This window comes from Schistocerca cancellata, chromosome 4 (assembly GCF_023864275.1).
Source record: "Schistocerca cancellata isolate TAMUIC-IGC-003103 chromosome 4, iqSchCanc2.1, whole genome shotgun sequence".
Taxonomy (NCBI): domain Eukaryota; kingdom Metazoa; phylum Arthropoda; class Insecta; order Orthoptera; family Acrididae; genus Schistocerca; species Schistocerca cancellata.
In genome coordinates, this window is record NC_064629.1 from 167033511 (window position 1) to 167105599 (window position 72089).

The 72089-nt window shown below is 45.5% G+C and overlaps 1 protein-coding gene across 1 annotated transcript; it reads left to right on the top strand.

Annotated features, from left to right (window-relative positions):
- The first annotated feature begins 20655 nt into the window (after nt 1-20655).
- LOC126183327 (uncharacterized) lies at nt 20656-25494 on the top strand. The gene is made up of 2 exons (XM_049925189.1): nt 20656-20792; nt 23149-25494. Exon 2 carries the CDS (start codon nt 23154-23156, stop codon nt 24702-24704), a length of 1551 nt encoding a protein of 516 aa, XP_049781146.1. The 5' UTR covers nt 20656-20792; nt 23149-23153; the 3' UTR covers nt 24705-25494.
- The last annotated feature ends 46595 nt before the right edge of the window (nt 25495-72089 follow it).

A 72089-nucleotide genomic window follows, 5' to 3' on the forward strand; every position in this document is an offset into this window, starting at 1 on the left:
ACAAACACCCACTCCCCGAGCGGAAAAAATCCGAAGGCAGCTACGCTAACCACTAGACCACAAGTTGCGGGCTAGTGAGCACAAATACACTTACGTTCAGAAAAAACATAACACCTTGAACGACTAGAGGTAGGATTTTCATAGTCACAGGACATGTATATTACACTACTGGCCATTAAAATTGCTACACCACGAAGATGACGTGCTACAGACGCGAAATTTAACCGACAGGAGGAAGATGCTGTGATATGCAAATGATTAGCTTTTCAGAGCATTCACTCAAGGATGGCGCCGATAACGACACCTACAACGTGCTGACATGAGGAAAGTTTCCAACCGATTTCTCATACACAAGCAGCAGTTGACTGGCGTTACCTGGTGAAACGTTGTTATGATGCCTCATGTGAGGAGGTCAAATGCGAACCATCACGTTTCCGACTTGGATAAAGGTGGGATTGTAGCCTATCGCGATTGCGGTTTATCGTATCGCGACATTGCTGCTCGAGTTGGTCGATATCCAATGACTGTTAGCAGAATATATAATCGGTGGGTTCAGGAGGGTAGTACGGAACGCCGTGCCGGATCCCAACGGCCTCGTATCACTAGCAGTCGAGATGACAGGCATCTTATCCACATGGCTGTAACGGATCGTGCAGCCACGTCTCGAACCCTGAGTCAACAGATGGGGACGTTTGCAAGACAACAACTATCTGCACGAACAGTTCGACGACGTTTGCAGTAGCATGGAGTACCAGCTCGGAGACCACAGCTGCGGTTACCCATGACGCTGCATCACAGACAGGAGCGCTTGCGATGGTATACTCAACGACGAACCTGGGTGCACGAATGGCAAAACGTCAGTTTTTCGGATGAATCCAGGTTCTGTTTACAGCATCATGATGGTCACATCCGTGTTTGGCGACATAGCGGTGAACGCACATTGGAAGCGTGTATTCGTCATCACCATACTGGCGTATCAGCCGGCGTGATGGTATGGGGTGCCATTGGTTACACGTCACGGTCACCTCTTGTTCTCATTGACAGCACTTTGAACAGTGGACGTTACATTTCAGATGTGTGACGACCCGTGGCCCTACCCTTCATTCGATCCCTGCGAAACCCTACTTTTCAGCAGGATAATGCACGACCGCATGTTGCAGGTCCTGCACGGGCCTTTCTGGATACAGAAAATGTTCGACTGCTGCCCTGACCAGCACATTCTCCAGATCTCTCACCAACTGAAAACGTCTGGTCAATGGTGGCCGAGCAACTGGCTCGTTACAATACGCCAGTCACTACTCTTGGTGAACTGTGGTATCGTGTTGATGCTGCATGGGCAGCTGTACCTGTACACGCCATTCAAGCTCTGTTTGACTCAATGCCGAGGCGTATCAAGGCCGTTATTACGGCCAGAGGTGGTTGTTCTGGGTACTGATTTCTCAGGATCTATGCACCCAAATTGCGTGAAAATGTAATCAGATGTCAGTACTAGTATAATATATTTGTCCAATGAATACCCGTTTATCATCTGCATTTTAATGGCCACTAGTGTAGTATGTTCTGCAGAAATGATTAGCATCTGAACCATGTTGGCCTTCGGGTTCAAGCTCAGCATCCGTATCTCGGGGCAACACCATCTACCGGTAAAATGTGCCTGTGGCTCTCGTTGTCGCAATAAACCGAAGGTGATGGATTAGTGTGACTTGAGCAGACGTGCAGGATGCCTCGCAGACGTATGAGCTAACTCTACCGTCAAATCTGTGAGTGTGAAAGAGGGCGCATTATTGGCATGAGAGAATGTGATGCATCCATCCGGGAATTTACTGCTCGTGTGGGAGAAAGTGTTTCGGCAGTGCAACGGGTGTGTGCCGAATGGTTCACGGAAGGCCGTAGAACACGACGAGATGGGTCAGGTAGCACCAACCACCCCCCCCCCCCCCCCCCCAAGAATATTAACACTTCATCCGAATGGCATTGCAGGACAGATCTGCGTCCACCTCGGCTCTGGCGCCAACACTGGAACACATCGTGCACTATCAGCGGTGACAGTCGTCCGCAACTCGTGGTCGTGCGGTAGCGTTCTCGGTTCCCAAGCCAGGGTTCCCGGGTTCGATTCCCGGCGGGGTCAGGGATTTTCTCTGCCTCGTGATGACTGGGTGTTGTGTGATGTCCTTAGGTTAGTCAGGTTTAAGTAGTTCTAAATTCTAGGGGACTGATGACCATAGATGTTAAGTCCCATAGTGCTCAGAGCCAGAGCGGTGACAGTCATTCGCCGTTTATTACGGCGTGGGTAACGTGCGCTTCGTCCACTTCTCCACTTACCTTTGACGAACGTGCAGAAACATGCTACGCAGCTATGGTGTATGGGACGACGTCACTGGGGACACGAATGGCATGAGATAGTGTTCTCGGACTAATGTAGGCTCCGTTTGTTTGAAAATGATGGCCGCGTTTTGGTTCGCCGCAGAGAGGGGGAGCGGTATTACAGTGACTGCGTTCGCGCAAGACATACAGCGCCAACTAGAGGCCTTCTGGTGTGTCGTGCTGTTAGGTAGAACCACGAATAACAGTTGGTGTGTGTCCAGGGCACAGTGACCAGTGTGACCTACGTGAATGACATCCTGTGACCCGTAACCATACCCTTTCTACACAACACCCCAAACACCATTTTCCTGCCAGAAATAGGACTCGCGGTGTTGCACCAACACGTGCCTTTTTAGTGTCGCTGGATGTCAGCCTTTCCCCCTGGCCCGCCAGATCACCAGACTATTCGCCAGTGTGTGGGTTATGGTGAAACGATGGGTGCAGTGCTATGACACAATCCACCTCACAGATGAACTTTGGAACCAGATGAATGAAGCATCGATGGCTATACCACATGATGCCATTCGTGCCTTATATGCGTCGACGACATGGAACAAGTTATCAGGGCCTATGGCGGACCCTGTGCCTACTAGGCAACAGGACACATGCTGAACCGAGATGACTAAAGTGCGAATCATTTCTGCAGAACATACTACTGTACAAGTCCTGTGAATATGAACGGACTACCTCTAGTCTTCAAGGTGTCCTGTGTTTTTTTCTGAACACGAGTGTATATTTTAATACTTGAACACCATTTATTCTACCATCAGTTTAATTCTCAAGCACTATAACTTCAAGCTAATTTTTAATGACACATCGTTGGATTTCCCTCTCCTGTAATGTTTCCGTCTCCGTGATGGTGTCTCACCCGGTCTTTCTTTCAGGGAAGCCTAGACCGCAGTCATTTTATTTAGCGACACCTACATATTGGTTTAGCATCGTTTTTCGGCTTATTGTTGGCGGCAGCATCATGCGGAATGGATTTCACGGGACACTGGAAGTGTTGCGAAGCCGTCTCGATTCTTGACAACCGACACACAAATCACGGAGCAAGTTCGCAGCTGAATCGAAAGTGCGATTATTCGTTTGAAATCGTGAGATGTGCTACCTACGACTGAGTTAAGATGACTTGGATCTCACGCTAGCACCTTAATGTCCGTAAAGCGTCGCTTAAACCATTCTCGAGTGATGGGGGTGCTCTTTCAGACCGTTGGAACAGTCGCTTTGGTGTGCAGTAAGAGAGCAAACGGGTGTATATCATCGGGCGGTTGGCCCAGTATCCATCGCTGGCGAGAGACAATGTCGCTCGCATCAGTATCCCCATTTCACCTCTTTTAAAGATCACCTCACTAGAACACTTGAACTAGCTGCCTTGTTGACAAGCAAGCTTCATCACCTCGTGTGAATTCCAACGTAGTCGTACCCTAACATCGGCGTGTAGCAAGGAGTACCGTGGCTTATCGGTCCAGACGACCATTCTCCATGCATCGAGCATATAAACAATCTGAACAAAAGTATCCGGACACCTCTTAATGGACATTAAGATGGGGTGTTTTCACCTTTCGCCTTTATGACAGCTTGAACTATGCTGTGGGCACCTTCAATGAGGTGTCTGAATGTCTGTGGAGGGATGGCAGCCCATTATTCCTCAAGAGCCGAAAGAAAATAAGGTCTGGAGCGAAGTAGACTTCCAAAATCATCTCAAAGGTGTTCCTTCGGGTTCTGGTGGGGACTCGGGACAGGGCAGTACATTTCAGGAATACTGTTGTCCAAAAAATGGTTCAAATAGCTCTGAGCACTATGGGACTTAACTGCTGTGGTCATCAGTCCCCTAGAACTTAGAACTACTTAAACCTAACTAACCTAAGGACATCACACACATCCATGCCCGAGGCAGGATTCGAACCTGCGACCGTAGCGGTCGCGCAGTTCCAGACTGTAGCGCCTAGAACCGCTCGGCCACCGCGGCCGGCACTGTTGTCCACAAACCATTGTCTCAGAGATACTAATTGTATGACAGGGTCATTCTCATCCTTCCTCATTTGGTGGTTTCTTAAGCGCAATGAGGAGACCTCGCCCTAACCACGAAAACCGATTTGCCATTCGACTCCGGATGCGTAGATTTATCCTCGCAACTAAAACGAATCTGGTGAGGGAAGAAATGTAAATTATTTATCTATAAATTCCGCTTTGTGTGTTCCAGAGACAAAAATGATAAAAATGGGGTGTAATTTTCCCTTGTCGTGAGAGGAAGACTGTCAACAGTCACATACACGATCTCTAGAGCGAGCAGACTGTAGCTGAATCTTATTCACATTCTCTGAAGTAAAGCTGCATCTCTAAGCACGGAGCTATGTTGCATACATCCCTTAACGTAACACAAATGCAATCAGGCCTAGGGAACGACGCTATGTTACTTCGTTCTCTATATGAGGGGCCATTGAATGGGAGGCATTCATATTGTTTCTGTCTGGGACGTTCCCTAGGGCTTTAGCATGCGAAATCACAAAGGGTGTCTTTATTCGCACACCATTTGAATCTTTCCATTGCGAATTATTAGTGTCAGAGGTGTCACTCTTCGTTGCAGATGACGCAATGAGAGTGTGTTCAAATGGTTCAAATGGCTCTGAGCACTATGGGACTCAACTGCTGAGGTCATTAGTCCCCTAGAACTTAGAACTAGTTAAACCTAACTAACCTAAGGACACCACAAACATCCATGCCCGAGGCAGGATTCGAACCTGCGACCGTAGCGGTCTTGCGGTTCCAGACTGCAGCGCCTTTAACCGCACGGCCACTTCGGCCGGCCAATGAGAGTGTGTATTGCGCAGTATTGTTTCACTGTTGTTAATATCTATAAGAGAAATGGATGGGAGTGCAGCCCGCCACCGGCATATAGCAGCTGAGCTTGTCATCCGGTGGGGCTATAGCCATCAACAACGTTAGATGACTATACTACATGATACACTGTGCACACGTTTGCAATTTTACCCATGACATTAGTGTACTGCATGATGATTAGCAACTTCAGGACACCACTTCTCTCCTACCCCTCTTCTGCTGCTAAATTACTGGTGATGAAAATATCTTCCACCTCCAGGCTCCATATTGGTTACCTCCTCGCTGAGCACCGCTGCACTACAGTGCTTTATTGATCTCGGCTACAGCGAAAATCATTCATAGCTATTTACGTCGTCTTTCGAAACTGTAGTTACTATTACTTTTCAGTGTGGCTGCTTACAGTAGGCTTATCAAACCTCGTTCCCGGTCTCCCTCAAGGAGTAATCTTAGACAGCACCAGAAATCGACCCAGTTCCTAGCGCATAGAGAAAACTATTGTTCGTATACATTCCTTGCTTTGAATGATGTAGTAACATTTTTCCTCCTCGACTTATATAACGTTGTAAATATAAAACACCACAAATAACGTAGGTTGCAATCCATCTTTTGTGACTGTAATAAAAGTTTTATTTAGATGATAGGCGTTTCGCTTTGTTTGATCTGATATTTTTCTCCCTGTTTCATTCCTGTCGTTCTTCCATACATAGGTGCTCCATTTTTACAACATTGGACTTCACAGACACTGGGTGTGTTTTCTTTTTCATATTGTGTAGATGCACTTACACCTCGTATATTTTCTTTTGAAGCAAGACGAAATCGCAATATTTAAAAAAAAAAAAAAAAAGCACACGAGGTGTAAGTGCATCTACACAACATGAAAACAGAAATACATCCAGTGTCAGAGAAGTGCAATGTTCTAAAACGCATGCGCTTATGAGTGGAAGAGCTTTAGAAATGATTTAGGACGCAAAAACATCTGACCTTTGAAGATGCTTTGAAATAAAGAAAAACGCGTATGGTCTAAATAAGACTTTTATATGATTCACAAAAGACGGTACATAACCTATATTACTTGTATAATTGTGACTGCAGTAAAAAACGAAGCCTCAAAACAAAAAGACAACATGTAAAATACTGCCTTTAAATTGCAGTCACCACTTAGGGCATACATCGTTAACTATATAAGTCACTGGGTCTGCAAAAGAACTGAGGTTCTGCAGTCATCTGCTGTTGGATCATCGTGCATTTGAGTTAAACACTGTTTTATCCAGCAACCAACTTACAGTTGCTACAAATGTAATGCGGGAGGGGGGGAGGGGGGGGGGGAAGAAAACGCAAGGGGAACTGGCACGCTGCTAAAAAATAGTTGTACAAAGATGGGCGTCACTTTGAGAAGAAGTAGTGGTGAAGTTGACACCGCTCAAGTATATAACCAAAGTGTACAGGCGTAGGTTATTACTATTAGAATCTGACGAGACAGTTTGTTTCTCAATATCAGTATAATTGTGGGATTCAGAAGTACTATAGAAGTGAATGATAATAGTAATTTAACAATTAATGGGTGTGAGTTTTTTAATCGCTTTAGCTTCTCTTTGCTCATTGGCATCCGTACATTTGGCCTGATACGTTAGTATTCCCGCAGCCCATAGTAATTCCGCAACTTTTCATTAAAAGATATCTACTTTTTATACATAGAAGTGTGTGGTGAAGAAAACATCGAAAGTAAATTTTTTCTCGTCCAGTTTCATGTTTCTGGTCGACCCTCAGCAAGCTCTACATTCTTGCACATGTGGTCCGTCAGTACAAATAAATGACGCGAAACAAGCAACCTTTCTTTTAGCTGCATAGACGGACCACATCGCCTAGAATAATTTCTTAACTTGAATTTAGTTCAAGGTAACGGAAGCTACACTACTGGCCATTAAAATTGCTACACCAAGAAGAAATGTAGATGATAAACGGGTATTTATTGGACAAATATATTATACTAGAACTGATATGTGATTACATTTTCACGCCATTTGGGTGCATAGATCTTGAGAAATCAGTACCCAGAACAACCACCTCTGGCCGTAATAACGGGCTTGATCGCCTCGGCATTCAGTCAAACAGAGCTTGGATGGCATGGACAGGTACAGCTGCCATTGCAGCTTCAACACGATACCACAGTTCATCAAGGGTAGTGACTGGCGTATTGTGACGAGCCAGTTGCTCGGCCACCATTGACCAGACGTTTCCAATTGCTGAGAGATCTGGAGAATGTGCTGGACAGGGCAGCAGTCGAACATTTCCTGTATCCAGAAAGGCCCGTAAAGGACCTGAAACATGCGGTCGTGCATTATCCTGCTGAAATGTAGGGTTTCGCAGGGACCGAATGAAGGGTAGAGCCACGGGTCGTAACACATCTGAAATGTAACGTCCACTGTTCAAAGTGCTGTCAATGAGAACAAGAGGTGACCGTGACGTGTAACCAATGGCACCCCATACCATCACGCCGGCTGATACGCCAGTATGGTGATGACGAATACATGCTTCCAATGTGCGTTCGCCACGATGTCGCCAAACACGGATGCGACCATCATGATGCTGTAAACAGAACCTGGATTCATCCGAAAAACTGACGTTTTGCCATTCGTGCACCCAGGTTCGTCGTTGAGTACACCATCGCAGGCGCTCCTGTCTGTGATGCAGCGTCATGGGTAACCGCAGCCATGGTCTCCGAGCTGATAGTCCATGCTGCTGCAAACGTCAAAAATGGTTCAAATGGCTCTGAGCACTATGGGACTCAACTGCTGTGGTCATAAGTCCCCTAGAACTTAGAACTACTTAAACCTAACTAACCTAAGGACATCACACACATCCATGCCCGAGGTAGGATTCGAACCTGCGACCGTAGCGGTCGTGCGGTTCCAGACTGTAGCGCCTTTAACCGCTCGGCCACTCCGGCCGGCGCTGCAAACGTCGTCGAACTGTTCGTGCAGATGGTTGTTGTCTTGAAAACGTCCCCATCTGTTGACTCAGGGATCGAGACGTAGCTGCACGATCCGTTAGAGCCATGCGGATAAGATGCCTGTCATCTCGACTGCTAGTGATATGAGGCCGTTGGGATCCAGCACGGCGTTCCATATTACCGTCCTGAACCCACCGATTCCATATTCTGCTAACAGTCATTGGATCTCGACCAACGCGAGCAGCAATGTCGCGATACGATAAACCGCAATCACGATAGGCTACAATCCGACCTTTATAAACTCGGAAACGTGATGGCACGCATTTCTCCTACTTACACGAGGCATCACAACAACGTTTCACTAGGCAACGCCGGTCAACTGCTGTTTGTGTATGAGAAATCGGTTGGTAATTTTCCTCATGTCAGCACGTTGTAGGTGTCGCCACCGGCGCCAACCTTGTGTGAGTGCTCTGAAAAGCTAATCATTTGCATATCACGGCATCTTCTTCCTGTCGGTTAAATTTCGCATCTGTAGCACGTCATCTTCGTGGTGTAGCAATTTTAATGGCCAGTAGTGTTCAAATGGTTCAAATGGCTCTGAGCACTATTCGACTTAACTTCTGAGGTCATTAGTCGCCTAGAACTTAGAACTAATTAAACCTAACTAACCTAAGGACATCACACACATCCACGCCCAAGGCAGGATTCGAACCTGCGACCGCAGCGGTCGCTCGGCTCCAGACTGCAGCGCCTAGAACCGCACGGCCATTCCGGCCGATGCCAGTAGTGTATATTAAACCGTAACACGATACTGAACATAAACCGAAGGCATTGGAATATTAGACTATATGTACGTAATACACGAGGTATCTGTACCTTTAACATTCTTTTAGTACATACATGACTCGCAGGCAAGCAATTCATGTTTGGTTGACCAGATCTGGTGAAGCTTCTGCGCTATAAAACTGAGACCATAGCACAGACAAGTAAGTGTAAGTAAAATTTTGTTTAAGTAAAACGTGTGGTGTGAACTGTTTCCAAACTATAAGTATCATACGTAAAAAGACAACTGTATTACTTCGAAAAAAAATCAACTGAAGGCGCCTTTAATATAAAAGGTGAAACATCCTTATGTATTAAGGACTGTTGCTCGAGAACCCAAATATACAGACAAACTTTAGGGAACTTTTTTTTTCACTACCACGAGCGATTTTTACTATTATCCGGATCAGATGGCTACAGTAGGACATTTTAATTGCCAGTCGCTGCCTGGTTCAGATGGCTCTGAGCACTATGGGACTTAACATCTAAGGTCATCAGTCCCCTAGAACTTAGAACTACTTAAACCTAACTAACCTAAGAACATCACACACATCCATGTCCGCGGCAAGATTCGAACCTGCGACCGTAGCAGTCGCGTGGTTCCGGACTGAAGCCCCTAGAACCGCTCGGCCACAGCGGCCGGCTCGCTGCCTAGTATCAGCGAATAAATACAGTATTGCAGTGCCTCTGTTGTTGAGAAGTACTATGCAATGTATGCGTATCAGAAGGAACATTGCATAGTACTTCTTACCAACACAGGCACTGCAGTATTGTATTGTGTAACTTACTTTTTGATGTCCCTACTTATTTTTTACAACCCATAAAAATATAAATACACCAAGTTCAACAGAGTCGTTACGTGGTGCTCTATGTAATAGGAAAGTCCGGTAGCCGCCCAGCTGAGGCGAAAGAAGTCTTCGTCGCAGGATGCTGTTACTAGCGTGTTTCAAAGTCGATATTTTACGCCTGATATTCTAGCACGAATGAACTGCAAACACATCATGGGTTGTCTGAGGTGGGCAGTCTTCTGAGAACCAAGAACGGAGGAGAAGAAAGTGAAATGGCGCTGGCGACATCCGTTAGAAATAAGGGTCGGCGGCCTTCCGAGGCGAAGGTCAGCAGGGCGCGCCTCAAGGCCACCTCTCACAGCCCGGCCAGCTGCGGCGGCTGCCTCACCACCGCTAAACGTACACATCCACGCAGTTGCAAGGGACGCACGGATTTAGAAGCTGTGTCCGTGTTCTCCGTGAAACGGGTTCCGATCCCCGACTGAAAATCCAAACCGAGATTTTTTGCGGTTTCTAAAAAACATTGTAGCTGAAGACAGAAACGATTTATTTCAATCGATTTCGACCGTTTCCTCTCCACGTCCCGCCCCTATGAGCTAACAAGGGGACCGCGCCTACTCCCCATCATCGGTTTAGTCCAAATTTGTACTATATTCAGGGCTTGGCCAGAAATAAAAAAGTGACACAAGTGGGAACTCGAGATGGCCAAGTACTTAAAAAAAAAGTTTTGGCGCGAGTCGGAAGAGGAGACATGAGTCAGTTAGTCATTTATGTGAGCATAGCGTACGGGTAACGACTGGCGCAGTGAGAAAAGTGCAGATCGTTAAGCCGAGGGTCCTGGGGTCGAGTCCCAATATGGAATTCTTTTAAATTTCCAATGTTTTACTTAACTTGCAATAAGAACAACCGAAATAATGATCAATATATTGCGCTCACTAATATTTTCATAAAATGCATGAAAAGGAAACGCAAAGGAAAATTTAGGATTGCAAATAAATTTCCGCGAAAGGATTGTACTTAGAGTGGCCAGAAGGACTCTGCAAACAACTTTCCAAGAGGGAATTGTAATTAAAGTGTTCTGACTCCGCATTCTGTTAGTTTCACTTCGACCTTCGAATAGCTCACGGCAGCTAATGAAACCTTGAGATGTCTATTTTTATCGTCAGGGAAAGTATTTTATCAAGAAGATTCAAAACTAACCTTATCTCATCGAGAGAGAGAAACAAATCACATCCCAAGAAGACTGCACCAAAATACATCCCATTGTGCATCACCAGACATCCTCACTAATATTTGGCAAAATGATGCAATGCGTATGGTTTACCGCCAAACTGTGCGGTGAGAGAGGACCTTTTATAAATGTAAACCAAGTTTGGTTTTTTTATAGAAACTTTGAAACATCCACGTAATAGTAAAGCAGCGGAGTTTACAACGTGTGCAATATGCCGAGAAAATTACTGCTTCTCCTGTTTTTAAGATACTTCGTGGTATTGTGGTTAGCGTTGCTGACTCTCTTGGGGTCCTATGTTCGATTCCCGGTCGGGTCAGCGATTTTCTGCGCTCGGAATTGGTTGTGTCTGTTGTCGTCATCATCGTCAACACGGAAGTCGCCGCAGGGGCGTCAACCAAAGACTTACACCAGACGGACGAATCCTCCAGAAGGGGCATCCCGTCCACAAATGCCACACGCACATTTCTTTCTCTCCGCAGCACGTGTTAATCTTCAACTGTACAATAACAACAGTACCTACTTTTACATAAGAAGTTCTCGCGCATGCCTTAGATCCCTTCCCAGAAATTTATTTGCAATCCCAAATGTTCCTTTGCATTCCGTTTTCAAGCCTTTTATGAAAATATTAAAGGCCGGCCGGAGTGACCGGGCGGTTCTAGGCGCTACAGTCTGGAACCGCACGACCGCTACGGTCGCAGGTTCGAATCCTGCCTCCGGCATGGATGTGTGTTATGTCCTTAGGTTAGTTAGGTTTAAGTAGTTCTAAGTTCTAGGGGACTGATGACCTCAGAAGTTAAGTCCCATATTGCTCAGTGCCATTTGAACCATTTTGAAAATATTAATAAATACGAGATATTTGGATTCATTTTCCGTTAAAGTAACTTAAAAATTTAAAGTAAAGAAAATTTCTGCATACGGACGCGACCCTCCAACTTCCGGAATACTGTTCTGTACTCTTTCCGCTGCGCCAACCGCTGCCTGGATACGAAACTAACATAAAGACTACATGTCTCGCCTGACCCGCACCAAAAGGCTATTTTTTTTTTTTTTTTTGAACCGCTGGGCCATCTGGAACTCCCGTTTCCGTCATTTTCATTTCTGGCCAAGCCTTGCATATAACACAAATTTGGACGATATCGGTGATAAATAGTAGGTGCGGTCCCCTTGTAAGTGTGAAAAATAAAGATTTCAAGCTTTGCAGTGAGATATATTTGTTTTCGGATCAGAAATCTACATACGAGTAGATATATTCTAATTTTGCTCAGTGCACTTCGTCAACTGTTTTTCAAAATAGTAGAACCTCTCGCTGAAGTGCGATTCTGGAATTTCTGAAAAATTCCTATGGAAGTCATAGGGCAGCAAAGTAACCATGCTGACATTCGCCATCATCGAGTTAGGAAAATCTCGGAAAGCTTAAATCACACAAGGCGGACTATGGTCTCGGCCGCTCTCCTCCCGACAGGAAGTCCAATGTGCTATACGCTACCCCACCTCGCTCTTTGAATGATAAGACACGTACAGATTAGTCACCAGCAAAATTATTAACATTTCGCCGGCCATCTCATCTGTCAGAGCCGGAAACCACCGATGGGGTATTTCCTTTAGGGAACAACAGTGTTAGTGCGCAGTGTACACTGTATTTCGAAATCAGCTTTAAAGAGGGACCTGACATGTTAACATGAGCTCGATAAAAGACAGTGCGCTTTCGTGCTCGAGTAGAAGTCCACGTGCAAAAATTTTAATGGGAAACGACATGTGCATCGATAGAATATGGCTGACAAAGACAGTGCAGATGACGATATCCGTTTTATTATCGGAAGATAGCACGTAATTATCCGAAGTTAAAGTCAAAATCTCGAGAACATAGCCGGCCGGAGTGGCCGAGAGGTTCTAGGCGCTTCAGTCTGGAACCGCGCGACCGCTACTGTCGCAGGTTCGAATCCTGCCTCGGGCGTGGATGTGTGTGTCGTTCTTAGGTTAGTTAGGTTTAAGTAGTTCTAAGTTCTAGGGGACTGATGACCTCAGATGTTGAGTCCCATAGTGCTCAGAGCCATTTGAACCATTTTTTTCGAGGACATAAGATTTGTTTTGCCCTTTCTACTTTTCAACAGCGAGGGGCTCTTTGTAGACAGTCAGTCACGTAACATGGCTACTTTCTGTATTTGCACACCATAGACAAGTCTTAACAATTGTGCCACCTTGCTCGTTTTATTTGCCGTATCGACCCTATTTGTTTTTCATGTCGTTATGCCGGAGGTAATGTTAGTTCAGTGTCATCTTCTGCACTCTTGATATATGGTTCAATGTCAACTCTACCGCACAACTGTATCTGTCAGCAGAAATTTATGTCTTTAATACCAAACGTCGTCCTGTTATCCCTTCACTTCGCTCTAGCACCTGTTTGAAATACTTTTTAGTGTTACTGCATTACTTTATTCTGCAGTATCTGTATAAAGCAAGACATATAAAATGTTTAAAAGCTCTGTCAATGCAGCTCTTGTTGACGATGGAATCTACAGCTTTATATCTTCCTGTCGCCTTGAAACACACGAAACACTGTTGCACAGCTGTACAAAAAGGTATACGTTAAAAACATTGCAATTATTATTTTTGTGTCCATCGAGTATATTTTTGGAAAACACCACGTAAATATTAAGTCGTTTCCATTTTAAGCTCTTGCATAAATGCTAAAAACCGCACCGTCAAATGACAACTTTTCTCAAGTTCAATTACCTTTAAAAAATTATTTGACTCCAGTGTTAATATCAATTCTCCTATTGTACGTTTCCAATGTTGCTGAAATCAGTGCTGTATTTTCGAGTTTCATACTACTTTTTTGAGCCAGACGGGAATCTCCTGTATGCACATTACTCGCTCTAGGCCAAGTTTTAAGCGTATTGACACTTTGATTACCATGGAGGGAGCACTGTATCAGTGGTTTTATGGAAGACGGAAGAAATCTACTCTGGTTTCGTTTTGAATTCTCTGGAAATATGTAGGGGTTCAATAGAAAGGGTAACCCAAAAGAAGAGGAACTAATTTTGAACCTGCTGTTATACGAATTCCAGTTGTTGGAGCTCGCCTTATCGTTTGAAAGTGACATCCTTCTCTGCTTCAAATTGACGACAAAGGAGTTATTTTGATACTTAGCTCGACAGTCGGCGAAATCTAGACAGCATTTCATTTTCTGGGGGCGGACTTGGATCGTAGACTTAAATTTTTTTGTGTTGTCATTCAGTCTAGAGGGGAGCATATTATGCAATGGAAGTTTTGTGTTGTATTTAGGAGCTAATTGTTATGGGGGGAGTTATAAGTCGACGAAACAGATATTGCGTCCAAAAAAGAGGTGACTCCGCTGACATCTGACCCTCAGCAAAAATTAAGTAATGCGCTTAAAAGATGCCTAAAAGGTCTGCGACTAATAATTGGAACTACTCACAACCCCAGGTACCTAGAATTATCTGTATGGAGTGAGTTAATGGAACTTTCAATAAAAAGTGTGAGGAATATAGACACCAGCTTCAGATTCAGGTGATGAATCCTAAGGAAATGTTTTTCATCCACAAAGCCACACCAATTCGTGTACCCAAATAAACTCTACTAGGAAGGCTAGTAGCAAACGCCTTTAAGAAAGATGTGGAGCTGTAGAATGGGAATTTTTAAGAAAAATAAAAATCTATAACATTTAAAATACTGAAATTTTTTCCAATGTATTGTTCAACATCACAGTTGTATCATGTTTTACTCTGGGTATATAAGATAAAAACACATCCCTGCTTGAGTGTGTGAGGACTAAAAACGGAATTTTACATTTGTTTTGATCATCAGTAATTAGAATGTCGCTGAAAATATGGTGGAACAGCCTCTTATGAACATCAGTTTGCTCGTTGATACGTGTACCTAGTTGATCACTGTGTGTACAGGACGAATTAAACAAACACCTAAAACACTTAGAATGTCGAATGGGACAGCAAACTGGTCGTTTTTCAGGGGGAAACCTCTGCATGGTTGCCGCGCTGTGCGAAGGTGCTTAGTATGTTGAGCAGAATGGACGGTGTTGTAGTATGTGTTTTAGTATATATTGTTGTCGTCGTTGTTGTTGCTGTTGTTGTTGTTGTTGTTGTGTTGGTGATGGTCTTCTGTCTGAACAGTGGTTTGATGCAGCTTTCCACGCTGTTCTCTCTGTGGAGATCTCTTCGCGTCTACATAGTTATTCCGAACTAGATCCATTTCAGCCTGCTTCCTGAAGTCCAACTTCGGTCTCTCTCTACAGTTTTTACTCTCCACACTTCAATCCATTACCGGCCTTAACATTTCATGATGCTTAATATGTAATATGTTACCTATTACACTTCCCTCATTCAAGTTGTGCTATAAAGATCCTTTCTCCCCAAATCGATTCAGTATCTATTTTTAATTACTAAGTCTACTACTCTTGTATTGTATGTTAACCGGGGGCCCAGAAACGACGGAGAGGCTCCGTCCCCGCCGCAGCCGCAGTGGTCCACAACCCCACGACGACTACCGCAGTCCACTTCACCCCTCCGCCGCCCCACACCGAACCCATGGTTATTGTGCGGTTCGGCCCCCGGTGGACCCCCCAGGGAACGTCTCACACCAGACGAGTGTAACCCCTATGTTTGCGTGGTAGAGTAATGGTAGTGTACGCGTACGTGGAGAACTTGTTTGCGCAGCAATCGCCGACGTAGAGTAACTGAGGCGGAATAAGGGGAACCAGCCCGCATTCGCCGAGGCAGATGGAAAACCGCATAAAAACCATCCACAGACTAGCCGGTTCACCGGACCTCGACACAAATTCGTGCCGGGGACCGGCGCTCTTTCCCGCCCGGAAAGCCGTGCATCACACCGCACGGCCAACCGGGCGGGCCTACTACTGTTACCTTCAGATTTCTTCTGCAGAAACACATTTCAAAAGCTTCTGTTCTCTATTTGTCTGAGCTGTTCATCGTCCATGTTTCACATATACAGGAACAAACGCTCCAGACATATAATTCCAGAAAAGACTTTCTGAAACTCAGATTTTTATTCGATGTTGACATATTTTTCTTTCTCAGAACAGCTTTTCTTGCAACTGATAGTCTGCATTTTACACCCTACACTGCAATGATCTTGGTTATTATATTGTGAGCGAAATTTTAAAAAAATTAAAACAGTCATCAATTCGATTATTGTTTTGAACACCTCAGCGCTTTTCTAGGCCTGGTCCTGTCGGAGGGGGGACATTCAACAGTTAATTTTTCAGGACAGGACCCATGTCCGGAAAAGCACAGAAATGCTCTTTTCTTAGTCCGCTAGTCCGTGCGTTCATTGTACGCTGACACAAAACAAACCCAAAGTAGATATGCCGCCACCATTCTCAAACGTCGAGCACCCCGTATGACGTTAACAATAAGAGGTCTTAATACGTACACTGCTGTCCGTAAAAACTGCAACACCAGGAAGAATTTTAAATAACAAAATTTTTATCATAGTGTGGCCAATGTATAGCAGCAATAATATGCGTACATGATTACATCGTAGGTATATAAGGGTGCGTAATTTAGTGCACAGAGTTGCCTCCTCTGGAAGCAACACTGGCTTTAACCGCAGTGCATATCGAGGATAACTGTGCTTGGATGACAGAAACCGATGTGTCATTCCACGATGCTTCCGCTCTGTGTCAAAGTTCATCGACTGTAGTAAGTTCATCGATCATAGTGGATGGAGAGTAGAGTCCTGCCTGTGTTTCAGCAATCCATGACCAGTTGTTTTCAATGGGTGAGAGATCAGGACGAAGTGGCCTTGGCAACAGTCGAACCTCTGAATCAGGTAGGTCTGGACAGCACTGGCAACATGCGGCCTTGCGTTATTTTGTTGAAATATGATGTCACGGTTTACCTCGAAGGTAGTGTACAGCCACTGGACCTAATACGTCGTAAATGTAACGCCTGCTGTCCAAATTACCAGAGGTGATCGTGTTAGGTATCCAGTAGCACACATTCTATCACGCCAGATGACAGACTCGAATGATGGTGACAAGTACCGGCAGCATTCGTTCTCCTCGAAGCCTCCACACGAGGATACATCCAGCGCGATGCTATAGGCAAGACCGCGACTCGTCTGAAGAGACGACTTTGAAATACCCGTGAGCCCAGTGTTGCCGTTCGGCGCATCAGTCTCAATTGTCTCTGTTTCAGTGTCAAGGGAAGCAGGGTTGAGGATTTTTTCTGACCGGGCACTGGGTGTTTGTGTTGTCTTCATCATTTCATCATCATCGTCATTCGTGACAGTGGCTAGACAGGACTGTGAAAAAAATTAGACTGTATGAAAATTGTGACTTTGTACGGGCGCTGATGACTGCAGTTGAGGGCCCACACACCAAACATCATCTCCATCAAGGGAAGCCGTAATAATAACCACCGTGCTAACAGTCTGTGTTGATCCAGACGTCGCCACCCTGTCCGTGTGCCGGCCGGTGCGGCCGAGCGGTTCTAGGCGCTTCAGTCTAAAACCGCGCGACCGCTACGATCGCAGGTTCGAATCCTGCCTCGGGCATGGATGTGTGTGATGTCCTTAGGTTAGTTGGGTTTAAGTAGTTCTAAGTTATAGGGGACTGATGTCCTCAGATGTTAAGTCCCATAGTGCTCAGAGCCAATTACCCTGTCCGTGTGGACACCTGTCTTGTTCCAAAGAAGCCCATTCCCTGACTCAAGGTAGGTGACATAGCTGCACAATCCCGCATGTCCGAGCGAGCAATATCACTGTCCCCACAGGCGCTAGTCGCTCGGAGCCGATGAAGACCCTGCACGACGTTATCACCCTCCTAACACATCGCTTCCATATTCGCATGAGAATCATGGGATCCCGCCTATGCGAGCAGCAATATCACGGAAAATAAATCGCAGTCTCGATAGGTCACAATCGTCCCACTGACGAATTTCTACACATGTTGGTAGATGTTTCGCCTTCTGACACGAGGCACGACACTATCTTCCGATAAGAAACCAACAATCACGCACGTCTCGAATGGCAAGGAATACAATTAGTAAACATGACCCATCCAAAATATATAGGGATCACTCTGGATCGTACTCTGGCGTACAAGCAGCGTTTTGAGGATACACGAATGAAGGAGTAAGTTAGTTTAAGTAGTGTGTAAGTCTAGGCACCGAAGAAAAAAATTGTTCAAATGGCTCTGAGCACTATGAGACTTAACATCTGAGGTCATCAGTCCCCTAGAACTTAGAACTACTTAAACCTAATCAACCTAAGGACATCACACACATCCATACCCGAGGCAGGATTCGAACCTGCGACCGTAGCAGTCGCGCGGTTCCGGACTGAAACGCCTAGTATTCCATATTTCAGAGATGGAAGTATGAATCAAAACAAGAAAAAAATGTGCTGTAAATATGGGCTCTAAAGTACATAACTATGAGCACTTGTTCAGTAGAAGAGGTGTTTCACAGTAGCGAAGGTGAGCAAGTGCTCTTAGCTGTTAAGGTAAGCATTTTAGAGCTCTCAAAATATGTTTTTTTAACAAAAAAAGTGGCTCTGGGCACTATGGGACTTAACATCTGAGGCCATCAGTCCCCTACAACTTAGAACTACTTAAACCTAACTAACCTAAGGACATCACACACATCCATGCCCGAGGCAGGATTCGAACCGGCGACCGTAGCGGTCGCGTGGTTTTTTTTTTTTTTAACACCCTTTATACAGAATAGAGATGGCGTTACTCCTATCTGCATTGTGCGGTTGTGCTGAAATGCTAATAACTTGCATATCCAAGCATGTACATTTCACGTCGATCTGGCGTGGCGTTTCTTGCTTGCCGCCTGCATAGTGGTGTTATTTTAATCACCAGCAATGGATTACATCATGATTGCCTTTGTGAGAGCGTTACAAATCTCACAGAAAGTTTGAAGTGGGATACACTTGCAGATAGACGACTCGCTAAACGGAAGGGGCTGCTCACTAGATTCCGAAGTCCGATCTTCGCCGAGGATGTAGAGCATATATTATTACCACCAACTTTCAAACTGCCCAATGATCACCATTCAAAGATAAGGGAAATTAGAGCTCGTACTGAGGCGTTCAGACAGTCGTTTTTCCCGAGCGCAATCCGAGAGTGGAACAGAATGGAGGGAATATGACTTTGGCGCGACTTGTGCCCTCCGCCACACACCGCTTGGTGGCTAGCGGAGTATATACCGGGTGTTAAAAAAGTCAGTATAAATTTGAAAACTGAATAAATCACGGAATAATGTAGATAGAGAGGTACAAATTGACACACATGCTTGGGATGACATGTGGTTTTATTAGAACCAAAAAAACAAAAATACAAAAGTTCAAAAATGTCCGACAGATGGCGCTTCATCTGACGAGAATAGCAATAATTAGCATAACAAAGTAAGACAAAGCAAAGATGATGTTCTTTACAGGAAATGCTCAATATGTCCACCATCATTACTCAACAATAGCTGTAGTCGAGGAATAATGTTGTGAACAGCACTGTAAAGCATGTCCGGAGTGATGGTGAGGCATTGGCGTGGGATGTTGTCTTTCAGCATCCCTAGAGATGTCGGTCGATCACGATACACTTGCGACTTCAGGTAACCCCAAAGCCAATAATCGCACGGACTGAGGTCTGGGGACCTGGGAGGCCAAGCACGACGAAAGTGGCGGCTGAGCACACGATGCCGGCCGGAGTGGCCGTGCGGTTCTAGGCGCTACAGTCTGGAGCCGAGCGACCGCTACGCTCGCAGGTTCGAATCCTGCCTCGGGCATGGATGTGTGTGATGTCCTTAGGTTAGTTAGGTTTAATTAGTTCTAAGTTCTAGGCGACTGATGACCTCAGAAGTTAAGTCGCATAGTTCTCAGAGCAATTTTTTTTTTTTTTGAGCACACGATCATCACCAAACGACGCGCGCAAGATATCTTCCACGCGTCTAGCAATATGGGGTGGAGCGCCATCCTGCATAAACATCGTACGTTCCAGCAGGTGTTTATCAGCCAGGCTGGGGATGATGCGATTCTGTAACATATCGGCGTACCTCTCACCCATCGCGGTAGCAGTTACTGACGTTTTGCTGTCCAGCGCTGTCTGACATTTTGTCAACTTTGTTTGTTTTTGGTTCTAATAAAACCCCATGTTATTCCAAGCATGTGTGTCTTAATTAACCTCTCTATCTACATTATTCCGTGGTTTATTAAGTTTTCAAATTGATACTGACTTTTTGATCACCCGGTATGTAGATCTAGATGTAGATTGGAAAAATGTCATTACTGTTACTACACGTTCATTTGACCGTACATCGATGTATATGCTCGCACCCCCTGCGTGAACTGGGTGGGAAAAAAACGGACAGGTCACATCTGCACAGGTGACCAGTTCGCGAGGTACTCGGTTCGCATCCCGGACGGTCAGACAGCAGGTGGAGGGCGGGCGCGAGGCGCGTGTCGTGATCTGGAGACGCTCCATTGATGGACTTTCTTCCGCTTTCCATTTCGCGGGCGGCGTTACGCTACCTGCGCGGCATACGCGCGACGCCGCGGCGGCGGGCCTTTCACCGCTCAGCTGTCCCGTAGGCGTGGTCTCGGCAGCGGCGCCTTGGCCAACCAGTCCGGGCAGCAGCGGGTGCCGTTGTCGCTGGCGACCCAGTTCTAATGGATGCAACGCGCCGCGAGAGGGGGGCAGTGGCGCGGGAGGGGTCACGGGTGCGTATAAAAGTTGAGCGCACCGCACCACCGTCACATTCACTCGTGGGCTTCCAGCAGTAGCTCGCACCAAGTGGTGAGTTCTGTGCCGTCCAGCTTCTCGTACAGCTCGGCTGGAAGGCGAACCCGGCCCGCTCGCTCGCTTCGGCCATTCCGCCGCCGAGGACTCCGAATTTCAGTGTTGCGATGCTGCGGCCCGGTTCGTCTTGCAGTTTTGCCAGTGCTTTCGATCGCTTAACCGGAACTGCGTTACCGCGAGGGACGATCGTTACGTCACTCGCGACGTGCCTCCGCTGACCCCTTCTGAGCACGATCTTTTTTTGTGTATGACGGTGACGGTACTGGACATCGTCGTTTCGCCGTCGACGGACGGATACTGTTCATCCTACTTTAAATGCGGTTATTGCATTAAGTGTTAATTCCTGTCGCTGGCCACTTGTTCGCACAGGTGTCGGTTCGAAAGTGACCCAGAAAATGTAGGACATCTTATGGGCAAGCCTTCTCGGGGTGCGGTAACTTCCAGTTCGCCGAACTCAGCTGTTGGTCAATTTTTTATTGCGTTCTAGTGAACTAGCACTGCAGTATGTGTAAATTAGTCTGGAGAATTTCGTAACACGAAACGGGATACGATGGACCAATTAACGTGCACCCGATTTTGCTCCACCACGTGTTTAGCGATTGTGAGAAACCTAGTCATATTCTGAGGATCTCCCACCGTTTATTTCGTCCGCAAAACGCATTTCCGGTCAATACGGAATGAGGTTTCGTAGTAGCGGTTTCCGTCTCCTCGGGACAAAAATAAGAGAGAGGGAATCGGGACTTCGAAAAATGTACCCTACACAGTGACCAGATGACAAGTTTCACTCGTCTATTACATCTCTAAGGATATTTATTCGATTTTCTTTGATATCACGTCCAACGAATGCAAAAAACCTGGAGAGAACTTTTTATGTTAGTAGTTCATTTCCACTATCGCAATGACAATCGGGGTAAAGTACAACAGTTTTTGCTCTCGAAATAAAAGAAAAATTTATACTATATGAAATTATAAGCCAACAACATAATACCGAAAAGTACGTGCTTGGCTCAGTCGTTCATATGGGTTCAGAAATACACTTACAGAGTCTAGAACCCCTCTGATGCCAAGTGCGAATATAAAGCTTTTTAAGCTATACGGTGGCTAAAAATGCGTGGCTGCTACGAAAGAAAATAGGTAAGGAACGACCGTCATTTTTCGTAAGAAACCGCCCCGTTATCGCACGGGATAAGCTACAGAGGACTAGAAAACGCAGATCAAAGACGGGCAAAATGCAACTCTGCTATACTGCGCTATTTGAAGGAGACTGCACAAAATTTATCAGAGTAGAAGAGCTAAAGTTCCTTAAGACAGTCTGCATTACTCGGTGAAAAATGAAATGATCGTATGGCGTTCAGGTCGGGAGTCCCCACACGGGGAAATTCGGCCGCCAAGTTGCAAACATTTTAGTTGACGTCACGTTGGGAGACTTGCGTGTCGATGATGATGAAATGATGGTGAAGACGACCAGCTCCCGAGCTTAGAAAATATCCGACCTGGCCAAGAGTCGAACCCAGGCCCCTTACATGACAGTCAGACGCTCTCGCCTCTCGAGGAGAAGGAGATTAGTGTTTAACGTCCCGTCGACAACGAGGTCATTAGAGACGGAGCACAAGCTCGGATTAGGGAAGGACGGGGAAGGAAATCGGCCGTGCCCTTTCGAAGGAACCATCCCGGCATTTGTCTGAAGTGATCTAGGGAAATCACGGAAAACCTAAATCAGAATGGCCGGACGCGGGATTGAACCGTCGTCCTCCCGAATGCGAGTCCAGTGTGCTAACCACTGCGCCACCTCGCTCGGTCTTTCTCTCTCTCTCTCCCCTCTCGGCGAAGGAGGCGAACTGCAGTTGCTGATAGGTACACGGGTGAGAAAGTACAGGATCTTTATTCCAGTACTGTGTACATCATATCTCAAAGGTATGCATAGAGATTACACTGCTTCTTCCTATGGCCTAGAATAGCAGCGTAGTTGTTAGGATACTGAAATGGAGGACTACGGTTTAAATTCGCGTTTGGGTACTGCGATATCGATTTTATTTCCTTTCCCACATTTGTTTTAGGCGAATAGTTTCTTCGCACACGTTTTTTGCTCTGTACCTTTTTGCAGCTGCAGGTTTGTGTAGAATGTGTAATAAAGTGAGCCGCGCGGGATTAGCCGAGCGATCTGGGGCGCTGCAGTCACGGACTGTGCGCCTGGTCCCGGCGGAGGTTCGAGTCCTCCTTCGGGCACGGGTGTATGTGTTTGTCTTTAGGATAATTTAAGTTAAATAGTGTGTAAGGTTAGGGACTGATGACCTTAGCAGTTAAGTCCCATAAGATTTGAACATCTGAGTGAAGTGAGCGTTCGGCTTTGCAGGAGCCATGAGGTACCTGATCATCGTCGCCGCGGCGCTGCACGTGGTTCTGGGAGGCGTGAGCCAGGTGGCAGTGCGCCTGCCCTTCCTCAACCCTGCCGGAGTCACCTACCTGAACGGCCCCGCGCCCGCCGGCCTGGCCGCCGGTCCCGTGGGCTACGCCGCAGCCGGCCCCGCCGCCGTGGGCTACGCCGCCGCCGCCCCCGCCGCCGTGGGCTACGCCGCCGCCGCCCCCGCCGCCGTCGGTTACGCCGCCGCCGCCCCCGCCGCCGTCGGTTACGCCGCCGCCCCCGTGGCCGTGCCCACGGTGCACCACGTGCCCGGCGTGGCCGACGTGCCCGTCACCCGCATCGAGGCGCAGCCCGGCGTCGTGCAGCAGCAGATCGACGTCGCCCACCCGGCCGTGGCCACCCGCAAGTTCGAGGTGCGCCGGCCGGCCATCCAGAAGCAGTTCTACGACATCGAGGAGCGCGTCGTGATCAGGCCCGCGGGCTCCGCTCTGGTGGAGCTGGACGAGCCTACCAGCCGGCTGCAGCGCGGACCCACCGTCGTCAGCCCCGTGGGACCGGGAGCCGCCGTCGCCGCCGGCCCAGCCGTCGCCGCCCCCGCCGCCGTCGCCGCCGGCCCCGCCTACGCTCCGGTCGTGGCCGCCACCCCCGCCCCCGTGTTCGTGTCCTCGACGCCCGCCCCCGTTCTGGGCGCCTACCCCGGCCCGGGCGGCCCCGCCCCCGGAGCTCCCGCGCAGTTCGAGAGCGACGACTCGATCTCGGTAGAGAACCCCGAGTTCTCGGCTAGGGCCGCGGCAGCCGCCCAGCAGCAGTACGAGTCGCAGCAGCGCGCGGCCGCCGCCCAGCAGCAGTACGAGGCTCAGCAGCGCGCAGCTGCTCAGCAGCAGCAGTACGAGGCCCAGCAGCGCGCGGCGGCTCAGCAGCAGCAGTACGAGGCCCAGCAGCGCGCGGCCGCGCAGCAGCAGCAGCAGCAGCAGCAGCAGCAGTACGAGGCCCAGCAGCGCGCCGCCGCAGCCGCCCAGCACCAGGCCGCCGGCCCCCTGCCGTCGCCGCAGCCCGAGATCCGCACCAACGGCGCCCCCCTGGAGCAGATCGCGCGCGCTCAGCCGCTGGCCGGCCCCGACGTGGTGCCGTCCCTGCGCTCCATCCACCCCGAGGAGAACCAGGCTAACCAGCAGCGCCTCATCCAGCTGCTGACGGCGCGCGGCGGCGTTACCGAGGTGGGCTTCGGCCGCGCCGGACCCGCCGGCGCTCCCGTGGGCGACGCGGGCAACGTGCGCGCGCGCGTGCTGTCCGCCACGCCCGCGCCGGCCTTCGCCGCCCCCGCAGGTGAGCGCGTCTCCACCCGGCGCGTCGTCGTGTCCCGTCCCATCGAGACCCTGCAGGAAGTCGACGTGATCGAGCCCGTCACCAAGCTGCACCGCGTCGCCGTCAACACGCCCACGGTGTTCAAGACGCTGCGCCAGGACATCGCCAGGGTGCCCACCACGGTGCCCGTGCTGGGCAAGACCATCGCCCACGCCGCCGTGCCCGTCGGTCTCTACCACTGAGCGTGCCTCCCACTGCCGCCGCAACCTCACACACCACACGGCGGTCTTTCACTTCCCTCTTCCGAATACTCCCAGACGGCCACAGCACACACTCGTGTGCGGAGACGCATTTCCTTTTCTGTAGTAACACCGAGATCTAATGAAAATCACTACACGAGAAACATTCCCTGACAACTGAATCTCTTTCGCTAAATCTGCCAGTCTCGCGCGTAGCAATCTATACGAGTCAGTATAAAGATCTTCCTCGAAGACCGTAAGTCGACACTACAATTCTACTAAGGAAAAATCCGCAGCCTCCAATATCTGAAGTCTGCCGAGATTTTCTCCTCCTTTTTTCTCTTCGACTGTAATGTCCCAGGCGTCAGAGCATCTGTCGTTCCCCTCTCCTACACACACACACACACACACACACACACACACACACTATCGCCAAACCTTGCCATGTCGATTCGTCGCGCTTTTCTTGCCCACTGTGGATCCGCTAAATGCAGCAACTGTTCTGGGAGTACTGTATGTACTATTTCACTGTGCCTACAAAAATATTCTAGCTCTTCCTTTATACAGACCTACTTATTGTAAATTCTTCACACTACGCCCGTCTCGAACCTTTTTCGCGTTAAGTTCCCCCAGCATCACCGTAAGTAGGAAAAAAAAATATTCTTACCAGTTTTAATATCTGTGTGAATGCGTGTCAAACTTTTTTTACTGCACAACACATGAGAACGATACTGAAGTGATATTAGTGTTTATTTATATACATTACAATGAAAATAAAGCAAATTTGTGACTATCTGTGTTAGAATTTTATTCACCCTGCCACATTCCTTATCCGGCATCCCATATTTTTTGTCTAAGTCAAATGTATATGCATAATGCTAAAATAATAAATCACTTGCAGATTTCTCCTTTACTACATTACTGACAGAACAAACTATGGCTACCTAAATAACCCGTTATTCGTTGCCAGATTATTCTCTTTCACCATTCCTGCTTTACGACAGCTCAGTTTACTGCAGACTTTTGACATAAAACGTGCAAGAGCATTCTCAGAACCTGCTGGTAATGCGCATACGATCGCCGAAAGTAAGGTGAGTAGCACAAATTTTTGGTGGAAATTAGTAAGTCAGTTGTTTTCTCTGCTGAAGGTGTTTGCTCTGATCACCTAGTTCGCCTATTTCTTTAAACCAGATACCAGTAACGGTAAAACATTTTTTGCAGAGTAAAATGACAATCAACGCCAGTGAACCTAAAATCCTTTACTATTTTGTTCCAAGCTGCAAAACTTACTGCTATCGAAGACTACTTAGTGAGCACACTAGCTTCCAATGTTTTTCATTTATTTATTCGTATGGCTCAGGTGCAGTTTAAAAATATAGGTGTATGACGTTAGTATATGTATATAACAAGAACGCAGAAAGACAAAACTACATATAAAACTAACTAAATGTCAATATCTAAGTTCCTAATCAATATAAGAGCTATATCATCAGCTTTCATGAGGTCGCTCCAGCTCCCCTGATAGGAACCCAAGGGGCATTCATCTTTAATGTGCTTGATTGTCTAGTACGGAGGCCCACTGTCACAAATCGGAGACTCTGTAGCACCCTAATTGTAAAGAGAGTCTGCACATCGTCCATGCCCAGTCCGAGCTCTTCAATTTGACCCATAGTTTTCTGTAGAGTTCTGTGTCAGCAGCATCACAATTATACTTTCGGAACCACTCACGCTCTTCAGGATTTTCAATAAGTTGACAGTTCTGATCCCACAGGTCCCTCATACCGGTATTACTGGCCACTAGAGTTGCTTAACGTAACGGTGGGTTTCTTGAACGGAGTCTACTTCGTCTGAAGCTCCTCATGTCATTCCACACAATTTTTGAATACTATTGTTACGAGTTTTTATCTTGAGAGAAGCATTATCAAAAGATTTTCTGTGTAAAAGAAAGCGGTCAAAGGTGACACCAAGGTACTTAGGGAACTAGTTATGGCAAAGAGTGTTTCCGTTAAGCTTCACTCTGAGCTCCGCGTTAGCTTGTTTGTTGTTCTAAAATAGGATCTCGTAACGGCTAGATCTTCTGTAAGAATTGTCTACGCGTCTCCAAGATCCTTGATTCTATAAGCAAGAGCTATATCGTCCGCGTAGCAGAATTTTGTTGATCGGGTATTGAGGAGATCAGAGATACATGGGCTAAGACGGTGCCCTGTGGTAGACCATTACTCAATTTCCTCTCTTTGCTCACATTTTCTAGCAATAAAACACCGAAATATCTATTTTTTATCATGGTGTTGATGAGAGTTACAGTTTTTCGGCATCGTATTGTTTTTAGTAATTTGTATATTGTCCCTTTTCTCTAGACTGTGTCACATGCGACGGTTGGGTCTATGAACGCGACATATGTCTTCACGTTTTCTTGGAAACCAGCCTCCATGAAAGTTGTTAGGGCCAGTATCTGGTCACAGCAACTTTCCTGTGGCCTGAAAGTCACTTGCTCAGCTGGGATATGTTCCAGAACGAAGTAGCTAATTCTATTATAAATGAGCCCCTGCAAGAGTTTATGAGTACAGCTCAAAAGGGAAACTGGTCTGAAACTTTCAGGGTGGTCAGTTGGTTTACATGGTTTCAAAATTACAACCATTTTTCCTCTCTTTCGCCCGTTGGACAGTGATCCACTATCTAGGATGCTGGAGAAGAGGTAGACCGTCTATTATTTTCCACCATTACCCATGTTACCGTTACCCATGCTTCCAATGGTAATCAGACAGGTGTGGTGCAGTCTCATTTGCGGTGCAGCTCTAAAAGGCTGGATTCGAATTCTATGGTCCAAAACTATCTCTAGGTTCAAGTTCCATTCTTGAATTATTTGAAAGCTGGTTAAGTCCAGTTGTCGCATGCTGTCCTACACTAAAAGACAAACAAATGCTTTAGCCGGTTTTTCTGCCCTTTTGAAGAATGAATTATATTGAACACGGAATTCAATAAGAATGATCTTGCAGTAATATCAACTAATCATTACAGATGAAAGGATCTGGATGCGAACAACTCCTCGTGGAAAATATTCGAGGTCAAGCTGTTTGCCTTCGCTAGATAAGCTGTTGTCCGTTCCCGCGCTGTCGTAATACTGCTCGAAGCTATGTTGTCTGAGTGAACTGGGAGCCGGGGAAACAGGTTCGATCCCAGCACTGCTCACTCCAAGAGAAAGGCACACTACCGGGGCCCCAGGTCGTGCATATTGGCTCAGGAGCACGCGCTAGGCGTGGCTTAGTGACCTGACTGGTTTTGTCTGCATCAAGGCCCTTCGTCTTGTTTTTTTACGTAAACTTGCAAACTAACTCATTAAAGTTACGGTAGACCTCCTGTTTTCTGTTGCACACGTTATCAGTAATTGTTCGTACTTTCACAGTGGGGGCTAAGTCTAGCAATACACTTCTAGAAATCGACAACGATACTGAGTAACTGTTTTGGAGTGGCCTACCTCCAGATAAGTCTTTGGATCAGTATTGACGACTGTTGTAGCTATGTGTGAGGCTTATATTTTAGAACTTGGCGTTTCAAACGATTCACATAATATACACTAATGAACCAAAATATTATGACCATCTGCTTAACACAGTGTAGATCCTCCTGCGTCACCAAATACAGCAGTAATTCTGCGTGGCATGGATTCGACAACTCCTTGTTAGGTTTTCGCAAGTAAGAGGCGCTATATATCTACGCACATGTCACACACTTCCCTAAAATTAAGTAACAATGTGCGCTGAACGACGTACTCCGAAATAATTGTACTCTGTTGTCAGACCTGACCTACCACAGATCACCACCTATATTGCTTTACATAGCGGAAAAGCTTACGCCCCCACGTTCTGTGGTGATACGTGGACGTCCAATATCCTGTCGTCTAACCGCGGTCTCAACGTACTTCAACCACTTTCCATAGATGTTCACGACAGTAGCAGCTTCGCTGCTTTCGTGATGTTCGTTCGCAGAAGCCGTAACAAGACGCCCCTTGTCAAAGTCGCTTATGTCAGAGGGTTTCCCTATTTGTGACCCGTATCTTCGCTAGAACGATTTCCTCTACGTCTCTGCTCCTCTTACGTACGAGGGCCGATCGACAAAGACTTAGACTACACTACTGGCCATTAAAATTGCTGCACCAAGAAGAAATGCAGATGATAAACGGGTATTCGTTGGACAAATATATTATACTATAACTGACATGTGATTACATTTCCACACAATTTGGGTGCATAGATCCTGAGAAATCGGTACCCAGAACAACCACCTCTGGCCGTAATAACGGCATTGTTACGCCTGGGCATTGAGCCAAACAGAGCTTGGATGGCGTATACAGGTACAGCTGCCCACGCAGCTTCAACACGATACCACAGTTCATCAAGGGTAGTGACTGGCGTATTGTGACGAGCCAGTTGCTCGGCCCCCATTGACCAGACGTCTTCAGTTGGTGAGAGATCTAGTGAATGTGCTGGCCAGGGCAGTAGTCGAACATTTTCTGTATCCAGAAAGGCCCGTACAGGACCTGCAACATGCGGTCGTGCATTATCCTGCTGAAATGTAGGGTTTCGCAGGGATCGAATGAAGGGTAGAGCCACAGGTCGTAACACATCTGAAATGTAACGTCCACTGTTCAAAGTGCCGTCAACGCGAACAAGAGGTGGCCGAGATGTGTAACCAATGGCAACTCATACCATCACGACGGGTGATACGCCAGTATGGCGATTACGAATACAGGCTTCCAATGTGCGTTCATCGCGATGTCGCCAAACACGGATGCGACCATCATGATGCTGTAAACAGAACCTTTATTCATCCGAAAAAATGACGTTTTGCCATTCGTGCACCCAGGTTCGTCGTTGAGTACACCATCGCAGGCGCTCCTGTCTGTCAAGGGTAACTGCAGCCACGGTCTCCGAGCTGATAGTCCATGCTGCTGCAAACGTCGCCGAACTGTTCGTGCATATGGTTGTTGTCTTGCAAACGTCCCCATCTGCTGACTCAGGGATCTAGACGTGGCTGCACGATCCGTTACAGACATGCGGTTAAGATGCCTGTCATCTCGACTGCTAGTGATACGAGGCCGTTGGGATCCAGCACGGCGTTCCGTATTACCCTCCTGAACCCACCGATTCCATATTCTGCTAACAGTCATTGGATCTCGACCAACGCGAGCACCAATGTCGCGATACGATGAACCGCAATCGCGATAGGACACAATCCGACCTTTATCAAAGTTGGAAACGTGACGGTAGCTCTGAAAAGCTAATCATTTGCATATCACAGCATCTTCTTCCTGACGGTTAAATTTCGTGTCTGTAGCACGTCATCTTCGAGGTGTAGCAATTTTAATGGTCAGTAGTGTAATTTTTTATACACGTTTGCCACTCCATTTCAATATTTACATGTTCTTTTTCAACTTGAATACACTTTTTATAGTGTCTCTACCAGTCCTCAAACACATGGAGCAGGCCGTTCTTTGTCAGGTCCGTGAGAATCGCTTCACGTTTCTTGAGCAGTGCTTCAGAGTTCTCAAATCGAATGTCCCGAAGCTTTGCCTTCTGTGACGGGAATTTAAAAAAAGTCACAGGTTGCAAGGTCGGGGCTATAAGGAGGATACTGCAGACAGACAATGTTGAACTGAGCCAGAAACTGCGTGATATGATTTGCGATGTCAGGCTGTTCATTGATATGATGAATTCGCCACCCAATCTGAGAACATTGCCGTGCGGAGTGGCCGCGCGGTTTGAGGCGCCATGTCACGGATTGCGCGGCCCCTCCAGTCGGAGGTTCGAGTCCTCCCTCGGGTATGTGTGTTTGTGTTTTGTTCTTAGCATACATTAGTTTAAGTTAGTTTAAGTAGTGTGTTAGTGTAGGGACCGATGACCTCAGCAATTTGATCCCTTAGAAACTCACGCACATTTGAACATTTCTGAGAAAGTTGTGGTCGTTTCCTTGCAACGTGCTTCCAAAGTTTAGCCAGTACTGAAGTGTAATATGCTGCTGTAGCAGTAGTGAGAAGGAGAACTGCATGCTGGTAAATTAACCCATCACAGTCAAAAAATATGATCACGATCACTTTCCCTGCAGAGGGAACGAAAAAGTGGTTCAAATGGCTCTGAGCACTATGGGACTCAACATCTGAGGTCTTCAGTCTTCTAGAACTTAGAACTACTTAAACCTAACTAACCTAAGGACATCACACACATCCATGCCCGAGGCAGGACTCGAACCTGCGACCGTAGCCGTCGATCGGTTCCAGACTGAAGCACCTAGAACCGCTCAGCCACTCCGGCCGGCTCACCTCCATTGTTTGGTATGCCAAACACAAATAGCGTCTACAAAACAGAGCATTACTATCATTCTACCAATAAGAGAGAGCTGCCGCCTATGGACATTATACGTAAAAAACCGCACTTTTCAAACATTCATGGTAGAGATAGGAAACTATCATGGAAGCTACAGGAAAAAATCAGTCTCTGTCTTTGTTGGTCAACCATCGTATTTTCCTAACCGCGTTACCTGCCGGCAACGCCACCAGACAGCACTGAATCTCCTGGTGAGGTATGGTTTTGACTTTTTGGCTCATCAGTGTGAAAGATGTCGGAATACAAATTTGACATGGAAAAATTAAAAAAAAAAGTACAATAAAAATAAGTAGTAGTATGGTATTCTGCCTTACCGCAGGTCTTGTCACGGGTTAAGCCCCTTCCACTTTTGTCTGTCCATAGCCAGCCTTTTCATTTTTGAATATTTGCCTCCTTTGACATTGTCCAGCATTTGACATCTTCTTTATCCTCTTTCCCTTTTTCCCTCCACCATTTCTTCTATTCCTTCCTTCAATAAACAGTCCCTCCTCAAAAATGTCCAATCCAGTTCCGTTTTCTCTTTCTGATGACTTTCAGCATGTTTCTTTCTTCTCTAACTCTTCTTAATACTTCTTCATTCCTTACTCGGTCTTTCCATTTCACTTTTTCCATTCTTCTGCGTATCCACATCTCTAGTGCCTCCTTTCATATTCCTTCCTCAATGTCCAGGTCTCCGAACCATATAGTGCTATACTCCAGATGTAACGTTTGGCAAATCTTTTCCTCAGATCTTTGTTTAGTGGTCCACAAAGCACTTTCTGTTTCCTTTTGAATTCTTCTTTTGCCATTGCAAATCTTTTTCTAATTTCTGTTAAGCAATACAAATCACTTGGTCTGTTTACTCTCCCGCTATTTTCATACCGCATTTTCTACTCTTTCCTCCAGTTACCATGCTTTTCGTTTTCCTTTTGTTAATCTTCATTCCATATTCTTCTAATTTTGTGTTTAGATCATCTAACATTTGTTCCATGTCTGTTGCACTCTCTGCCATCACTACCATGTCGTCTGCAAATCTTATACACTCCACACTCCGGCTCCCCTATACAAACTCCTCTCCTTCCATCAAAAATTTCGCTAATAATTTCCTCCGGATATATACTGAACAGTGTTGGTGATAAACAACAACCTTGTCTTACACCTCTTCCCAGTTCAATTTCTTCACTCATCACACCTCCTATTCTTACTCTTTCCCTCTGGTTCAAATATAAATTTCTAATTAGCCGTCTATACCTTCAGTCAACTCCAAGTTTCCTTACGATTTCCATCAGTTTTTCCCATCTGACACAGTCAAAAGCCTTGTCAAGGTCAATGAAGACAACCATGTCGTCTGCAAATCTTATACACTCCACTCTCCGATCCCCTATACAAACTCCTCTCCCTCCATCAAAACTTTCTTAATAATTTCCTCCAGATATATATTGAACAGTGTTGGTGATAAACAACAACCTTGTCTTACACCTCTTCCCAGTTGAATAAAAATAAAATACGAAGAAAATAAAGTATTATAAACTAAGTGATGAAACATAAAAACGTTTTAGTTCAAAATATCGTTCAAATGGCTCTGAGCACTATGCGACTTAACTTGTGAGGTCATCAGTCGCCTAGAACTTAGAACTAATTAAACCTAACTAACTTAAGGACATCACACACATCCATGCCCGAGGCAGGATTCGAACCTGCGACCGTAGCGGTCGCTCGGCTCCAGACTGTAGCGCCTAGAACCGCAAGGCCACTCCGGCCGGCAAAACGTTTTAGTCATAGGTAGCCCACTTGTCACTGTGTCCATGTGATAGTTCACTGTGAGAGGACATTCAGATGACTTGCGAAGTACTGCACTGGGTACAGGGTCCAGAACATTTCAAGTGGTCCAGATTTGCTCAAGATCAGCAGGATGTTTCTCAGCAGGCTTTATCCTGTTGTTAAGGTAATCGTATCTTTAAGTTCATTATCATCGTCACTTTACGGGACTGCTTCCGATTCCGGCAATACTTGCTAGAAAGCTACTTCTGGATCTTAGACACGTCGTTGGTTGCTTATTCCCACACAGTGGATACAGGTTCTCGTTTTGGGGAGAAGTACAAGAGCCCTCCATATACCAGCTGTCCCTCCTAACGGCTACTAGGCGCATTCTCTCTCACGATTCGGCAGATATTTGCGGTTTCGTTTTTGCAATGTGTAGCTGGAGTTATCCCAACCAAATATTGCCCATCACATCTTTCACGCGACGCTCACTGTCGACGGAAGCCGTCGGTATGTTTCCTGTTGCAAACAAAATGGTTTTTGAAGTGGAATTTTGCATGCCCACTCTATAGAGCTGTCCCAAACTAGTCTAGCGTGATACTGCTTTTCTCTGTATGTATTAAAAGGGACAGTAAAAGCCGAAGAATAAGCAGCGACAGCACCATTCTGGCCCTCGCTGACTGCTACCGCCATACACCAGCACTTGCTCAGTCGCTGTGCTGGAGTACCGGTTATTCAAAAATGGTTCAAATGGCTCTGAGCACTATGGGACTTAACATCTATGGTCATCAGTCCCCTAGAACTTAGAACTACTTAAACCTAACTAACCTAAGGACATCACACAACACCCAGTCATCACGACGCAGAGAAAATCCCTGACCCCGCAGGGAATCGAACCCGGGAACCCGAACGTGGGAAACGAGAACGCTACCGCACGACCACGAGCTGCGGACGTACCGGTTATTCTTCGGGTTTTACTGTACCTGTTAAAACATAGTGATCAAAATTCTTCTGCGTATTACGTGGCGTCATTGCTAAAAACTAACAACAACAATAAACTAAAACCGACATTTCGGCCGAATTGCAACGGCCTTCCTCAGGGCACGACTGGTTTTGCATGGGGATAGGTGCTTTTATTTATTACAGACTATCGATGTCTGGCGTCACTGTTGTAAAACTTTTAATTGGGCCTTCTGACGACAACATCATAAGAAAGGTAGCTAAAACCAAAGGGAGCAGAACACGAGAAGAAGGCAAAGAGGCCGGCCGCTGTGGACGAGCGGCTCTAGGCGCTTCAGTCTGGAACCGCGCGACCGCTACGGTCGCAGGTTCGAATCCTGCCTCGGGCATGGATGTGTGTGATGTCCTTAGGTTAGTTAGGTTTAAGTAGTTCTAAGTTCTAGGGGACTGATGACCTCAGAAGTTAAGTCCCATAGAGCTCAGAGCCATTTGAACCATTTGAACCATCCAGGTGAAGTGGACCTGGATTTTAGATGAGCATATATCATTTCATCTGTCTTCAGCTGTATGCTGCACTTTGCAAATTGTAGCGGTTGGTAAGTGGCGCCTTGCCAGTCTCTCAGTAACTAATGACCACATGTTTTCAATGGGTAAGCACTCCGTCGTCAGGCCACGAGTGGCCTACCGGGACCATCCGACCGCCGTCTCATCGTCAGTGGAGGATGCGGATAGAAGGGGCGTGTCCGGCCGGTGTGGCCGAGCGGTTCTAAGCGCTACAGTCTGGAACCGCGCGACCTTTACGGTCGCAGGTTCGAATCCTGCCTCGGGCATGGATGTGTGTGATGTTCAAAAATGTTCAAATGTGTGTGAAATGTTATGGGACTTGACTGCTGAGGTCATCAGTCCCTAAGTTACACACTACTTGACCTAAATTATCCTAAGGACAAACACACACACCCATGCCCGAGGGAGGACTCGAACCTCCGCCAGGAGCAGCCACACAGTCCATGACTGCAGCGTCGTAGACCGCTCGGCTAATCCCACGCGGCTGTGTGTGATGTCCTTAGGTTAGTTAGGTTTAAGTGGTTCTAAGTTCTAGGGGACTGATGACCTCAGAAGTTAAAGTCCCATAGTGCTCAGAGCCATTTGAACCATTTGAGGGGCGTACGGTCAGCACACCGCTCTCCCGGTCGTTATGATGCTATTGTGGACCGGAGCCGCAACTATTCGGTCGAGTAGCTCCTCAGTTGTCGCCGGTCGCGGTGGTCTAGCGGTTCTGGCGCTGCAGTCCGGAACCGCGGGACTGCTACGGTCGCAGGTTCGAATCCTGCCTCGGGCATGGGTGTGTGTGATGTCCTTAGGTTAGTTAGGTTTAAGTAGTTCTAAGTTCTAGGGGACTTATGACCTAAGATGTTGAGTCCCATAGTGCTCAGAGCCATTAGCTCCTCAATTGGCATCACGAGGCTGAGAGCACCCCGAAAAATGGCAACAGCGCATGGCGGTCTCGATGGTCACCCATCCAAGTGCCGACAACGCCCGACAGCGTTTAACTTCGCTGATCTCACGGGAAGCGCTGTAGCCACTGCGGCAAGGCCGTTGCCTTCAATGGGTAAGAGATCTGGATAACTTGCTGATCAAAGCGACGGACGAACTCGCGATGTATCGAGGTAGGCCAAGGTAGCGTGGACTGTATGCGATCTTGTGTTATCTTGTTGAAAGGTAACATCACAGAGACTTTCAAGATCGGCCACAATCAACGGCAGTAAACCTCAGGCGTGTAACGGCTCTTGGCTAAATTATCAGCTATGCAAACTGGAGGTAATCACGGCACCAAATACCATCATACCAGCTGCTGGGCCCGTATTATGTTGAGAAGTGCAACGTAGCTACGTTCGTTCTCCTCCGAGCCTTCAGTTGATGTCGTACACAGAACGCGGTGTCACTCCTGTTTCCAGTGTTGCCTGACGCACCACTCTAGGCACGCCTCTTCCGGCAACCGCATCAAAGAAAGCAATAACAATGGTTGCCTTGTTAACACTCCGTGATGCTCCAGACGTCGTTGGCCTGTACCTATTAGGACTGTTGATATTTTTAAAACTATCAGGGATACGATACATCGATATTTAAAATCTATCATTATCGGCTCTCAATATTTCTAAAAAGGTATCGATTTATCGATGAAAAATATATCGACGTACCGTCCTATAAAAACATCGGCTGCACATTGTAAATATACTGTCGGTTTTAGAGTTGTATATTTAAGTATTGATTTATTATTATATGTTCTCTATACCAACAAGCTAGCAGCCTGCTTACCCCCTTAAAGCAAGAATTGAAAGCAAACCGATGAACGTTCACGTTTGGCGATAACCACCTTGCTAACAATGATAACCGCATGTAAGTGGCACAATAAAAGTGTGCGATGGGTCCGTCTTTCGGTTTCGTCATGTATCTGATTTGTCCGGGACACTTAATGTCGACTGCCGTGTTTTTTTTTTTTTCATTTATGCAAACGCCAGCAAACTAGCAGCTGTAGTGTCAAAATTGCATGGTGAAGATAAACGTTGCAGGTTCTCTTGGTAGCGCCGATCCCCGATTACGTTAGCATCTCCCATCACACGTCTTCGTCCACACGAAAGACCAGTCCTGATTTTTGTTCATCATTTTCAGCAACTGTTTTTGAAGAATGCCGAAGTCAAGAAGTAGCTTACTAGTTGCGTTAAAAATTGTTTTTTGACGCAACTTGTGTGCTATTTTTTCATATCGGAAACCTTGTTTTTCCATTCACACCGCCACCCACTGTGCGATTGGACTTCTTCTTTGTGCCACCTACACTTGCTTCACACAGTCAAAGAGAAAGACCAGACGTGATGAAAGCTCAAAAAGCAGTAAGGCTCTTTCGCACAGTGAAAGCGAAATTATGTTCTACTAGAATTTAAAAAGAACAGCTTCAAATATTTACCGAAAATTGCTAAAACAATAAAAATATAAAATAAAAATATCGGTATTCGATGTTGCCATTTCAGTATTAATATATCGATATATCGGTGAAAGATTAATCACCGATTTTTTCTATATTTTTTGGAAAATATCGGTATATCGATATATCGACATTTTAGCAACAGCCTTGTACCTGTGTATACTTGTCTTGCTTTAAAGGTACGTAAAGCAGCTGTAGTATGTTGTACGGGCCAGTGAACCATTTATGTCTGTGCCCTCTGGCACTAGCAGCTTTTTACGGGAGGCATAACACGATTTTCTCGAAAACTGTCAACATCCAATTGTGACTACTGAATGAGAAACCCACTGACAAGGAGACCACATGGCAATAGGATTTTTGAAATTGTTTTTGTATTTATGTACGTGAAGTACAGAACTTACATACCAATCGCCCAATGCAACTCGATGCAACTCTCAAAATTTCTCAAGAAAATCTACTAAAGTTTTCCGAGAATCTATAACAGCGTCAAGTAAGATCTGTTTTACGGCAGGAGTGTGTCTCTGTCGTAAGATGCTCAGGTGTCACTTTGGGTTCTTGGGTTCGGTTCCTGATGCAAATTTATAAACATAGGTGCATGTTCTATGAACATTTCTGTGAAGTATAAAATACATAAAGGTGGAAAAATCAGTAGCACTCCAGACTGGTAACGCCTGGATCGCTTGTTCGAGTCTTATTTCGGTCATCAGTTTTTTTTCGTTTTCCCATTCGGTTCGAATACCTTCTTCATTTAAATATAAAGTTCATCACATACACGCTAATTAGCACATGTAATTGTCATTTTTATCAAAAATGGGCGTCTTCTTATTTCTAATTACATATTGCAAACAATAAATAAATTCTTAAGTACTGATCTTTTGTATAAAAAGACTTTTTAATTTAAAAAAATTACAAATTAAATCTTCTTCGTCATTGTCGATTTTACACTGAATGGAAAAGCCCATGGAACATGCACATATGTTTAGAAATTTACCGCAGCTGGGAATGGAACCCAGTCCTTCCATGCACGTCAGCGTTCTACCACAGAGCCAGTCGAAAAGACAATCTTTATTTAAAGTCTTGAAGACACTCGGAAAACTTCAAAGTCAATTTTCTCGAGAGGCTTTGAGAGTTGCATCGGACTGCTTTAGCAAACTGATACTTCACACCCGAACTTCACGTACCATGAATCTAAAAAAATACAAAAATCCGATTGTCGTGTGGTCTCCTTGTGAGTAATATTTCTTTGCATACAGAATGTGGGTGGCCTTATTTCTACCTTTAGTGCGATTGCACTGAAATGCTAATGATTAGCATACCAAAGTATGAAGTACACTTCATGGGAAATTTGATGCTTGTTGTGTGCCGCTTTCCTGGTGTTACAATTTTAGTGACCATTAGTGCTCGTGATGTTTGGATAACAAATCTCAAATGTCCTTTCCATGTAACTGAGATGAAACACTTCCTCAAAGATATTAGATGATCCATTGCGAGTCATAAGAGAATATTTGACAAGTATAAACTGGTTGCAAATGTAGTAGTTAAAGTATGGAAAAAGATGCACATCTTCACTGAAAATCAGGATCGGCTAGAACACAGACATTGGAACTAGGACACACAAAGATAGGCCAGCACTGTCACTTTTCAAGCACCACACAAGTTCTACACTCAGCGTCCAGTGACTGAAGCAAAGAAAAAAAAATATAGCTTGTATTTGCTGCCTCGCATTCCTGCAGTTTATCATATTTCTTGAAGGAGCTACCAGCTGTTCCACATATCTCTGGATCACAACTTACTCGATCGGATGAACACAGTTAATAACAGTGCATTGATATTTGAGTCTCCCATCAAAATAGAAAACCTTATCTCACTAATTTGCTTCGGTACAACACCGAATAATAATTTTTTGTCTTGGCATAAAAGCTGTCTGAGTATGGTTGATCGGTACACCTAGAAGAAGGCCGCTTAACCGTGGGGGTCGGCCGGTGTGGCCGAGCGGTTCTAGGCGCTTCAGTCTGGAACGACGCGACTGCTACGGTCCCAGGTTCGAATCCTGCCTCGGGCATGGATGTGTGTGATATCCTTAGGTTAGTTAGGTTTAAGTAATTCTAAGGTCTAGGGGAATGATGACCTCAGATGTTAAGTCCCATAGTGCTCAGAGCCATTTGAACTTAACCGTGACCGAAACGTTGGTTTTTCCAGTATAGTTCTTCACATTATGATTATCACTCCACTCACCGCGAATTGTTTAGCGTGACCACACAAAACCGAAACTAACTTGCGCACACCGTGATTTGAGCCTGATCCCAACTGAATACGAAGCCAGTATACTCACCATTAAACCTTCTCACCCACGCGCAGTTGCGGTGCGTAATCCTTTACTTAGCGCACGGGGTCATTTCTGTCCACGTGCATGATCCAACTTGTCGAATCCTGACGTGCGCCACCTGCTATTGTTTACATGTACAGTATCTTCCCAATCTTCACTGCAGTAAGCCATCAGTGTTTCTCCATCGCCCTACCAGTCATCATCTAGTAGTTGTGAGCCTTGCAAGAGATTTCTGACCCCACCCGCCTAGGAGTGCATCAATTAGTACGGAGGTAAGTTGCTTTTGGAATTGTAACTCTGCATGAATTTTGGTTCAAATGGCTCTGAGCACTATGGGACTTAACATCTGTGGTCATCAGTCCCCTAGAACGTAGAACTACTTAAACCTAACTAACCTAAGGACATCACACACATCCATGCCCGAGGCAGGATTCGAACCTGCGACCGTAGCAGTCGCGCGGTTCCGGACTGAGCGCCTAGAACCGCGAGACCACCGCGGCCGGCATGAATTTTGGTATAAATAATATAATTATTAATGAAGTAAAATGAAATAAGTATTATGTATATTCTTTTCAGTCTTATTCGATGGGTGACCATCCCGTCTGCCAGGTGCTATTGGCAAGCGGGGTGCACTCAGCCCTTGTGAGGCAAACTGATGAGCTACCAGATAGAGAAGTAGCGGCCCCGGTCTCGTAAACTAACATACGGCCAGGAGAGCGGTGTTGTGACCACATGCCCCTCTATATCCGCATACCGTGACGCCTGTGGGTTGAAGATGATTCGGCGGCCGGTCGGTACCTTTGGGCCTTTGTGACCTGTTCGGGCGAGTTTTTAGTTTTTATTCGCATTGACAACCTTGCAGACGCTTCAATATCGGTTTTGCCAAGAACCATTTCCAACCATTATATTTTCAGATGGGTGCACCCCACACGGCCGAAGAAATATGGTAGGAATCTGGTCGGCGGGAGCGGGATGGAACAGATGAAAACGCAGGAGGAACGGATACGAAGAAGAGGAACACGAGGAGGAGAGTGAGCATGCGTCTAACATAGAACAAGAAGGAAGTGAATCCTAGGTAAAGTGCTCAGAGGGTAGATTTTTTTGTAGGCAAAGACAAGCCCTTTCAAAAATCACATTTGGAAGAGGATATAAAATCATCTGAAGTGGTCCGTGATACTCCTGCACCTTATCGTTGGAGGTGCAAAATGTGCCCCAGAAAAGATTTAAAAAAAAAATCTTCGCAGAAATGCTCAAGATGGAAATCCTTTATTTGCAAAGCTCATGCAAATATAATATGTGGAGACTGTATCGATGATTTAGAATGAACTGTATTAGAAGTAAAGACATAAATTTTCCATATTAGGTTTATGTTGCTGTTATTTTCAAATGTATTCAATAAAATCGCTCATGTTTGATGTTTTCTAAATAAGTTATTTGTTTCCCTTATCCGGGAACAATATTCCAATGAGCATACAGCGAAGATTATCATTACCGAATGCACCTAAAGTACGTTCAAGAAATCGTTCCCACAAGATAATCCTACAATCATACCGTCATTTGACAATCGAACAGACTCCCGTAGCCGGCCGCGGTGGCCAATTGGTTCTAGGCGCTTCAGTCTGTAACCGCGCGACTCCTACGGTCGCAGATTCGAATCCTGCCTCGGGCATGGATGTGTGTGATGTCCTTAGGTTAGTTATATTTAAGTAGTTCTAAGTTCTAGGGGACTGATGACCTTAGCTGTTAAGTCACATAGTGCTCAGAGTCATTTTTTTTCACTCCCGTATGGACGACATAGTAATTATCATACCTGGTGTAGAGAAGCAACTCAAAGATTTGAAAGCAGATAAATCACCAGGTCCGCTGGAATCCCAGTTTGGTTTTTCGAAGAGTACGCTAGGGCATTGGCCCCTTACTTACCATACATTTATCGTGAATCTCTCACCCAGAGGCAAGTCCCAAGCGACAGGAGAAAAGCGCAGGTGACTTGTGTGTATAAGAAGGGCAAAAGAACGGACTCGCAAAATTACAGACCAATATCCCTAACTTCTGTTTATTGCAGAATCCTTGAACATATTCTCAGTGCGAATACCATAAACTTTGTTGACACTGAGAATCATACGTCCACGAATCAGCATGGATTTAGAAAGCATCGCTCGTGCGAAACTCAGCTTGCCCTTTTCTCACATGATATACTGAGAACTATGGATGAAGGGGAACACGCAGATTCCATATTTCTATATTTCCGGAAAGCATTTGACACGGTGCCCCATTGCAGGCTGTTAACGAAGGAACGAGCATATGGAATCCGTTCAAAAAATGGTTCAATTGGCTCTGAGCACTATGGGACTTAACATCTAAGGTCATCAGTCCCCTAGAACTTAGAACTACTTAAACCTAACTAACCTAAGGACATCACACACATCCATGCCCGAGGCAGGATTCGAACCTGCGACCGTAGCAGTCGCGCGGTTCCGGACTGAAGCGCCTAGAACGAATCCGTTCACAGATAAGTGAGTGGCTCGAATACTTCTTATATAATGGAACCCAGTATGACGCCCTCGACGGCAAGTGTTCATCAGAGACAAGGGTATCGTCAGCAATGCCCCACGGAAGTGTGATAGGACCACTGTTGTTCTCTGTATACATAAACGATCTGGCGGACAGGGTGGGGAGCAACCTGCGCGTGTTTGCTGATGATGCCGTGGTGTACGGTAAGGTGTCGAAGGTGAGTGGCTGTAGGAAGATACAAGACGACTTAGACAAAATTTCCAGTTGGTGCGATAAATGGCAGCTAGCTCTAAATGTGGAATAATGTAAGTTAATGGGGATGAGTTGGAAGATCGAATCTGTAACGTTCAGTTAAGTATTAACAGGGTCCTGCTGGACACAATCAAGTCGTTTAAATATCTGAGCGTAACGATGCATAGCGCTATGAGGTGGAACGAGCATGTGAGAACTGTGGTAGGGGAGGCAAGTCGTCGGCTTCGGTTTACTGGGAGAATTTTAGGAAAAAGTGGTTTACCTGTAAAGGATACCGCATATAGGACGCTGGTGCAACCTATTATTGAGTACTGCTCAAGTGTTTTGGATCCGTACCAGGTCGGATTGAAGGAGGACATCGGAACAATTCAAAGGCGGGCTGCTAGATTTGTTACCGGTAGATTCGAACAACACTTAAGTTTTATGGAGATGTTTCGGGAACACAAATGGGAAACCCCGGAGGGAAGGCGACGTTCTTTTCGAGAAACACTATTGAGAATATTTACGGCGCCGTCATTTGAATCTGACTGGCGAACGATTCTACTGCCGCCAACATACATTGCACGTAAGGTCCACAAAGATATACGAGAAATTAGGGGTTATAAGGAAACGTACAGCCATCGTCCGGCCATCAAGATTTAGATTTTACGTGATTTCCCTCAATCACTTACGGTCCTTGGAGAAGAACACGGCCATTTTCCTTTTTCAAAAATGGTTCAAATGGCTCTGAGCACTATGGGACTTAACAGCTATGGTCATCAGTCCCCTAGAACTTAGAACTACTTAAACCTAACTAACCTAAGGACATCACACAACACAAAGTCATCACGAGGCAGAGAAAATCCATGACCCCGCCGGGAATCGAACCCGGAAACCCGGGCGCGGGAATTTCCTTTTTCCCTCGCTCTATTCGCGAGTGGAACAGTAGGGGCAATGATAAATAGTGGTACAGGGAACCCTCCGCCATGCACCGTACGGTGGCTTGTGCAGTATCTATGTAGATGTAGATAAATTACCCCAGGCGCCCGAAAGTGGACCTCCACCCCACGCGCCTAAGGGTCAATAGCTCAAAGCTTCACTACATACAGGAAGTGGCTACTCGGATAACGCGCAAATGCGGTCACTTTATGTCAGAGAAACCGCTATACATTCGGGGAGAGGAGTAGATCACTCACATTAATTACAGAAAAGCACATATTTTCTTGTAGGTAAGGAAGAAAAACAGAGTGGGATGGTCTCCCATTCGGGAGGACGAAGGTTCAAATTCTCGTCCGGCCATCAAGATTTAGGTTTTACGTGATTTCCCTCAATCACTTACGGTCCTTGGAAAAGAACACGGCCATTTTCCTTTGGTAATATAAGCTTGAGCTTCGGCGCTTATGACGTCGTTGTTGACGGGGCGGTAAACACTGGTCTTTCTTTCTTCATTTCAGAAAGAGAAAAGCATTAATATGCGCAGCAGATATCACGATAAGATCGCAAAATAAGTTTCATTTTTCAACGGGAATGGTTCACAATGTGGCATTATATTTATTTTATTAGGGAATTAAGCTATAAATAAAAATGAAAAAGCCCTGTCTCCCTGTTTTCTACGTGTTAACATTGCTCCCTCTGTACGGGAGTAATTTTTTGCGGCCTGATTAATTTTAAGGCAACGCCTTCCAAATTGTAATTATTGTTTGTCACCAAGATGGCAGTGACCGTTAGAGAAGCTCCTTGGTTTGAAGAAGGATCACAGGAGCACAGGGATACATTCCTAGGGGGTAGCTGGCAGTTAGGGTCAGCCAGGTAATGGCAACCAAGTAGATCTGGAAAGTGCCATCAGGACTCGCTGGTAAGAAAAACATATGAATGATCGCTTAAGGTCTCTACACACACTCCCATTTATCGGCCGACTGACTACCGACCAATTTCATGGCAACCTACACAAGTCCGCACCGACTTCTCTCAGCTATTATAGTGCTCTACTGTTGTGATTTGTTTACCTTACATTCAACGAGGATGTGTTCTACGAGAGCCCGCTTTGTTTTACACCGAGACAAAAGCTGGGGCTTCTCTTGGCTGTTTTGGACGTAACAAGGTCAAAATAAGCCGAGAGAAAGCTGTGGGCAAAGAATTGGCTAATGCAAAGGAAGAACTTCATCCACACTCTATTACTTAAGGAACTGACAGGCGATGAGCTTCGTAATTATCTATTAATGGATGAAACTTCCATTTCGGAATTGTCTAAAATCATCGAACTCATGGGAGTGGCTGTTATCTAAATTACGGTTTCTAGCCAGTGGCAGAAGTTACAAGGACCTCAAATTACTATCTAAGATGATTCCTGAAATGTGAAATGTTATTTATAGATGCCTGAGGAAATACATCATGGTAATGTTCAAATGGTTCAAATTGCTCTGAGCACTATGGGACTTAACTTCTGAGGTCATCAGTCCCCTAGAACGTAGAATTACTTAAACCTAACTAACCTAAGGACATCACACACATCCATGCCCGAGGCAGGATTCGAACCTGCGACCGTAGCGGTCGCGTGGTTCCAGACTGTAGCGCCTAGAACCGCTCGGCCAGCCCGGCCGGCTTGTAAAGAGAGAAAGAAGTGTCAAACTAAAAACAAAGTTTGTTCCCGAGGTGTGCTCTGAAAGTGTAACTGTTGCTCATTTCCCAAGGAAAACACTTATAAACTGCCGGCCCGTCACACAGATTGAACTAGCCGCAAACTTTCACTGCATCGTACACTACGTTAAAGAGTAAAAGCACGTTGACCATCAGGCAGTATCTCGAAGCATACTGGCTGACTTTATTATGTAATGTAGTACTTATAAATGACAGGAACTTGAGTCAGATCGCATGCACCTGATTTTTACACTTTAAGTACAAACACATCATTTACTTTAAATGCTAAAATGTTTAATTTTAATGAGGTGTCTGATCAACTAACACTGGAATACTGCTCTTTCACGACGTATGTTTGAAGAATTTACTATCGATCACTCTTCTTAATCAAAACTACACTGAAGTGCAAAAGAAACTGAAACTAGTATAGGCATGCGTTTTCAAATACAGGAAGAATATGCGATGCGATCGGCAATGACTATATAAGACAACAAGTGTCTCGCACAGTCGTTAGATCGGTTACTGCTGCTACAATGGTAGGTTATCAAGATTTAAGTGAGTTTGAACGTGGTGTTATAGTCAGAGCACGAGCGATGGGACACAGCATCTCCGAGGTAGAGATGAAGTGGGATTTTCCCGTACGACCATTTCACGAATGTACCGTCGATATCAGAAATCCGGTAAAATATCAAATCTCCAACATCGCTGCGGCTGGAAAAAAATTCTGCAAGAACGGGATCAAGGACGACAAGATAATTGTTCAACGTGTCAGAAGCACAACTCATACGCAAACTGTTGCAGCATTCAACGAAACATCATCGATATGGGCTTCCGGAGCCGTAGGCCCACTCGTGTACCCTTGATGACTGCACGACAGAAAGCTTTAGGCCTCGCCTGGGCACATCAACACCAACATTGGACTGTTGACGACTGGAAATACGTTGCGTGGTCGGACGAGTCTCGTTTCAATGTGTACCGAGCGGATGGACGTTTACAGGTACGAAGACAACCTCATGAATCCATGGACCCTGCATGTCAGCAGGGGACTGTTCCAGCTGATGGAGGCTCTGCAGTGGTGTGGGGCGCGTGCAGCTGGAGTGATATGGAGCCCCTGATACTTCTAAATTCGACCCTGACAAGTGATAGTACGTAAGCATTCTGTCTGATCACCTGCATGCATTCAAGTCCGTTGTGCACTCCGACGTACTTGGGCAATTCCAGCAGGACAATGCGGTACCCCACACGCCCATAATTGCTACAGACTGACTCCAGGAACACTCTTCTGTGTTTAAACACTTCCGTTGCCCACCAAACTCCCGACAGGAACATTATTGAGCGTATCTGAGATGCCTTGTAACGAGCTGTTCAGAAGAGATCTCCACCCCTTCGTGGATTTATGGACAGCCCTGCAGAATTCTTGGTGTCAGTTCCCTCCAGCACTACTTCAGACATTAGTCGATGCCACGTGGTGTTACGGCACTCCTGCGTGCTCGTGGGGGCCCTACACGATATTAGGCAGGTGTTCCAGTTTCTTTGGCTCCTCAGTGAAGAACGACTATGTCTTCACTTGCTAATAGGAATAAGTCAAACTGAAGAAATGTGTGGCCAAGTCAGAAATACAAAAAGATACAAATATAACGTAAGCAAAGTGTCTTCACTTGATAGTAAGAGGTAAACCTAAGTTCACACATATGCACTCATACATAAAAAGATGCAAATATCACATTACAACAGTGCTTATGGTTTTGAATAAGGTAATGGATTACATGTGTACTAAGGTAAAGTTACTGAATATTAATGTCGCTAGTGCAAATTTTCCTACATAAAGCTCTAAATGTCTTGTACACTTGGTGCTCTACTGCTTGCAGGCATTGTGAATACGTAATATTGGAAGTTAACTCCTTGACTGTAGCTGCTTGTTGGTAGTAGTTTATTTTACCGGACAAATTTCGGGCGTTGCCCTTCTCAGCGGTATGTGTATTACACAAAAGTCACATATTTATCATAATACGTTATATACAGTGTATATGCTAGTGTTTAATGTGTATGTGCTTTTACAGTTCATTGTAATTTTTCCATGTATAATGAAACATCCAGACATTATTTTAAAAGAAAAGACCGATCTAAAAAAGAAAGAATTCGTCGAAAATTTCGCTAGAATTCCTCGCTTACAATAGATGTCTTTATTGTGGTAAGAGAGAGAATACGTATCAGAAGTTGTATTATGTATATTCTGTGATGTATAGCAGAAATAATATTTGGATGCACAGCAATTGCAAATGACAACAGTGCATATGTTTGTAAAACGTTCCTAATCCTGATTACATATCCATACATCTTATAAATATATATATATATATATATATATATATATATATATATATATATATATATATATGTATGTACGTTCCACTTTTCGTCCTAAATCATTGGATCAGTATCAACTAAACTTGGTGCACATGTCATTTACTGTCTGGAAAAAATCGCTGTTGGGGTAAGAAATACCCATTATTAATGGGTTAAGGCTGGCGGTGAAAAAGCATCCAATATTCGAAAGTGAGAGCACGTAGAGACTTGCAGCCAACTTTACACATAATTTCAAAATTTTACTTAACTTTTTCTCACTGACGACCACAGTATGACGAAAGGAAAAAAGTATATCGCTTACTACATTTTCGCTGTTCATGCAGTAAAATTGCCACATGAACCATGACGTTTTAATTTCTTCTTTCTGACTAACTGTACTCGTGGCACTTTTTTCAGACAGTATCTAGACATTCCACTGATTGTACCAGAAAAATTACATCATTGTACACCACTTAGTTCGGGAGGTATGACGTAAGGTACTGAGATGCATGAAAAACTACCGCATCATGCATGACGTTTTAATTTCTTACTTCAGTGCTACTAACTATATTCGCAACACATTTCGCAGACAGTACCCACATAGTCCGCTAAATGTACCTACAAAAATATATTATTGTACGACACACAGCTCAAGAGATATGACGTCATAAACACGGAGCTGCGTAAAAATGAAACTGCAGGGCGAAATTCGCTAGACATACAGGTGGAATATGAGTCAAAATACACGTGAAATATGTAAAGTATATTTGAAAGATATTTGACGTGTGCGTATGCGAGCAAATTCACAGGTAAAAAGCTTATCCTAAACTGCTGGAACGATTTCAGTTAAATTTGGCACACTTTTCAGTTTCAGTCTGGAGCAAGAAAATCAAGCCTCCTAATTGTGCGAGTGGGATTTGGAGACAGAAGAGAGGATGAGAATGAGTGCACACAGGGGGGGAGGGGAAGGAGAAGCTGGAAAGAGATAGGGGAGAGGGAAATGGACAGAGAGGGGGTAAAGGAGAAGATGGACAGAGAAGGAAAGAGGAGGATAGAAGGATATGAATAGAGACAGAAGAGGGGGGGGGGGAAGAGAGACAGGCAGAGATATGGGAGGCAGAGATGAACAGACACAGAGGGAGGAGGAAATGGACAGAGAAAGGGAAGAGTGGGAAATGGACAGAGAGAGCGGAGAGGAAGAGATGGACACAGAAAGGAAAGAGGAGGAGATGAACAAGGAGGGGGTGGAGAAGATGGAAAGAGAGAGGTGGGAGGAGGAAATGGAGAGAGCGAGGGGCAGTGGGAGATGGACAGAGAGTGGGAAGAGGAAGAGATGAGCACAGAAACGAAAGATGAGGAGATGACCAGGAACGGGGTGGAGAAGAGTGACAGAGAGAGGGGGGAGGAGGAGATGAACAGAGAGAGGGGCAGTGGGAGGGACAGAGAGTGGGAAGAGGAAGAGATGGACACAGAAGGGAAAGAGGAGGAGATGAAGAGGGAAGAGATGTAGAAGATGGACAGCGAGAGGGGAGGGGAGGAGATGGACGGAGGGAAGGGTAGTAGGAGATGGACAGAGAGTGAGAGGTACAGTATGTCGAAAGAGAGACAGGGCAGGGGACATGGACAGAGACAGGGGGAAGGAAGAGGTGGACTCATAAACACTGGTTGCTTAGCTAATAAGTCATGGGATACCTCCTAATAATGCCTCAGACCTCCTTTCACCTGGTGCAGCACAGCAACTTTGTGTATCATCTACTCAACAAGTCGCTGGAAGTGCCCTGCAGAAATATCGACTCTTGCTGACTCTACAGCTGCCCATAATTGCGAAAGTGTTGCCAGTGAAGTATTTTGTCCACGAACTGACCTCTCGATTATGTTCCATAAATTTTCGATGGGATTTATGTTGTAAGATCTGTGTGGCCAAATCATTTTCTCGAACTGTTCAGAATGTTCTTAAAACCAATCGTAAACAATTGTGGCATGCCGCAGTGTCATCGATAAAAATTCCGTGGTTGTTTGGGAACATGAAGTCCATAAATGGATTAAAATTGTCTCCGAGTATCCGTACATAACCATTTCTACTCAATAATCGGTTCAGTTGGATCAGAGGATCAAGTCCATTCCACACCATTATGGCGCCATCACCATCTTTCACTTTGCCTTGTTGACAGCTTGGGTCCATGGTTTTGTGGCGTCTGCGCCACACTCGAACCCTACCGTCAGCTCTTAGCAACAGAAATCGGGACTCATCTGACCAGGTCACGGTTTTCCAGACGTCTAACACTGGACTCGCATTCGGGAGGACGACGGTTCAATCCCGTCTCCGGCCATCCTGGTTTAGGTTTTCCGTGATTTCCCTAAATCGCTTCAGGCAAATGCCGGGATGGTTCCTTTGAAAGGGCACGGCCGATTTCCTTCCCCATCCTTCCCTCACCCGAGCTTGCGCTCCGTCTCTAATGACCTCGTTGTCGACGGGACGTTTAACACTAATCTCCTCCTCCTCCTCCTCCTCCAGACGTCTAGGGTCCAATCGATATGGTCGAGAGTCCAGGAGAAGTGCTGCAGGCGATGTCGTGTTGTTAGCAAAGGTATTCGCGTCGGTCGTCTGCTGCCATAGGCCATTAACGCCATACTTCGCCCCACTATACTAACAAATACGTTCTTCGTACGTCCCACATTCATTTCTGCGGTTATTTCACAGTGTTGCTTGTCTGTTAGCACTGTCAACTCTACGCAAACACCGCTGCACTTGGTTGTGAAGTGAAAACTGTCAGCCATTGCGTTGTCCGCGGCGATAGATAATACCTGAAATTTGATATTTTCGGCACACTCTTGACGCTGTAGTTGTCGGAATATTGAATTTCCTAACGATTTCCGAAATGGAATGTCACACGCGTCTAGCTCCAACTACCAGTCTGCGGTCAGAGACTGTTAATTCCCGCCGCGCGGCCGTAATCACGTCGGTACCCTTTCACATCAACCACCTGAGTAGAAATGACAGCTCTCTGTACGCGATACTACCATCATCTGTATATGTACATATCGCTGTCCCATGGTTCAAATGGTTCTGAGCACTATGGGACTTAACAGCTGTGGTCATCAGTTCCCTAGAACTTAGAACTACTTACACCTAACTGACCTAAGGACATCACACACATCCATGCCCGAGGCAGGATTCGAACCTGCGACCGTAGCAGTCGTGCGGTTCCGGACTGCGCGCCTAGAACCGCGAGACAACCGAGGCCGGCCGCTGTCCCATGTCTTACGTCACCTTAGTATACGTATGAGGCATGTCGGTAATATTCACAGATATATGCAAGCCTCTAATGATACGCGATGAGACCATGGACAAAACAAATGAAACATAAGATAACATTTATACATATAGTTCATGTCTGTTTTAACTGTTTTGAACATGCCCTTCTTCTCTTCGTCCACGCAGAATTTCAGTCAACATGCATAGCCAAATGTCTGTGGTCCGATGATGATTTGTGTGAGAATACGTGCTTGCATTTCACACACTAAGCAAATGCAGAAAAAATAGCGTTGTCTAGATTTTTCAGTAGGTATACGAAAACTGTTCTAAACTTAGCTTTATACTGTCGAACTGGGTTTTTGAGAGTTGTTAACGTTGCTTTCATAATCCGCATTATTATATCCACCACTACGAACTGGGTAACGCAGCCATTGCTTCCTAATATAGTCAGCAGTAGAAGCATTTATAGATCACGGCAAAAAAATCAAGGAAACTCCGCGAGCGCTAACAAACGGAGTCAGAATTTTCAATTACTGAATCCCGCTCGAAACGCGTCATAAAGGCAGTTTTACTGGGTAGTGGACACTGTGGAGCCTATTTCCATTACAGACCCGCAAACACCCAATATATTCGAATGGCCGAGCAGCGCGAACACTTGTTCAAAACACAGCACGGCAAGGCGGCGGACGTAAAGGCTAGTTTACACGGCGCCACTCGTTGCATGAAACAAGTTGCACGCAAATGATTTCATGGTCATCATGGTCATCAGTTGGGGTTGGGTTGGGTTGTTTGGGGAAGGAGACCAGACAGCGAGATCATCGGTCTCATCGGATTAGCGAATGATGGGGAAGGAAGTCGGCCGTGCCCTTTGAAAGGAACCATCCCGGCATTTGTCTGGAGCGATTTAGGGAAATCACGGAAAACCCAAATCAGGATGGCCGGACGCGGGATTGAACCGTCGTCCTCCCGAATGCGAGTCCAGTGTCTAACCACTGCGCCACCTCGCTCGGTGCAAATGATTTCATATATGACTGTAGACACAGCGACATCACTGTATATTTCAGTTTCGTCGTTTTGTGAGTGCCATAATCGCAGGTAAAATGGAAGTTTTGACAGCTACACGAGTTGTGGAGCAGTTAACGCTTGTAAGCGTACAATTTCTGCCTAAGAAAAGAAATAAGAAACGTGCTTGAGTATGTGACTGGATAAAGAAAAGACGTCAGCCGGCTGGAGTGGCCGAGCGGTTCTAGGCGCTGCAGTTTGGAACGGCGCGACCGCTGCGGTCGCCGGTTCGAATGCTGCCTCGGGCATGGATGTGTGTGATGTCCTTAGGTTAGTTAGGTTTAAGTAGTTCTACGTTCTAGGGGACTGATGACCTCAGAAGTTAAGTCCCATAGTGCTCAGAGCCATTTGAACCATTTGAACCAAGTCGCGTTACAAGGAATTAAAAACTCACTAATGCATAAAACACTACTACGTACAGTTTATATAAAGTATTGTGAGAAATATCTTTTGTGTAATGGAGATACCACTGATGATGGGCAAAACCCGAAAGTAGTCCGGTAGAAGGAACTACTACCAACAAACAGCTTCTGTGAAACAATTAGTTATCAATATGGCATATTTACAAAGTTATAAGCGTTTGACTCGTCGTGAATGTGTTGAAACTCTATTAAACAATCCGGGCATAATTAATTGTAACTGAACTCAAGGTGTATTGTCAGATAACTGTAACAAGGTTCCTATCGCTATGTACATAGTCAACTATGAGAAATGCGGTCTTTCATTAGATATAGCAATGTAATGTCGTAATTGAACATGTTTCGACAACGTTATGTTCACACTGAAACTCAAAGAAGTTGGAGTAGATTTAATATTCCTCTTTCAGAACGCCACCGTTTTACAGCTTTATTCATACAGTAAAGCCAATGATGTGACTGCGAGAAACATTTTAACATTCTCTGAAGTACAGAATGTATCTGGTGATTCAAAGAGAAAGACCAGACCTCAGTTGTTTATTACAGACGAACTACAAACGCAGTAACACATTACGCACGTCCCTGGATAGAGGAAGATTCAAAGTTTAGACACACCTGCGTTGTTGTTTGTAGCAACTTGGCGACTACACCGCCAGGGAAATTATTTTGTTTGTTGAAATTTGCGTGAAGTTCGAGTGCAGCGTGGATTCCGCCGTCGATTTAGAAAGAAGCCGCCAGTGCACAAGTAGATTTATGACTGGCATACAAAATTCGTGGAAGATGGTTGCATATGCCAAGGGAAGGGCACTGGCCGGCCACTCACGTCTGATGAAAACATCGAGCATATCAGAGATACGTTCACACGGAACCCTCGGAAGTCCACAACATAGGCAGGCAAAGAGCTTCAGCTTCCCCAAACAACGGCGTGGTGCGTTCTGAAACGACGCCTACGTATAAAGCCTAACGAGTTGCTATTACTGTGGTATCTGTGTCCCAGCGGCCGTAACAGAAGGTACGAATTTTGCATTTGACTTCTCCAGGATATGGCAGAGGACACATTTTCTTAACGACTCATCTTTTCGGCCGAGTCGGCTTTTTATCTATCGGGTAAAGTAAACAGCCATAATATAAAAATCTGGAGGTCGCAAAATTCTGGCGTCGTTCTAGAATGTGGAAGAGACTCCCCGAAACTGAATGTGTTTTGTGCCATTCCTGTTTGCGAAGTTTATGGACCTTTCGTTCTTGCGGAGAAAACTGTGACAGGAATGTCATCTTGGACATGCTGTAAAATTATTTGTTTCCTCACCTTCACCAAGATTTCAATGATTCCAATCATTCCATCACGAAGGAGATACACGGCTCGTGTTATCTGCAGTTCAACCATGCCTAGACGGTCAATACCGCGGTTCGATGGCGTCCGCATTGTCAACGAGGGAAATATCCAGGCGTCTGCGAGTGAACCAAAGCGAAGTTGTTCGGACATGGAGGAGATACAGAGAGACAGGAAGTGGCGATGACATGCCTCGCTCAGCCCGCCCAAGGGCTACTGCTGCAGTGGATGACCGCTACCTACGGATTATGGTTCGGAGGAACCCTGACAGCAGCGCCACCATGTTGAATAATGCTTTTCGTGCAGCCACAGGACGTCGTGTTACGACTCAAACTGTGCGAAATAGGCTGCATGTAGCGCAACTTCACTCCCGACGTCCATGGCGAGGTCCACCTTTGCAACCACGATACCATGCAGCGCGGTACAGATGAGCCCAACAACATGCCGAATGGACCGCTCAGGATTGTCATCACGTTCTCTTCACCGATGAGTGTCGCATATGCCTTCAACCAAACAATCGTCGGATACGTGTTTGGAGGCAAGCCGGTCAGGTTGAACGCTTTAGACACACTCTCCAGTGAGCGCAGCAAGGTGGAGATTCCCTGCTGTTTTGGGATGGTATCATGAGAGGCCGACGTACGCCGCTGGTGGTCATGGAAGGCCCCGTAACGGCTGTACGATACGTGAATGCCATCCTCCGACCGATAGTGCAACCGTATCGGCAGCATATTGGCGAGGCATTCCTCTTCATGGACGGCAATTCGAGCCCCCATCGTGCACATCTTGTGAATACTTCCTTCAGGATAACGACATCGCTCGACTAGAATGGCCAGCATGTTCTCCAGACATGAACCCTATCGAACATTCCTGGGATGGATTTAAAACGGCTTTTTACGGACGACATGACCCACCAACCACTCTGAGGGATCTGCGCCCACGCAAAATTTATTTAGCTGGCGTGGCGTCAGTTTACTTAAAGTTTATCTTATGAACTAAATCAGTAGTTGGCCCTCACAGTAAATGATTTTGACCATTGATACGCCGTTTCAAGTATTTTTCCGTGGCGCAAGAGAGAGCTCAACAGTAACATCCTTTTGTACCGTCGGCTATCGCTATTGCTCACTGGCTAATTCCTCCTCACGATCAAAACACAGCCATTACCTTCTGCATACACAGACCGTGCCACTTTTCCCTGTTCCCAGACCTTCTGAAAGAATAAAGGTCAGCTCCGTAGGACCAAATTGAGGAGCAAATCTCCAAGGTAATGGAACTTGTCTGTACATGAAATTACAACATAAAAGTAATAACAGATAAAATAAAATGTTTATGAACCCAAAAATAGACAGTCAATACGTTTATGTAAACGCAGTCAACAATATAACACAGAAATCTTTATTTCTTCGATTCTGATGGTCTTCTGCGTTTGCATTCTATTGATAAGTTATGTTCTTCTCCCGGTCTTCTGCCTTGTTCAGCTCGCCCATGCTTGAATAATTTGCGTACGTAAAAGCTTAAAATTGCAATTTCTAGTAAAACAACGGTGCAACGATGTCATGATGAGTCTCTGGTCACTGGAAGTTTCTTCATTACTCTTACGTTGATCTTCACAGAATTGTTTCAGCCTAACTGCTTCATTAAATCGTCCCTCTTTCTGGTTCCTATCCTCTCGTCACCATCCATTTCTTGACTCAAAATGAACTTCCCTTTCCGTGACTGAGGCGTTGAGATCAAAAAGGGGGACATGTCACTCAACAGCAGGTTTGAAATATTTTGAAAAAACTATACAATCTTCAGTAGCATTATTCCCAAACCTTACGGTTACTCTCACATGCATACCAAAATTTTGCCCCCCTTCTTGCAGCGGTGTACCGTAGGTCTCTAGAAAAGCGTAGCGTTCCAAAAGATTGGAAAAGGGCACAGGTCATCCCCGTTTTCAAGAAGGGACGTCGAACAGATGTGCAGAACTATAAACCTATATATCTCTAACGTCGATCAGTTGTAGAATTTTGGAACACGTATTATGTTCGAGTATAATGACTTTTCTGGAGAATAGAAATCTACCCTAAGAATCAGCATGGGTTTCGAAAAAGACGGTCGCGTGAAACCCAGCTCGCGCTATTCGTCCACGAGACTCAGAGTGCCATAGACACGGGTTCCCAGGTAGATGCCGTGTTTCTTGACTTCCGCAAGGCGTTCTATACAGTTCCCCACAGTCGTTTAATGAACAAAGTAAGAGTATATGGACTATCAGACAAATTGTGTGATTGGATTGAAGAGTTCCTAGATTACAGAACGCAGCATGTCATTCTCAATGGAGAGAAGTCTTCCGAAGTAAGAGTGATTTCAGGTGTGTTGTAGAGGAGTGTCGTAAGACCGTTGCCATTCACAATATACATAAATGACCCTGTGGATAACATCGGAAGTTCACTGAGGCTGTAATATATCGAGAGGTTGTAACAATGGAAAATTGTACTGAAATGCAGGAGGATCTGCAACGAATTGACGTATGGTGCAGGGAATGGCAATTGAATCTCAATGTAGACAAGTGTAATGTGCTGCGAAACCATAGAAAGAAAGATCCCTTATCATTTAGCTACAATATAGCAGGTCAGCAACTGGAAGCAGTTAATTCCATAAATTATCTGGGAGTAGGCATTAGGAGTGATCTAAAATGGAATGAGCCTATAAAATTAATCGTCGGTAAAGCAGATGCCAGACTGAGATTCATTGGAAGAATCCTAAGGAAATGCAGTCCGAAAACAAAGGAAGTAGGTTACAGTACACTTGTTCGCCCACTGCTTGAGTACTGCTCATCGGTGTGGGATCCGTACCAGATAGGGTTGATAGAGAAGATCCAACGGAGAGCGGCGCGCTTCTTTACAGGGTCATTTGGTAATCGCGAGAGCGTTACGGAGTTGATAGATAGACTCCAGTGGAAGACTTTGCAAGAGAGATGCTCAGTAGCTCGGTACGGGCTTTTGTTGAAGTTTCGAGAACATACCTTCACCGAGGAGTCAATCAGTATATTGCTCCCTCCTACGTACATCTCGTGAAGAGACCATGAGGATAAAATCATCCTGTAGCGTCTCAGGTTTCAGAGAAATGACGTCCATTTATACTCTCGGCACATTATGAAAATGAGGAACTATCAGCGTCCTAACCAGAATAGATGCTTATTTCACAATTACAATGCTATTGGGCGAGAAGAGATGCCTTTTAACTGAATTGTGTACTCAATTATTTTGTATTGAGTAATAGCCCAATTTATAATCACATGTTAGTATAATGTTTCTACACAGCTTGCTTTTACCTTTGTATTATGTACAAAGCATACAAACAATGAACACTGTATGACAATTTACCTGTAATCTTCACCTGTTCCCCTTAAGAGACAATTTTTCCTTTCCATTTGTTAGGCTCCAAACCCACGACCTTCTTTTGTTTAATCACATTAGTCTTCCACAGTTCAGGGGGTCGTTTCTTTCTCCTAAATTCATGTAAATCGTTTCTGGACTCGTCTGAAGGTTCCATCACCGAACCCATTTTGAAATCTCACAGCTGTTAACTGCATCCCTTTATCGCGCTGCCATCACGCCTCAAGTTCTTTCGTGGAATGTAGGGACTTGCCTCTGTGACAAGTCCGCTATCTGCACGGTACGAAATTTCAGCACTGGCTTAGGCATGGAAGAAGTCCCTAAAATGATGACGAGTCCCGTTTTTTATCTCAACGCCTCAATTACGGAACGTGAAAAGTCTCGCGAACGTGACCTCGACAAAAGTCACTGCCTCCGTCCGAGTTTTTCCTTTCGGCTGCTTTCCTCTTCACACACTTTACCCTCCATCCATTCACTTAAAATTATAACTTCTCTTCGACAAAATACAACACTTCTCCGGTAAAAATTACCATGTTTTTGTCTGTCTTTCCACCACCGACCCTAGTCGTCAACTGATTCTCTTCGTCCTCGAGAAATTACCGAAACAAAATTTCAACCTATCAGGCCATGCCACTTAACATTTACAGTTAATATTGCACCGAATTTGCATATCAGTTTACATACAGCTAGGCATTTTAACTTCAAGGAGCTAGGCATTTTAACTGCACCGTCACAACACATATTTTCGCTAGTGAAATTCGTCATAAATAATCTATCACAATTTGAGAAGAACAATGATGTACATAGCTACAACACTAGAGAGAAAAATGGCCTTTATTACTCGTTGTTAAAGCTGTTAGTGGCTGGCAGAGGAGCTCAAAATGCAGCAGTAAAAATTTTTGATAATTTGCCAAAAATACATAAAGTGTGTGACAGGTAGCGAAGCAAGTTCTAAATCAAATTTAAAACCATTTCTCCAGGACAACTCATTCTATTTCAACTGAAGAATTTCTACTTAAAAACTGGTAGCCAGTTAAAAGAAAAACATTTTTAAAGTGCAGTTGCATGTGTAGGAATATAAAAATTATGTTTTCATTAATGTTGTCACTAATCATGTATAGTCGTTCCATATCATTCCGATAAAAGACTCAGCTATTTATCTTACATGAAAAATAACAAAACACATATTTACATATTACATGGGTTCGTTCATACTTATGCTGCAATTTAGTATGTATATAAGGTAGAAATTACATGAAAACATGAAATCAATGTTAAATTCGTCTTCCGTAACTGAAAAAAAGATGCCGCATTAAGTTACAGTGGAGAAAAACCTCTGTCACAATACTAATGTTTTAGGTAAGACTAACCATGACTGTTAATGATATACTGAAATTACAAATTTTCTGTTACCAGTCACAATCTATTTCTTTTATTGCCACTAAGAGTTTCAGAGATGTAACATCCATTTTTGGGAGGATTTATGTGAATTAATAAGAGACAGCTGTTTTGTGTACGACTTTCGGGTAACTTGTGTCTAGTAGACAGTGCCACAACTTACCCCGAGGTCGGACACACAACACATACATGTCGTATTGATTCGAATAAATCCACTTTATGGAAGTTTCAACCTCTGAAGCACATAATGGAAATAAAATAAAATAATAGAAAATCTGACTCGTAACAGAAACTTGTAGTTTCACGTAATTCACGCTTTCACGTCAAAACTTTCACATGCAGTCTTCTAATACAAAATTTTTAACACAAATTTTTAATATGGAACGATTTGCAAGTGTAAATGGTCGACCGTCCTGTTCAATAACTGTCTGCGCCCGCGCAGAGAGCACGGTGAAGGTCCGTATGCATGAACTCAATTTTCGTCTGGCCATTTGACGTAAGCGAGCGGCCCCTTCTGTAACGACCCAGTTGTGACTGGCTGTCGCGCTCCGCCCTCGATTGGCGCACTATGCGTTCGTGTTACGATGTTTTTGGGTTGCAGTATGGTTCCGAGTGGGTACTGAAGGAACTTAACGAGGCTCAGTATGATGAATAATGAATTAAGGCGTTCTCATTTGCAGATCAGCGGTGCGCTGGCAGTAAAGAAGGCACCGTGTCTGTTTGGCGCTGTCTTACACTTCACAAATATACTGCCGGGAAAAATGCAACATCTTCCGGGCCTGTGTTCAGTGGCAGGGACTGCAGTGTTAGAGGTTCATTTGGCACTGTCCTCTGAGATCAGATGGCACTCATGAGGCTTGTCCAAGCGCCCTCTGTTATTTACTCTGCACGCAGTAACCGAGTTGATTTCGGAGGTGAACAGTGATTTCAAAATTCATAGTATGATACAACCGCGCCCCGTCTGTGTGTACGACCGCCTGACGAAGAAATGCAGCCAATTGAAAGGCGTCGCATTGTGGGCCTGCGGCTAGTTAGATGGAATCATCGACGGATTGCTGTATACACTAATGGCCATTAAAATTGCTACACCAAGAAGAAATGCAGATGATAAACGGGTATTCATCGGACAAATATATTATACTAGAACTAGCATGAGATTACATTTTCACGCAATTTGGCTGCATAGATCCTGAGAAATCAGTACCCAGAATAATCACCTCTGGCCGTAATAACGACCTTGATACGCCTGGGCATTGAGTCAAACAGAGCTTAGATAGCGTGTACAGGTACAGCTGCCCACGCAGCCTCAACACGATACCACAGTTCATCAAGAGTAGTGACTGGCGTATTGTGACGAGCCAGTTGCTCGGCCCCCATTGACCAGACGTTTTCAATTGGCGAGAGATCTGGAGAATGTGCTGGCCAGGGCAGCAGTCGAACATTTTCTGTATCCAGAAAGGCCCGTACTGGACCAGCAACATGCGGTCGTGCATTATCCTGCTGAAATGTAGGGTTTCGCAGGGATCGAATGAAGGGTAGAGTCACGGGTAGTACCACATCTGAAATGTAACGTCCACTGTTCAAAGTGCCGTCAATGTGAACAAGGCATGACCGAGACGTGTAACCAATGGCACCCCATACCATCACGCCGGCTGATACGCCAGTATGGCGATGACGAATACACACTTCCAATGTGCGTTCACCGCGATGTCGCCAAACACGGATGCGACCATGATAATGCTGTAAACAGAGCCTGGATTCATCAGAAAAAATGACGTTCTGCCATTCGTGCACCCAGGTTCGTCGTTGAGTACACCATCGCAGGCGCTCCTGTTTGTGATGCAGCGTCAAGGGTAACCGCAGCAATGGTCTCCGAGCTGATAGTCCATGCTGCTGCAAACGTCGTCGAACTAATCGTGCAGATGGTTGTTGTCTTGCAAACGTCCCCATCTGTTGACTCAAGTATCGAGATGTGACTGCACGATCCGTTACAGCCATGCGGATAAGATGCCTGTCAACTCGACTGCTAGCGATACGATAAATCGCAACTGCGATAGGCTACAATCCGACCTTTATCAAAGTCAGAAACGTGATGGTACGCATTTCTCCTCCTTTCACGAGGCATCACAACAACGTTTCACCAGGCAACGCCGGTCAACTGCTGTTTGTGCTTGAGAAATCGGTTGGAAACTTTCCTCATGGTAGCACGTTGTAGGTGTCGCCAACGGCGCCAACCTTGTGTGAATGCTCTTAAAAGCCAATCATTTGCATATCACAGCATCTTCTTCCTGTCGGTTAAATTTCACGTCTGTAGCACGTCATCTTCGTGGTGTAGCAATTTTAATGGCCAGTAGTGTATGTTGGCCGCAATGTATCTGTAGGGTATCGCTGTTTTCAGCTGTGGTCCGTGCAACATTTCCACACCCGTAGACCAGGATCTAGATGCCAGGATAATACAGACGTATGTCAAGTTCCACGCATTCTTCGAGCAGCGCTGACCGACCGAACATCATCCGAGGAAGAAATTCAGTCACGTATTGCACCTCCATTATCACAGAGAACCACTGGGAACTGTCTGACTGCAACAGGAGTATGCTTCTGGCCATGCAGCCACCGACACCACGACAACACCAAGCACGGCTATCCGGCGTCATGAACGAGTCGAATTGACGGTGGAATGGCGCTCTATCGTCATCAGTGATGAGAGGTTCTGTCTATATGATAATGATGGACGTACACATGCACGGTGTAGGCCAGGTGAGCGGCACGTTCCGGAGTCCATTCGCCCACGACACCCCAGGCCTCATGGTGTGGGGAGCCATCATTTACAACCCGCAGTCGCGTTTGGTGTTTCTCCATGTCTTCATCGCCACTGTTGAGTCTTGTACCGTAGGAATCAAGCGAGTGGATGTTGTTTGGTGGCCGGTATCCTCTATCTGCAACACAAGTGCACGCATGTATTAACAGAGTTCTTTATTTCTTAAAAACATACAACAAGCACTCCGTCTTCAGGCCACGAGTGCCCTACCGGGACCATCCGACCGCCGTGTCATCCTCAGAGGAGGATGCGGATAGGAGGGGCGTAAGACCAGCACACCACTCTCCCGGTCGTAATGATGATATTCTTGACCGAAGCCGCTACTATTCAGTCGGGGAGAAGAGAAGTTTGTGGCACAACTTGACTAGAAGAAGGGATCGGTTGGTTGGACATGTTCTGAGGCATCAAGGGATCACCAATTTAGAATTGGAGGGCAGCGTGGAGGGTAAAAATCGTAGAGGGAGACCAAGAGATGAATACACTAAGCAGATTCAGAAGGATGTAGGTTGCGGTAGGTACTGGGAGATGAAGAAGCTTGCACAGGATAGAGTAGCATGGAAAGCTGCATCAAACCAGTCTCAGGACTGAAGACCACAACAACAACAGCTCCTCAATTGGCATCACGAGGCTGAGTGCACCCCAAAAAATGGCAACAGCGCATGGCGGCTGGATGGTCACCCATCCAAGTGCCGGCCACGCCCAACAGCGCTTAACTTTTTTTTTTTTTTTAATCTCATTTTGTTCGTGTTTGTTCGCTGCTTCTGCTCGTGGCGGACGTCGCAAGACACCCGTTTCAGTTCGTCGTTGATCAATTAACTCAGTTTTTTTATTACAGAGAGCAACTAACCCTCTGACCGAACACGCTGAGTTAACCGTGCCGGCAACTTCGGTGATCTCAGCGGAACCAGTGTATCCACTGCGGCAAGGCCATTGCCCCTCTTAAACAGATAGCTGGTTCTTAACTTTTAAGCGTCCATGTGTTGTGGTACAAGCTCTTCCGTACTAATCCACCTTAACCTCGTGAAGAACAAGTCCCACTATACGACGAATAACAGACGCCAAAGTGGAGTGGGAGTTGATGAGTCAGTGACTAAGCTAGTGACTGACCGACTGCGCTAGTGATTGAGATAGTGAGCTAGTAACTGAGACTGAGACTGAGTGACTGATCTAGTGACTGAGACTGAACTTGTGACTGTTGCTTGCGAGTCTGTCTTTGGCCTCTCTCCTGATAGGCACGCTTGATCCAGCGCCTACTATCAAACTTCCTGCTACATCTTTGCCGACAAGTGTGCTGGCGACAGCTTACGCCATCACACCCGCTATTGCACATGTTGTTATCCCTGTGCATTTTCAGCACGACAATGCATGTTCACATACGGCTGCTGCTAAGCAACGTGCTCTTCGTGGTGTAAAACAACTGTCCTGGCCAGCGGGATCACCAAATCTCTCGCCAACTGAACACGTATAGGACGTGACGAAGTGGGGAATTACTTGTTCTCCAGAACCTGTCAGAGCCATTGCAATAAAAGGTGCAAGATGATTAGGACAATCCATCGCAGGATACAATTCCGTATCTGTATGATCGTTTGAATGCAAGAACACAGGCCTGTGTCGCTGTCAGAGGTACACTGTGTATTGATGCGATTGTTTAGGCGCCCTTTATTGGGACATGCGTGTTTCATTTGGTCTGAATTTGTAATCGTATACTCCTATAAAAATGAACTACATGCCAAATCACTTGTCAATGAGATGACCTTCTGACACTGTATCTACGAATTTTTTACCTGAAAGCGTCTACTCGCTCGTCTGTCGAACACTCTTGTGTGGCAAAATACCGTCAGATTAGAGTCGCTAATAACTGCGAGACTAATAACCCGCTGCCCGCCCGGTTAGCCGTTCGGTGTAACGCTCTGCATTCCGGGCGGGTGGCGTGCCGGTCCCCGACACGAATCCGCCCGGTGGATTAGTGTCGAGGACGGGTGTGCCGGCCGGTCTGTGGATAGTATTTAAGGCGGTTTTCCTCTGCGGTTCTGCCTCAGCGAATGCGGGCTGGTTCCCCTTATTCCACCTCAGTTACACTACGTCGGCCATTGCTGCGCAAACACTGTCTCCACGTACGCGTACACCATAATTACTCTACCACGCAAACATTTGGTGTCACACTCGTCTGGTGTGAGACGTTCCCGGGGAGTCCACTGGCTGCCGAACCGCACAATGACCCTGGGTTCGGTGTGGTGCGGCGGTGGGGTGAGTGGACTGCTTTAGCCTGTTGTGGGATTGAGTACCACTGAGGGCTATGGCGGGACGAGGCCTCTCCGTCCTTTCTAGGCCCCCAGTTCCATACGATACAATAACCCGTAAACAGTGGTTGAGGTCACTACGAAGAGATCGTGTCTGTAGATACTTGTCGCATAATACTAATTTTGCCGGTGAGGTCAACGTCAGCGTAGGTGCATGTTAGTGACTGTTACAAATTAGCTTTGTGCAAAGTTACAAGTTGGTACAGCATGGAAACTCGTTTACTTAGGATATTAATTCGAGTACCACTGTGAAGAGTTTGTGCAGCGTTACTTCGACCCGAAGTCAGAAATTAAAAATATTCGCCGAACTATAAGTGAAAAGCGCTATTAAACTGAAAATTGTAAAATAATGAAAGATGTCGTCTCATATGACTCGTAAATACGTTCGAAATTAAAGAAAAAGCAAGTCACAGGAGAGCTCGCGTCGAAAGGAATGCAAAAAGTCTAAAAAGTCCAACGCCGACCGAACGGGAGAGCTACGATGCGTCGAAGATGAAATAGTAAAACAGCCCAAAACAAATACGTAATGGCCCATCGTACATACAGCGTACTGCGACAGTGCAGACTAGTGATTTATCTGTCCTGTAACCACTATACTACTGTGTGTTATATTAAATAGAATGGGTGTTATGATTTTATCCCGGAGTTTTGATTTAAAAAAATCTGCGGCGTGGACCCGAATTACGCAGAGAGAAACTTCATTTTTTATTTTCTAGACACTAAGACACTTTGCTGATGCGCCAAGTTGCAACATTTGTAACAAATAATATGTAAGGGGAACACAGTAGATGTTTATATATTCCATTCGTAATTGAACCCTTTATGAAAATACAGGCATAACTCTGAAAATTCAGCACCAAGGAAGATAAATGAGACCGAAATGAATGGTGTACTGTAAATTACGCGCATAATAAGACACAAACGATTAGGATTACGGAATTTTACTTGCTCTCCGACTACGAGAATGTAGTATGGCATGAACCACGTGATGTAATGAAAGCGTCGAAACGCCCTTGACTTTTTCTGAAATTCCTCTTCACATACAGCGAGAATTTTCCTATTGAAATAGGGTATGAAGCTGTTTGTAAAAGGGGCCAGGGGAAAATTAATCCGGCTTCAAAACTATCTGATGTAGAAGCAACACAGATTACAAAACTGCTGCTTCCACCGTGCTGTCCAACTAGTAGGGGGCCATTACTCTATGATATGTGAAGCAAAACACGTGCTGAAACATGGTATTTTGTCTCTCGACACTCTAAACGCTGCGTTTCATGTAACCATAGTTGTCAAAGGAGATGGTGGTTTCCAGATCATTAACACCAACGCTATAACGTATGTGCCATCAGTCCATCTCGCTCAGATGATCTCGAAAGGACGACGGAGAGAGTCCCACAAGCGTTGCAGTCCTCCAGCGCCGGGAAGATACTAAGACTGAAGCTGGGAGCCCGTCACGGCCATGCGGACAAGATGCGGCTCATAGCATGTTGTGGTTATATTTCATGGTCTAATACCCACTCTGCGCTACGTATGATAATCTTTTCTCCAGTGGCTCATCAAAATTATTACTATCTATCGTACCAGCCGAAATGTCACTGAATGATACACCCATTTCCCGAAAATGGTCATTCTACCTCGTTACAATTCATGCTCATACTGCAACTCACCCTTTGACATCGACGAGACACGTTGACGAATGGTTTCACTTGTGCACTACGTTTGAAGACTGTTTACTGTCGCCGAGCGGTCTGAGGCGCTGCAGTCATGGACTGTGCGGCTGGTCCCGGCAGAGGTTCGAGTCCTCCCTCGGGCATGGGTGTGTGTGTTTGTCCTTAGGATAATTTAGGTTAAGTAGTGTGTAAGCTTAGGGTCTGATGACCTTAGCAGTTAAGTCCCATTAGATTTCACACACATTTGAACATTTTTTTGTTTACTGTCTCACGGAGGATTAACACTGTCAATTCTGGTCTCTCAATACTGGACAATGATAGGTCTACATGCACTAAACCTCCATACAGTGTTAATTATTTATTACTGATGTACTGATTTTACACCCTCAGAGTTTGGACACAGTGCCATTATTCTTTCTGGATGATGCACTTCATATAAATGTTCCATTAGTATATCCGCAATGGTACAAAGCTACTGCATGGGGGTCCGCAGCTCGTGGTCGTGCGGTAGCGTTCTCGCTTCCCGCGCCCGGGCTCCCGGGTTCGATTCCCGGCGGGGTCAGGGATTTTCTCTGCCTCGTGATGACTGGGTGTTGTGTGCTGTCCTTAGGTTAGTTAGGTTTAAGTAGTTCTTAGTTCTAGGGGGCTGATGACCATAGATGTTAAGTCCCATAGTGCTCAGAGTATACTGCATGGGGTTGTCTAGGAGGAGGAGGATTAGGCTCAGGTAAGGGTTGAACATCATTCGCAACAAAAATATTTATTGAACAATGTATGGTTAAAAGATCAATCAAACCAATTAAGAAAAATTTACTTGTAAGCTTTCAACAATTAACTAAAAACAAGTTAAGAACAATGACAAATCTCAAAGGTGATCAAATTTCATAAATGTGCACATCCCCCAACATGTGCTGCAGTGTTTACCTTGCATTCAAGTAAAACTTTAATACACTGTCACATTGACGCGCATTATGCTGTTAAAAACAGAGGAAACCCAGATTGGTGTATATGATTATGAAAGTATCTATCTTCAAAGACAATAAATGAACTTTGCACTTAACTTTCACAGTAATGGAAGCAAATAATTTCAACAATCCACAACATAGAGGCAAAGAAATTTGTTGCCGTTCCTTGAGAATTAATCACTTACCACTGTTTCAACTCCTATAATGAGATACCGCGTAGTTATTAAGACACAGAAAAGTTTTTTGTACAAGGTACAAGCTTATGTAACAGAAGAACGATGGAAAAATTTAATACAGTAACTTCGCTTTAAAACGACAACTACAACAAGAAGAATTTGTATCCCAAACAATTTGGCAATTCACCTTGTCGTTTTGTCTAACAATTGATTTACAATTGCTTTCTATCACAGCATGTTCCACAACACTACTGACCAAAGAAATGAAAACAATGACCTTAAAATTTACATCAAGTTCTCCAAGAGGACACATACACACGCATTTCAAAATGAACATATTTAAAAACAAAAAACAAGACTGGTACAATGTTCCATCAAACAATTTGTTGGCCACGCTAGTACTGTTGATCAACATGCAGGGCAACGCGCGACCTCAGAATCGAACCGACTGCATCCACGTAGTTACTCAGCGTGAATCAGATATAGACACCTCCGGATAATCGAGACAACTTTGCGCATGGCGCTAGTAACTGCTAGTGTTACATGACAAGAAAAAGATACTTTAAGTACAACATATAATCAAATAATAAATGACCTCTAACCCCTCAATCATGGAACTGAACACAACATGGCTACGAGCCTAATGACACACTCATATATCAATAAAGGGACAGAAACCAAACCCTCCATTATTAACAGCTAAACAGTAATCGTGTCCTTATTCTGAACACACACCAAAACCTCAACAAGGAGACCAGAATATTCGTCCCCCAACCGCAACTCAGCTTCAAAACAACGCCCAATAGCGTAACGGTAGCAAGGGACCGCCACGTGGGACGGAAAATCAACAAGATTTGAATGTATGCAGACGGTCGGCAAACGAACTTCAATTACATTAGCAGACAGTACCATATATACCAAGGAACTGGCATGAATCCTTTTCTCCCAGAATTAAAAAGTGATTTAGCAAGCATCAAAGCCACTCACAGCAATAAATGAGGTAACTTAAAACAAAGTCCACAAAGATATTATATAAAAGAAGTAAAAACACAGTATGTCTTAACTACAGAAAATGACAACCAAGCATTTGTACTAACATGTGGGGGCTTCTTGAACTAGCGCTCAACGTGCCTACGACCGGGCAAGGAGGAAAACCGGTATTTGTAGAGTTCTGCTACCTGTGAAGGCGGATAAGGAGCACAAGCAGACGGCGACACACTTGAAAAGACAATAGAAGAGGACATTGTATGAACCTCACGCTGTCCCCAAATTCACTCAGCAGAAGGAAGGTACCTCACTGTAGTTCTAAGACGCCACGCTTTCGTCTTAACCAAGCCTTCGCAACCACGGACTTCCGCAGTAGGAATAGCTTCGGCTGTCTGTCCTCCTGAGCCGCCAAGATGCTATTCGTCCACGAGACCAAGAGGGCCATAGACACGGGTTCCCGGGTAGATGCCGTGTTTCTTGACTTCCGCAAGGCGTTCGATACAGTTCCCGACAGTCGTTTAATGAACAAAGTAAGAGCATATGGACTATCAGACCAATTGTGTGATTGGATTGAAGAGTTCCTAGATAGCAGAACGCAGCATGTCATTCTCAATGGGGAGTGTCGTAGGACCGTTGCTGTTCACAATATACATAAATGACGTTGTGGATGACATCGGAAGTTCACTGAGGCTTTTTGTGGATTATGCTGTGGTATATCGAGAGTGGATTATGCTGTGGTATATCGAGAGGTTGTAACAATGGAAAATTGTATTGAAATGCAGGAGGACCTGCAACGAATTGTAGCATGGTGCAGAGAATGGCAATTGAATCTCAATGAAGACAAGTGTAATGTGCTTCGAATACATAGAAAGAAAGACCCCTTATCATTTAGCTACAATATAGCAGGTCAGCAACTGGAAGCAGTTAATTCCATAAATTATCTGGGAGTAGGTATTAGGAATGATTTAAAATGGAATGATCATATAAAGTTGATCGTCGGTAAAGCAGATGTCAGACGGATTTTTTGGAAGAATCGTAAGGAGCAATCCGAAAACAAAGGAAGGCGGTTACAGTCTACTTGTTCGCCCACTGCTTGCGTATTGCTCACCAGTGTGGGATCCGTACCAGATAGGGTTGATAGAAGAGAGAGAGAAGATCCAACGGAGAGCAGAGCGCTTCGTTACCAGCTCATCTAGTAAGCGCGAAAGCGTTACGGAGACGACAGATAAACTCCAGTGCAAGACTCTGCAGGAGAGACGCTCAGTAGCTCGGTACGGGCTTTTGTTGAAGTTTCGAGAACATACCTTCACCGAGGAGTCAAGCAGTATATTGCTCCCTCCTACGTACATCTCGCGAAGAGACCATGAGGATAAAATCAGAGAGTTTAGGGCCCACACAGAGGCATACCGACAATCTTTCTTTCCACGAACAATACGAGACTGGAATAGAAGGGAGAACCGATAGAGGTACAGAAGGTACCCTCCGCCACACACCGTCAGGTGGCTTTCGGAGTATGGATGTAGATGTAGACGTAGATGTAGATGTAGATGTATACCCCAAACGGAATGCCGAAGTCCAGTCCTCTGACAGAGAAATCGCACGGCCCAAATCACAATACGCCGTGTCTGAGAGCCCTCCCTGCTGCGCCTCCTGCCGCTGTTCGACTCACTCCCCACACTCCCTCTTGCTCATGTCAAATCGTCGTAGGCAAAGGTGGAATGCGGACTGCGGCCTATCGACACAGTAAGGCTCAGGGAATATGATGAAAGTTGTTACAGCACAGTACATAATCTGTTAGAACATCCTTGCACGCTGTGTGATTCTTTAGTGAATACAGGAGCGAGAAACAAATGTTGTTTACGAACAGAGAATTTAGGTATTAATTTATTCTACATCTAATATCAAATAGTAAAATACACTGAAGCGCCAAAGAAACTATACAGGGTGGTCGATTGATAGTGACCGGGCCAAATATCTCACGAAACAAGCGTGAAACGACAAAACTACAAAGAACGAAACTCGTCTACCCTGAAGGGGGAAACCAGATGGCGCTATGGTTGGCCCGCTAGATGGCGCTGCCAGGGTCAAACGGATATCAACTGCGTTTTTTTTAAATAGGAACCCCCCCTTTTTATTACATATTCGTGTAGTACGTAAAGAAATATGAATGTTTTACTTGGACCACTTTTTTCGCCTTGTGATAGATGGTGCCGTAATAGTCACAAACGTATAAGTACGTGGTATCACGTAACATTCCGCCAGTGCGGACGGTATTTGCTTCGTGAGACATTACCCGCGCTAAAATGGACCGTTTACCAATTGCGGAAATGGTTGATATCGTGTTAATGTATGGCTATTGTGATCAAAAGGCCCAACGGGCGTGTGCTGTCTATGGTGTTCGGTATCCTGGACTACATCATCTGAGTTCGCCGAATAGTTACGTTATTTAAGGAAACAGGAAGTGTTCAGCCACATGTGAAACGTCAACCACGACATGCAACAGATGATGATGCCCAAGTGGGTGTTTTAGCTACTGTCGCGGCTAACCCGTACATCAGTCGCATTCAAATTGCGCGAGAATCGGGAATCTCTAAAACGTCAGTGTTGAGAATGCTACATCAACAAGGATTGCACCAGTACCATATTTCTATGCACCAGGAATTGCATGGCGACGACTTTGAACGTCGTGTACAGTTCTGCCACTGGGCACGAGAGAAATTACGGGACGATGACAGATTTTTTTACACGCGTTCTATTTGGCGACGAAGCGTCATTCACCAACAGCGGTAACGTAAACCGCCGGCCGGAGTGGCCGTGCGGTTCTAGGCGCTACAGTCTGGAACCGCGTGACCGCTACGGTCGCAGGTTCGAATCCTGCCTCGGGCATGGATGTGTGTGATGTCCTTAGGTTAGTTAGGTTTAAGTAGTTCTAAGTTCTAGGGGACTGATGACCTCAGAAGTTAAGTCCCATCGTGCTCAGAGCCATTGGAACCATTTTGGTAACGTAAACCGGCATAATATGCACTATTGGGCAACGGAAAATCCACGATGGCTGCGAAGAGTGGAACATCAGTGACCTTGGCGGGTTAATGTATGGTGCGGCATTATGGGAGGATGAATAAGTGGCCCCCGTTTTATCGATGGCAATTTAAATGGTGCAATGTATGCTGATTTCCTACGTAATGCTCTACAGATGTTACTACAAGCTGTTTCACTGCATGACAGAATGGGGATGTACTTCCAACATGATGGATGTCCGGCACATAGCTTGCGTGCGGTTGAAGCGCTATTAAATAGCATATTTCATGACAGGTGGATTGGTCGTCGAAGCACCATACCGTGGCCCGCACGTTCACTGGATCTGACGTCCCCGGATTTCTTTCTGTGGGGAAAGTTGAAGGATATTTGCTGTCGTGATCCACCGACAACGCCTGACAACATGCGTCAGCGCATTGTCAATGCATGTGCCAACATTACGGAAGGCGAACTACTCGCTGTTGAGAGAAATGTCGTTACACGTATTGCCAAATGCATTGAGGTTGACGGACATCATTTTGAGCATTTATTGCATTAATGTGGTATTTACAGGTAATCACGCTGTAACAGCATGCGTTCTCATAAATGATAAGTTCACAAAGGTACATGTAACACATTGGAACAACCGAAATAAAATGTTCAAACGTTCCTACTTTCTGTATTTTAATTTTAAAAACCTATCTGTTATCAACTGTTCGTCTAAAATTGTGAGCCATATGTGACTATTACAGCGCCATCTATCACAAATCAAAAAAATTGGTCCAACTAAAACATTCATATTTCCTTTCGTACTACACAAGTGTGTAATATAAATGGGGGATCCTATTTAAAAAAACGCAGTTGATATCCGTTTGACCTATGGCAGCGCCATCTAGCGAGCCAACCATAGCGGCATCTGGTTTACCCCTTCATGCTAGACAAGTTTCGTTCTTTGTAGTTTTTTCGTTTGAGTCTTATTTCGTGAGATATTTGTCCGCCCCGTATATATAAAAACAGGTAGAATACGGATCTGCGATCGGCAACGCTTATAAAAACGAAAAGTGTCTGGTGCAGTTGTTAGAACGGTTACTGCTACTACAATGGCCGGTCATCAAGATTTAAGTGAGTTTGAATGTGGTGTTACAGTCTGCGCACGAGCGATGGAACACAGCATCTCCGCGGCAGCGACGAAGTGGGTAATTTCCGTACGACAATTTCGCGGGTGTACCGTGAATATCAGGAACCCGGTAAAACATCAAATTTCCGACATCACTGAGGCGGGAAAAAGGTCCTGGGTGAACGAAATCAACAACGACTGAAGAGAATCATTCAAAGAGGCAGAAGTGCAACCCTTCCGCAAATAGATTTGCTTTCGGAGCCAAAGGCTCACTCGTGTACCTTTGATGACTGGACGACACAAAGCTTTACGCCTCGCCTGGGCCCGTCAACACCGACATTCCACTGTTGATGACTGGAAACATGGTGCCTGGTCGGACGAATCTCGTTTCTAAGTGTATCGAGCGGATGCACAGGTATGTGAACAACCTCAGGACCCTGCATGTCAGCAGGGGACTGTTCAAGCTGGTGGAGGCTCTGTAATGGTGGGGTGCGTGTGCATTTGGAGTGATAAGGGATCCCTGATACGTCTAGATACGACTCTGACAGGTGACACGAACGTAAGCGTCCTGTCTGATCACCTGCATCCATTCATGTTCATTGTAAATTCCGACGGACTTAGGCTATTACATCAGGACAATGCGACATCCCACACGACCAGAACTGCTACAGAGTGGCTCCAACTTCTGAGTTTAAATACTTCCTCTGGCCACCAGATCCCCAAGACATGAACATTATTGAGCATATCTGGGATGCCTTGCAAGTACTATTCAGAAGAGAGCTCCACCCAAGCGTACTCTTATGGATTTATGGACTGCCCTGCAGGATTCATGGTGTCAGTTTCCACCAGCACTACTTCAGACATTAGTCCAGTCCACGCCATGTGGTGTTGCGGCACTTCTGCATGCTCGCGGGGACCCTATGCGATATTAGGCAGACGTGCCAGGTTCTTTGGCTCTTCAGTGTAATACAGTACTTTGTTGCTGTAGTTGCAACTTCAGTTGTCAAAAGTAGCTCTGAATGTTGGAACATATACAGATACGCGGGTTTAAAAATCATTCAATCTTCAGTACAACAGCCGGCCGGAGTGGCCGACCGGTTCTAGGCGCTACAGTCTGGAACCGCGCGATCGCTACGGTCGCAGGTTCGAATCCTGCCTCGGGCATGGATGTGTGTGACGTCTTTAGGTTAGTTAGGTTTAAGTAGTTCTAACAAGGGAACATCCCCCTCAGATTTAGTTATAAGTTGGCACAGTGGATAGGCCTTGAAAAACTGAACACAGATCAATCGAGAAAACAGGAGGAAGTTGTGTGGAACTATGAAAAAATAAACAAAATATACAAACTGAGTAGTCCATGCGCAAGATATGCAATATTAAGGACAATGTAAGGTCCCGT

Bases quoted from the DNA above. Each gene is read 5' to 3' on its own strand.
- LOC126183327 (XM_049925189.1), top strand. From the start codon at position 23,154: ATGAGGTACCTGATCATCGTCGCCGCGGCGCTGCACGTGGTTCTGGGA.